Source organism: Salvia hispanica, chromosome 2 (genome assembly GCF_029641045.1).
Source record: "Salvia hispanica isolate PSC_SH4W2 chromosome 2, Shi_PSC_v1, whole genome shotgun sequence".
In the NCBI taxonomy this organism is placed as follows: Eukaryota; Viridiplantae; Streptophyta; class Magnoliopsida; order Lamiales; family Lamiaceae; genus Salvia; species Salvia hispanica.
The window spans coordinates 37,939,203-38,011,291 of NC_142693.1; the positions used below are offsets into that span (position 1 = coordinate 37,939,203).

Consider the following 72,089-nt stretch of genomic DNA (forward strand, 5'->3'; position numbering starts at 1 on the left):
AAAATGTTATTGTTGACATAATAGTTGACATAAATAAAGTTTGTTGTTGACATGAATTATATAGGTGGTTGGCATAAATTTTATGAAAAATGTTGTTGACATAAATTATATATAAAACATTGTTGTTGACATGAATTATATGTAAAACATTGTTGTTGACATAAATAATATAGGTCGTTGACATGAAAATATTTGTTATTGACATTAATTATTTGTAAAATGTTGTTGTTGACATAATATTTGACATAAATAACGTTTGTTGTTGACATCGTAGTTGACATGAATAATGTTTGCTGTTGACATCGTAGTTGACATGAATAATGTTTGTTGTTGACATCGTAGTTGATATGTGAATTATAAGTATTATTTGTTAGTTGTTGACATTTTAATACGAGTTGTTGACATTCGATATTCTCGGTATTAATATGTGAATAGTAAGTGTTATTTGTTAGTTGTTGACATTTTAATACGAGTTGTTGACATTCGATATTCTCGGTATTGATATGTGAATTGTACGTGTTATTTGTTAGTTGTTGACATTTTAATACGAGTTGTTGACATTCGATATTCTCGGTAATGATATGTGAATTATAAGTGTTATTTGTTAGTTGTTGACATTTTAATACGAGTTGTTGACATTCGATATTCTTGGTATTGATATGTGAATTATAAGTATTATTTGTTAGTTGTTGACATTTTAATACGAGTTGTTGACATTCGATATTCTCGGTATTGATATGTGAATTGTAATTGTTATTTGTTAGTTGTTGACATATTAATATGAGTCATTCGATATTCTCGGTATTGATATGTGAATTGTAAGTATTATTTGTTAGTTGTTGACATTTTAATATGAGTTGTTGACAATCGATATTCTCGGTATTGATATGTTAATTATAAGTGTTATTTGTTAGTTGACATTTTAATACGAGTTGTTGACATTTGATATTTATATTGAAGATTTGAATGTTGAAGATTTGAAGATTTGAAGATTTGAATGTTGAAGAATTGAACATTTAAAGATTTGAAGATTTGAAGATTTGAAGATATGAATGTTGAAGATTTGAATGTTGAAGATTTGAAGATTTGAATGTTGAAGAAGATTTGAAGATTTGAAGATTTGAATGTTGAAGAATTGAAGATTTGAAGATTTGAATGTTGAAAATTTGAAGATTTGAAGATTTGAAGGTTGAAGATTTGAAGATTTGAATGTTGAAGAAGATTTGAATGTTGAAGATTTGAAGATGTGAATGTTGAAGAAGATTTGAAGATTTGAATGTTGAAGAATTGAAGATTTGAATGTTGAAGATTTGAAGATTTGAATGTTGAAGATTTGAAGATTTGAAAATATGAATGTTGAAGATTTGAAGATTTGAATGTTGAAGAAGATTTGAAGATTTGAAGATTTGAATGTTGAAGAATTGAAGATTTGAAGATTTGAATGTTGAAGATTTGAAGACTTTAGAAAATGATTTCAAATGTATTTTATTTTTGTCCTCTACATTATTAATGAAAAGACAATTATACCCCCTTGTTGACATATTGTGATAGTTGTTGACATTAAATTAATCTTGTGAATTAGTGGCTGAGATTGCATCTCATTTCTCAATTATGCCCAAAAATCTCATCCTAACAAGACCCTATATATATATATATACATATATATATATGTATATATATATATATAGGTGCGTTAGGCTCCTTTGCACCCTAAGTGTCCTATTTCCTTCTTAATCTCAGCCCTTGGATCCTTGAATTGAATGGTTGTGATCAATGCATTATTAGTCTATAATGTTGCATTATTACCCGCTGTGCATTATTAGAATGAAAATGTTCTATAATGTTGCATTATTAGCCGCTGTGCATTATTAGAATGAAAATGTGCATTATTAAATGACACGTGGCATTAATCTAACCGTCAGATGACAAAATCGTGGGGCTAGGATTAAGAAGGAAAAAGGACAAAAGATATGAAAAGTATTTGGATACATCCCTATATATATATATATATATATAGGGGTGCGTTAGGCTCCTTTGCACCCTAAGTGTCCTATTTCCTTCTTAATCTCAGCCCTTGGATCCTTGAATTGGATGGTTGTGATTAATGCATTATTAGTCTATAATGTTGCATTATTAGCCGTTGTGCATTATTAGAATGAAAATGTGCATTATTAGTCTATAATTTACATTATTAGCCACTGTGCATTATTAGAATGAAAATGTGCATTATTAAATGGCACGTGGCATTAATCTAACCGTCAGATGACAAAATTGTGGGGCTAGGATTAAGAAGGAAAAAGGACAAAAGATATGAAAAGGATTTGAATACATCCCTATATATATATATATATATAGGGGTGCGTTAAAATGACAACACTCTTAAAATGACACTATGACACCACGCTAGACTGCAACATTATATATGCTAGACTGCAATAGTATAAACGCTAGACAACAATCTACAACAATCTATAGATTGCAGTCTAGCATATTGGATATTGCAGTCTAGAGTATTGAATGTTGCAGTCCGCGTAAATTTACCCTTGCAAATTTTTTATGATTGCCATATGTAGCTGATTATTCGTCCACGTATACAAATGATTGACTAGGAATGGTGGTATGGTGTTATTTTAAGAGGGATTGTCATTTTAACACATCCCTATATAGGGTCTTGTTAGGTTGAGATTATTTAGCTAAATTGAGAAATGAGATGCAATATAGGCCACTCATCCACAAGATTAACAAAATGTCAACAGATATCATATTATGTCAACAAGGGGGTATAATTGTAATTTCATTAATAAAAAAGCTTAAAACATAAAAACGTATTTCAATCCAATTTCTTTAAACCTCTCTAAAACTCTGCTGAAAAATCTTCAAATCTTCATACAATTCATACAATTCGAACCCCTTCAAAATCTGCAAAATCTCGCTGATCTTCAAAATTCAAACCGTAAACATTCAAACAGAGTTTTATACGATGACAATAGAAGAGCAAAATCGAAAAGAATCGGTTGAAACATCGATTGAAGCTGAATTGGCTGAAGCAGCGATCGAAGAGAATAGGCATTCCAAATCAGCGACGGTTGAACCGACTTCTTCAGGTTAAGAAATTGATTCAAATTTTAAGTATATTGCTTCGATTTTGGTGTATGAAAACACATTTGGATTTCGTTTTTATGAATTCGATTCCTGCTAAATTTTTTTGTTGATTAGCGATGGTAGAATCGGAAGAGATGGAAACGAACAATGCTGCTGGAAAAAATGGAAGAGAACAAGTATCACCTTCCAGTTAAGGATTTGTTAAAATTTTTAAGATTATTGACATTTTATATATTGCTATTGATATAGCTATAATAATATACTGTTGACAGTAGTGTATGCTTGTTTGAATAGGTGTTGACATAATTATATTGACATAGTGTATGCTTGTTTGAATGGCTGTTAGGAAGGCTGTAGAAAAACATACAAATGTATGGTTGTAGTAGTATGTTAACAACTATTGACATAGTGTATGCTTGTTTCAATGACTGTTAGGATGGTTGTAGAAAACATATGTATATTTGTAGTAGTATTTCAATTAGGGCTGGCAATTTTTGACACGACACGATAACACGACACGAACCGGCACGAAATTAATGGGTTTGGGTCAGAGTTTATCGTGTTCGTGTCCTTATCGGGTTGACCCATTAAGGACACGGAAATTTCGTGTCGTGTTCGTGTCGGGTTCGTGTTATCCGTTAACAATGCGTGTTCGTGTCGTGTTCGTGTCGTGTTCGTGTTATCCGTTAGCACATAATATTTTAATATTATTATTCTTATTAACACATAATATTTTAATATTATTATTCTTATTATTTTCATTTTTTAATACTTATTTTCGTGTCATTAATGGGTTCGTGTCGTGTTCGTGTCGTGTTGACCCGAAACGGTTCGTGTCGTTAATGGGTTCGTGTCGTGTTCGTGTCTGAGGGTAGCGGGTCGTGTTCGTGTTCGTGTTTGAGGTTTTCTTAACTGGTCGTGTTCGTGTTTGTTGTTATCGTGTTCGTGTCGTTATCGTGTCGACACGATAACGACCCGACACGCACGATTTGCCACCCCTAATTTCAATAGCTATTGACATATTGTAAGCTTGTTTAAATAGTTGTTGACATAGTCATATTTATGTAATCAGAGTATGCTTGCCATAAACTTTATAAGATAATCGACAGGGTATGTCAACATTATAAACTTTAACTATTGACATAACAATAATAAGATAATTGTAGTTGCTATATATGGGATATACGTGTTAATAGACAGAGTATACTTCATACTTGAACTTCTGTTAATTGTGCTTGCTATATCTATTGACATAGCTATAATAATATACTGTTGACAATAGTATATGCTTGTTTGAATAGGTGTTGAAATAATTATATTGACATTGTGTATGCTTGTTTGAATGGCTGTTAGGATGGCTATAGAAAACATACAAATGTATGGCTGTAGTAGTAAGTCAACAACTATTGACATAGTGTATGCTTGTTTCAATGGCTGTTAGGATGGTTATAGAAAACATATGTATGGTTGTAGTAGTATGTCAATAGCTATTGACATATTGTAAGCTTGTTTAAATAGTTGTTGACATAGTCTTATATTTATGTAAACAGAGTATGCTTGCCATAAACTTTATAAGATAATCGAGAGGGTTAGTCAACATTATAAACTTTAACTATTGACATAATAGTAATAAGATAATTGTTCTTACTATATATGGAAATACCAGTTAATGACACAGCATACTTAATGCCTGAAATTCTGTTAATTGTGCTTGGTATATCTACTGAAATAATTTTAGTAATATACATGCACTTGATGTCAACAGAGTACACTTGCTATTGTCATGATACGTTGTATAATTGATATAGATTTATTATGTTTGATTTTAAACCAGGAAAACATCCAAGCGAAAAAGGAGTACCTCAGTATCTCAGAAAGAGTTAATTATTATTAAGAAAAAGCAAAAGAAAAGTGTAGAGGATGGAAAAACAGATTGTTATTGCCGAAAATCTATCTCAAAGGCTTCTAGTGAAAAGGAAGCCGATGTATTTTGTTGATGCAATAAGCAGACTGAATGAGGAATAGATTAATTCTGTGAAGGAATTGGGTTTCGAGAGTGTCCTGCATTTCAAAATTGATTACATTCCTAGCAGATTAGCATTAGCATTATTAAAAAAATTTGAAAAAAATAAGTGCAAGATAAAGCTTAATAATGGGACAAAAATTCATATCACTGAAGAGGATGTGGAGCTTGTATATGGATTTCCAAGAGGTGACATTACTTACTCCAGAGATAAGTGTAAAAGTAATGCAGCTTTCATGAGGGAGATAACAAAAAATGTGGTATGAAACTAGGAAGTGTGAACCATAACGCTGTTGAAAATGTGATGTTAGAAGATCTTCAAGGAGGAAGACAGTTCAAGAGGATGTTCTTGGTCTTACTAGAATCAACATTGATTGAGCAATCAACATGTGGAATGGTAAAATTTAAGATTGGGGAGATAATTGATGATCTGGATAACGTGAGGAATGTCAATTGGTGTTCGTATATAATACCAGTGCTAAAATTTTCAAAAAAAAATTGGTCGATCACAGAGAAGAATGCCTTTGTTGGACCACTTCCCTTCCTTATGGTATGTTTTACATTTTGCATTACAGATTATTAACATGATCACATTAGGTTGTATGTGTAGTTGATATAGCTTGTACTATAGTTAACATAAGTTGTATTAGTTATTTAAGTGGCTTGTGTATAGAGTTGACACTACAAACTAGTCATTTACATGCATTTTTTAACTTATGCAGCTCTGCTACTTAGACAGAGTTACACAAGACAAGCGTCCTATTCCTCGGACATTTCCATTAATGAATGGATGGAAAAGTGAGCATCTTCAGGCTAGAGAAGATAGAGAGATCAGTGCAGAAGTTTTTGGTTTAGAACATATAAAGAAGAGATACGTTCGTAATGAGGAGCAGCAGCAAGGGAATGAAGAACAAAGTATTGATGTAGATGACAGTGGAGTTGGGTCTTCTTCTCAGAACCTACTCCCATAAGATATGGTGAAAAATGTAGTAAAATACATCAATCAGATAAATGATGGCATGACCAATCTTGTTAGAGTCCTCAAAGAAGCTTCTTCACAGATCAAGAATAATGATTTATTCGGATTTGTTTGTGATATTGCTAGAAGCGCAATTGGAAGCCAAAAATCTCCGATTGTATCTGTGAGTGACACTTTCCTGCAGACAACAATGTTGTTGTTGATAACTGGAAACCAGTGTTTGACTCTATACGGAATGCTGAAAAAGAAAACGAAACACTTGAAGATTTGAATAAATTTCCAACTTTCAGATTGAGAAATTTCTTCGATAAAGTAAGCACATAATCAACCTATATTGAGATTAATACATCATTTTGGTGATATATGTTTCTCTTAGTTGACACTGGATTACTCCTACAGTTTAGAAAGTAACATTGTTGAACTAATTTTTGAACAGGCTGTAGAAGAAAGAAATAGAGAAAATTTACCTACCTCGACAGTTGGTAATCCTGAAGAGGTCAGACAGACTGTTGAAGAAGATGAACAAAGTAAGGAGAACATGATGTGTGATGGAGATAACGAATCAAACTCTCCTATCTTGACTGTCGTACTAGGATCTCCACAGACAACATCCTCATCTCTCCAACAACAAGAAGTCAATGCTTCAGAGCATGTCAACACTCAAGCATCAGTTTTAGGTTCTGAGAACAGAGGAAGTGAGATGAAAATTCAAGTAGAAGTTGAAGCTGACAGGGCATCACCAACAATTGAATATCCTGGAAATGTCAATACTCAAGCATCAATTATAGGATCTGAGAACATGGGAAGTGAGTTGGAAATGCAAGCAGAAGTTGATAGGGCATTGATAAGGCTAATTTCATGCATCGGTTATGTGATAAAAAAATCACCATTTACTGGGTCTAACACATTGTTTAAGCCAGGTGTGTGAAGGAATTCGCCAGGTCCAGGAAGAACTGAAGGCAGTGGACCAGCGAAGGAAAAAAAGGCAAAAAGTGAGCAGGATCAAGGAAGAAAAAGTCTAGACGAAGGGGAATCCGAGGCTGAGGGAAAAAAAGACTATTCACACAAAAGAGCCCCAGCTGGACCCACTTCCACGCCTATATAAGGAGGAGCATGCAGCATACATAGGGAACGATTTTTTAGCTCTCACCTCACACACACACACACACTTGGGAAAAATGGGAATTCCGGGGTAGCGTAGTGGTTTCATCTTCTGAAAATTTGTGCAACACTGTCCTCAAGGAGGGTGAAGATACAATCGTTTACATTTTAGCACTTGTGTTTTGATTTCCGTCGAACTTCACCGTTTTCGAAGTCGATTGCTCGTTTGCTACTTACTGTTATCTATGAATTTTATTTTACGTCATGATGGTGTTGATTCTGTGTTGATTTATGTTGATTTTATGTTTTGAGGAGTTTTGTTTCGGAGGTTGATTGTTATTCTCTGTGTTGGATGTTTTATGTACTTGATCTGAGAAATATGAGTTGATCTGTGGTTGTTGTTGTTGATCTGTGGAGAATCGGGGAATCTGTAGTTATGGAGATGATTTTGATCGGAGTTTGTCTTAGATGCTTGGATCCGGAGTGGATTTAGCATCCGAAGTGTGGATATGAACAGGGGAACTGAATTGCGCATGGATTCTGAATTTCTGCTTTCGTTTTTACTTTACTTCATCTAGGAAATAGAGATCTGAGTTTTTGTTGGTTTTCTCGGCGTTTTTCTGATGTCCGATTTGTTGGTCGCTGTTGAGTTGCTAGCGTTGTTCTGTTTTCATGATGTTTCAGTTAAATTCCGATGATGCTTTGCGTTTTGTAGGTAGTTAGGCTTTGAGTTGGTTATTTTGCAGCTTTTTGGTCGTACGTTTCTATTTTTGGAAAAATGGTCCCCACTGCATGCATCAAGTCTGTCTAGCTAGATTAGGTAGCAATATTACTAGATCTTGGAAGTTTGTTGAGATAGTGATGATATGATGTCAATTTGTATTACGTGGTTGTTTTCCATTTCTTAGATCTAGGTAAAGTTAAATTTCTTTTCCTTTGTCTAGTATAAGTTCCTCAACCCCAAGTTGCGTGGCAGCAGCCATACCACCCAAAAGCCCTTTAAATGCATGATTTCGCATCTGTCCTCGTGGGATCGATCCTTACTTCTCTATACTAATTCTAGTATACGCGGGTTGAGGGTTTTGAAGTGATATTCTGTGTGTCCAACGACTGAGATCTTTCAGCGTTCCGTGAATTCCTAGACCTTGTGATCTAGTGGATTCTCTGGACCCAGGAAGCTTGATATTCCTTATTGTGCACGCAGTTTTAAAAATATCAGAGTACCAAATGGCGTCGTTGCTGGGGATGGATGGCGTTTGTTTCAATTGTGTTTAGATGGTTTTTGGTGTATACAGTTTAATTTCTTTTTGTTTCGTTGTTGTTGTTTCCAGTTTATGAACGCGGGCTCCCATTTCGGAAGTTGGCCTAGTTCATCTGGGTCAGGAAACGCCTGATACAAGTGGCAGGTCAAGGAGTCCACATCCACTGTCACCACCAGATCAGGGTAAAGGACAGTAGATCCATTCCCATTCGAATCAGAAAGTGAGAAAGAGTGGTACTCATCGGGAGGAGAGGACCCAAAGTCGTCTACAGAAACAGAGCATTCCGAGACCGAGGAAGAGGAAGAAGTAGAAATGGAACACTTGGAAGATCCCGATCCGGAGATAGGTTCACTCACCGCGCATCTGGACGGTGAGCCCGCCCATGCCATAGTCTCGAACCAGCGCCGGAGGTCTATTGATAGCTTTCTTGTTCCGCATGATTACTTACAATAGTTCCTTCTTCTGCTCATTGGTCAAGTTATTGTTGACTATCACTGGGAATGTCTCATTCTTTTCCAAGTAAGCATACTTGAGACCTGGTGGGAGTGTCTTTAGTTCTTTCTTGGTGTCATTCGTCTTGTGGGGCAAGGGATTTTTCTCTGCAACATCGGGTAATGTCTCCTTCCCAGATCCAGGAGAATTTTCCAAACAGGCCACATGGGCTGATCCCCTTGATTTAGCTGACTTGGGATTCTTGCAAAACTCCATGATGGCTTCTGCTAGCTCCTCATCTGTCAATTGCATTGTGCTCATTGCTGCACACCACCCTACAACTTCTCGGTCGATAAAATGGCTCAACTCCGAGTTGTCAATTTGTTCCTGCATCAATTCAGTCTCAAGATATTCTTGGACCAGGGGGTTAATAACATCTATAGCATACAAATTTTCAATACCTAATGGCATTTTCATTCCCTCATCTATGCTAAATGTATATTTTCCCCCATTATAGTCCAGGCAAATCGTTCCATCAAAGACGTCGATAATGGTCTTAGTTGTACGTAAGAACGGTCTCCCTAAGAGCACGCCACTAGACTCAGCAGACTCATTATCATTCATTTTGATAACATAGAAATCAGCAGGATATAGAAAATCATGCACCTTAACTATGACATTTTCTAACACACCTTCAGGACTGATGCAAGTTATATCCGCTAACTAGATTACCACCTTGGTATCAACCATCCTAACTCCTGTCAGTTTCTTGTAGATCGCACATGGCATGCTCGACTCTAATGTCCCCTAGAGAAATGGGTACTGTGAACATATCTGGGTCTGTGCACTTTGAAGGCATCCTTCTTTTCTGTATCACAGTGGATACATTTTCCCCGATCACAATCTTTCCGTTCGGCTTTGTCTTCCCAGCTATGAATTCCTTGATGAACTTGCTAAAGGCAGGCATCTTCAGAGCTTGCAAGAAAGGCAGGTTGATTTCCAGCTTGCTAAAAATTTCCATGAGATCCTCTGTATCATCCTTCTTTTTCTTGGCTTCCCCTCGGTATGGAAACGGCTTCGCTCGCTTCACCGCATTTATGGAACTCCCAGCTGGGGTTTCGCCAATTTCCCTACTCACTCCCTTACTTTCTAACTCAGGCTCTGGATCTAGGAAAAATGGATAAGCTGCTCGAGTTAAAGATCTCTCTAAATCTCCCTTCTGGATGTCATCCTGAATCTGAACTTCCCTGGGTCTAGAGCTGTCCTTGTGAAACACTTGGCTCTCCTTCCCCTTACTTGCCTGTGAGGGTGTGTCTTCATCGATCTCCATCGCCGGTCCTTCATAACCCCGCCCGGATCTCAAGGTGATCTGACTAATGTTTGCTCGGTCAGGTGGCTTGACTGTAGCAGGGAGTTTTCCTTCATTTCCCCGCATCTCATTCAAAGAAATCGCAATCTGGGACAGCTGCTTTGCCATCATGTCCATGGCTGCTTTGTGTTCCAACTGGGCGTCTTGCAGCTTGTGCACCACGTCATTGTTGGAATGCAGGTTATTCTGCATGAATTGTTGCGAATTCCCTAGGTCGTGGACCATGTCATCCAGACTCCTTTGTGGTTTGGAGTTGGATTGATTCGGATTCGACCCTTGACCCTGGTTCTACCCTTGGTTCTGCCGATAATTCCCTTGATTCCCTTGGTGGTTAGGTTGGGAATTCTGGTAATTTCCTAGGTTATTCCTCTGGTGTGGTGGCACATAGGAGCTCCCTGGATTGTTCTGATTTCTGCTTCCCCAATTAGTATGATCTTGAGTCATGTATCCCAATTGCTGCTGCCCCTTCTGATTCCTTCCTGACCAGTTGGACTGCCTCGCTGGAGGGTGTGAATAATTTGTGATCTGCAGTGGAGCCGGTTGACTTGGATCATTGTAAGTCCATCTAAAATTAGGGTGAGTTCTCCATGGGGTGTCCCTTTGCCTTCCCTGATTCCAACTTCCATCCGGATTCCAGCTCGCCATCGAATTCGCCTGGGCTTGGTACTCTCCTTCACAGGGTTGACCGTAATAAGGTTGAAGTTGCCTTTCCTCTGGACCCGGGAATTTCTCATTTTCTTGTGGGGCATGAGGGTTGCACTTCTCAATTGCAATTAAAAGTGCTTTCTCCAACTTATCTATCCTGGCCTCCACTTTCTTATCGTCTTGCTCTGTCAATGCATTGGCCGATCCCCTTCTCATAATGCACTGTGGGTTATCATAGGCCTTCTTCGCCTCGATCAATCTCCCCAAGGTTTCTCTGGCTTCACTTGCTTTATTCTTGGTAAAATTTCCCCCGCTCGAGGAATTCATCAAATCTTTTGATTCAGGGTTCGCTCCTTCGTAACACAGATAGTAAGTCTCTGCCTCGATCATCATGTGGTTGGACAAGCATCCAACAATCCCTTGAACCGGGACCAGTAAGAGCTCAGAGACTCATCATACTCTTGCTTGCACTCCTGGATTTCCTTCTTCATAGCGTTCGTCTTGTTCGAAGGGAAAAAATAATCCAGAAATTCCAACTTGAAATCCTTCCAGGTTCAGATCAAGTCCAGAGGTAACCTTAACAGGCATGCGTTGGCTTCCCCCTTCGAGGCGAACGGAATTGCTCTCAGGCGATAATCCTCCTCAGTCGTATCGTTGGGCCTTTTCTAAATGCCACACAGTTCTCCGAATTCGTTCAAGAACTCATACGGGCATTCGTTCCTTCGTCCAGAGAACGTTGGTAAGACCCCTAGCACGTTGGTCTTAATGTCGATGGACCTCTGCCTCTGGTTGGTAACAATGGCTTAGGCTGGCTCACCGTCTAGATGCGCAGTCAGTGAGCCAATCTCTGGATCTGGATCTGCCACGTTCGCCATATCACCAACTGTCTCCTCCTTTGTTTCCGAATACTCTGTTTCTGATGATGACTTTGGATCTTCTTCTCCTGACGAATTCCACTCCTCTTCACTTTCTGAATCAAACGGAAATGGATCGCCCGTTCTTAACCCTGATCTGGTGGTGACAGTGGATGTAGACTCCTTGACCAGCCACTTGTATCGGGCGTTTCCTGACCCAGATGACTTAACTCGACTTCCGAAACGGGGGCTCGCGTTCATAAACTGGAAACAACAACAAAGAAACGGAAAGAAATTAAACTATATACACCAAAAACCATCTAAACACATTCGAAACAAACGCCATCCATCCCCGGCAACGGCGCCATTTGAAACTCTCGATATTTTTAGCTGCGTGCACAATATGGAATATCAAGCTTCCTGGGTCCAAAGAATCCACTAGATCACAAGGTCTAGGAACTCGCGGAACGCTGAAAGATCTCGGTCATTGGACACACAGTATATCACTTCAAAACCCTCAACCCGCGTACACTTGAATTAGTATAGGAAAGTAGGGATCGATCCCACGAGCACAGATGCGAAATAATGCATTTAAAGGGCTTTTGGGTGGTTTGGCTGCTGCCACGCAAATTTGGGTCGAGGAACTTATACTAGACAGAGGAAAAGAAATTGAACTATCTCTAGATCTAGTAATACTACTACCTAATCTAGCTAGACAGACTCGATGCATGCAGTGGGGACCATTTTTCCAAAAATAGAAGTGTACGACCAAAAAGCTACAAAATAACCAATTCTAAGCCTAACTACCTACAAAACGCAAAGCATCATCGGAATTTAACTGAAACATGATGAAAACAGAACAATGCTAGCAACTCAACGGCGACCAACAGATCGGACGTCAGAAAACGCCGTGAAACCCAACAAAAACTTAGATCTCTATCTCCTAGATGAAGTAAAACAAAAACGAAAGCAGAAGTTCAAAATCCATGCACAATTCAATTCCCCTGTTCAGATCCACATTTCGGATGCTAAATCCACTCCGGATCCAAGCATCTGAGACAAACTCCGGTCGAAACTATCTCCATAACTACAGATTCACCAAATTCTCCACAGATCAACAACAAAACCACAGATCAACTCATATTCCCCAGATCAAGTACGCAAAACATCCAACAAAGAGAATAACAATCAACCTCCGGAACAAAACTCCTCAAAACATAGAATCAACATAAATCAACACAGAATCAACACCATCATAACATGAAATAAAATTCATAGATAAACAGCAAGTAGCAAAACGAACAAATCGACTTCGAAACGGCGAAGTTCGACAGAAATCAAAACGTAAATGCTGGAAAGTAAATGATTGTATCTTCGCCCTCCTTGAGGACGGTGTTGCACAAATTTCCCGAAGATTAGACCTCTATTCTACCCCAGAATTCTCATTTACCAAGTGTGTGTGTGTGTGTGTGAGCTGAGAGCTATCGTCTATATCATGTGTGTTGCATGCTCCTCCTTATATAGGCGTGAAAGTGGGTCCAGCAGAGGCTTTTTGTGTGAATTGTCTTCTTTGCCCTCAGCTTCGGACTCCCCTCGTCTAGCCATTTTCTTCCTCGATTCTGCTCATTTTTCGCCTTCTTCCTTCGCTAGTCCACTTCCTTCAATTCTTCTTGGACCTAGCAAATTTCCTTCACACACCTGGCTTAAACAATGTGTTAGATCCAGTAAATGGTGATTTTTCATCATATAACCGATGCATGAAATTAGCCTTATCAGTAGTCCTCCTCAGTGGCATTGTTGGGCCGCTTTTGGATGCTGCACAACTTACTAAACTCGTTCAGGAATTCGTAAGGACATTCATTCCTCCGTCCAGAGAATGTAGGTAAAACACCCAGCACACATTTGTCTTAATATCAATAGACCTCTAGCGCTGGTTCGAAACTATGGCATGGGCGGGTTGCGCGGTGAGTGAACTGATCTCCGGATCAAGGTCTACGTCTGTCTCCTCCTCTGTTTTGGAGTGTTCAGTTTCTGTAGACGACTTCAGGTCCTCTCCTCCCGACGAATTCCACTCCTTCTCACTTTCTGATTCGAACGGAAATGGATCTACTGTCGTAAACCCTAATCTGGTGGTGACTGTGGATGTTGATTCCTTGACCTGCCATCTGACTTGAGCGTCCCTCGACCCAGATGGGTTACTCCAGTTTCCAAATCGTGAGCCCTTGCTCATAAACTGTCAGGAAAAACAAATAACAAAAATTAAAAATTATATACTCCAAATCCTTAAACACGTAAACAAACTACGCCATCCATCCCCGGCAACGGCGCCATTTGAAGAGTGTCGAAAAGTCAGCGAGGTGTGTTTGAAATTAAATCTCCCGATCCAGAGAATCCACTAGACACCGGGTCTAGGAACTCAGAGAATCCTTGGGTAACCTGTCGTTGGGCACACAATCACTTCCTTCGCCCTTCAAAACCCTCAACCCGCTATAGCTAAAAAGATTAGTATAGAGAGGCAGGGATCGAATCCGCAGAGACAGATGTGTAAGTAAACATGCTCAAAGACCTAGAAGCTATTTTTGGCTGCTGCCACGCAATTTTCGGGGTTGAGCTTTAATTCCTAGACTGAGTAAATATAATATTCTATTCTAACAGCTAGATCTAGGCAGGGACATGCATGATGACTGAAAGTAATTGAAATGACTACTTGACTGGGTAAACGACTTCCTGAGCTAGCCTAGACAGATGAAAAGCGAAACGTGGGGACCATTTCCTAAATCGGTATAGTACGACGGAAAAAGCTGCGAATTAACTAACTAAAGGACTAACTAACAGCGACATCATCTTCTCTAACTTTTATCACGAAACAACCGATGAAAAAACAGAGCAAACAAGATCGAAACAGGGCAGACGAAATTAAACCGATGGACACAAAGAACGGCTAAAACTAACACAGATCCATGACTACTAGACGAGGCAAGCAAGTAAATAGAATTCAAAACATCATAACCATGCAAATGCGACAAATCTATACGTCGGATGCTTCATCCACTCCGGATCCAAGCCTTTCACAACAATCAAACACCATTTCCATCTCCGATCTTCACGGATTCAATTAGATTCAACCGATCAACTACAACCTCCAAGCAATTCAAACTCCAAACTCAAATCAACCAACAATACCCACCAAAGCAAACAAATAAAAGGACAATATCATAACTGAAACCAAAATAGAAATCTCCATAGCAAAATACGAAGTATCCAACAAGAGAATAACAAAACACAACCGAGCTTCGAACAGCGAAGACTCGAGGAAATGCGGAATGTAAACAGAAAAGCAGTAAAGGATTGTATCTTCACCTCCGTAGAGACGGTGTTACACCACAACTAGATCCGAAACGTGAACTCCCCAGAATGATTCCCCTCAAGTGTGTGTAGAGAAAAATGGAAAACTAAGCTAAGAGCCGGTGTGGAAAAAGAGATATCTTCATGTTGATCGCGTGCTCTTATTTATAGTAGGTAGAGCTTCTAGACTGTTCTTGTGATTCCCATTTTTCCCTCCAATTGGATGCTCCTTAGTCTAGTAACTCTTCCTTCTTCCGCTCACTTTTCCCGCCAGCTTCTTCTTCCAGGCAATCTTCGCCTTCTTCCTGAGGTTGGCGATTTCTCTACACACCTGGCTTATAAAACTTTGTTAGACTCAGAAAATCACAAAATTTATCCCTATAACCAATGCATTAAATTAGCCTTATCAAACAACTGGATGATACACCTCTTGAATGGAACATACAAAAACAAGAACATAAAGGGAAAGAGAATATGCATGAGGAAAAAGAAAAAACTCCTGAAAACACAGACAGAAGAATGACTGTTTACCAGGTAAAAAAAGTAAAATTAACCTTATTATTTTTAAAAAATGAATGAATTATTGTCGACATTACTTGTAATAGTTGTTAAAATGGCTTGTATGTGTAGCTGTCAAAGCATGTAGATTAGTTCACATAACTTGTATGTGCAGTTGACATGATATGTATCGTAGTTGACATAATCATATTAGTTATTGACATGGTTAGTGTAATAAAGTTGACATGATTTGTAATTGCAAGTAACATTAAATTCACTGACAACAGATTCCGGACCCTGTTCCGATCTCTGAGATTCCACTAGCTGAAGCTAGAGAGAGACGGACTCGTGCTTAAATGCGTCCTAGCCCGGTGCTACGCTCACCATTTGAAATACGAGCCGTGCATATGAAAACAACCCTGAACCCAGATGAAAGAGATATGTACTACTACATAGTAGAAACTGAAGGAACAAATGAGTATGCATAATTTAATTCTTTGAATAATCTATACAATACTTTTATATTTCCATGCAGTTGACATAATATATGAATGATATTTAAATGTTGTCAGCACGCTTTCATTTCAGTGATTCATGTGTCTACACTAATGGCTTTGTTTGGGCAAGCGAAAGAGTGTTTTCATCTCTGAAACCCCATTCAGAAATTAGTATAGGTGTAATTGATGTATGGGCAGCGCACCTGAACTACAAGGAAAGAGAAAGGGCAGAATTGTCACCTCAGCGCCTGTTTCTGACAACATCCCCATGCATGAGTAATCTAAATTTATGTGTCAACTATTTGGATGACAAATTTCACTAACAAAAAATGTTAAATGCAGTATTTGAATATAACAAATCGGCAGCCTCATTGGGATCCATTACAATCCAAGAACAACTTTGTATCGCGAATTGAACATGAGATTAGAACAATAGAAGATTTCGATTGGAGAAAGATTGATTTGGTAGCAAATTTATTTTTGTGCAAAGATCTCACAGTTCACCTACATAATTTTGGACAGGAGTTGTCAAATTCTTTTCTCTAATTTTATCTATCATACAATACAGGTTTCTTCCCTGTTTTTAAAAATGGCTATTACTATCTTGTGGTATTCTGGATGAAGATGAACAAAATTGAGATAATTGATAGTGCCAAACCACCTAGAGACAATAATCCCTTGGAAAAGTATAACTTTAATGTTGGAATACTGGTATGCTTTTTTAAATATAATTAACATTATGTTTAGATTTTTGCTGACATAATTTATGTATCTTTCTAAAATGCTTTGTATGCAAATTTTAATTTAGTTGTTTATATATTTGCAGAAAGATATGTTTGGGTCACAAGCACCAATAAAGAAGACAGCGGTGTTTATATGATGAGACATATGAAGACATACTTTGGCAGCAAGGGAAGGGATTGGAATGTCGGCTTTTCTCCACGTGGCATGAAGATTCTACAGGTACTCAGAGGAAGATATTGCGAAGCAATGCTTACATCAGAGAGCAACAAGAAGTGTATGGATATGATACGTGATGCTAACATCTGGATGAATGCAAACAAGCAAAGATTGTCTGCGTTATAGAACAAGTACAAGGAACGGTTCAGCCGTAGAAGCAATAAGTAAACAACTGTTTTATTCTAACTTGAACAAAGAGTGGTTTGAATATTTGATGTTATCATGTTTTTTAGATGGATGTGTAAAACAATTATCAAATGTGGTTTTTAAACTATGCAGTCTGTATTAATATTATCAACTATTAAATCAGTACAGCAACTTAAATAGAAATGTCAACAACTTGAATTGAATGTCAACAGCTCAAAAATAATTCTTGTAACTAAAAAAATATACAACTATTTTTCTTATTTTTTTAATTTGACACATGTACTAGCATCATTATCATAAAATACATGTTAATAGTTTCCAATATCAAAACTCAACATTTTGTCCATACCTTAATTATCAAATGTCAATAACTTATAGCAAAAATGTCAACAGCTCGTCAATAGGCATCATATAAATTTCAGACAACTCAAAAACAACTGTTATAATAAAAACAAACAATTTTTTTTTACTATATTTGGAACATGTTCATGAATTATGTCATACAATACATGTCAATATAAAGCAAATTAAATGTCAAAAACAAAAAAGAAAATATACATAAACTGTATGTAATGTCAACAACTAAATAATTGTCATGTCAATAGTCAGAATTTCAAATGTTAACAATGTCAACTGCTTGTTTCTCTAATAAAATGGTGGAAAAAAAATTTAATTCAAAACCCTCTACTCTCCAAACTATTCACTAACTCACAAAAAAGTGGAGCTATAAAGATTTCTCTACCAACTACTCTCTCACAAATAGATTTCCGCTCAAAAAATTTCGACTATTCTCTCATTTCCTAACCCTTCATCTAGAAATCAAAACTTGACTTCATCTCCTTTCTAGATTTCTAAATCGATTAAGAGTATTAGGCATGTCAACCGGACAAAAAAACACAAGTGATTCAATTGGATCGTCGACCGTTCCTAGAAAAACGCCGTCCGAATTGGAGGCCAACACCAAATCAACAAAAAGCACTGAAACGACTCATTCAGGTTAAAGATTTCATTCGTTTTTTAATTGTATGACTTCAACTTTAGTTTTTTAAAACATAGTTTGATTATTCAAAAGATTTTATTTTTAGGTTTCATTATTTAATTATCTGATGAGTTCGACTTATGCTTTTTTTTAAACAGCAGAAGAATATTCTTGCAGTTAAGTACTATAGATTTAAATTTTTATGATTATTGACATTAGAAGATGTTTGTTGACAGATTGGTATTGACATTTTATACAATAATTATTAACATAATGTATGCTTATTTGAATTGTTGTTGACATAGTCATATGGTTGCTATAAAATAGATATGTTCTGTATACACAAAGATGAATTCATATGTGAAGTGTGAGAGGATTACATAGTATTATATTATATATATCAACAGGGTATGACTGCACTTGTCATATGTATGCTTGTAGTTGCTATAAATTTTGACATGATATTACTGTATTGTTAACATTTTGTTGACATAGTGGTATTGACATTTTATACAATAATTATTGACATAATGTATGCTTGTTTGAATGGCTGTCAACATAGTCATATGGTTGCTATAAACTGGATATGTTCTGTTGACACAGGATTATTTATATTAAACAGCGTATGACTGCACTTGCCATATGTAGGGTTGTAGTTGCTATGAATTTTGACATGATATTACTATATTGTTGACATTTTTATTGTACTTGATTTTAAACCAGAAAAAAAGAACACATCAAAGCGAAAAAGAAGCACAACAATTGATGAGGACGAGTTAACTACATCCGAGATTAGAAGCAAAAGAAGAAATGACCGGAAACAGTTAATTGCTTCTGAGATTAGAAGCAAAAAACGGAATGACAAGCACACGGAGGTTAAGGAACAGAATAAGAAAAGTAATTACTTTTCTAAACGGCTTCTAGTCAAAAGGAAGACGTTGTTTTTTATTGAAACCATGAGCAAAATGAATGAGGCACAGGTTAATGTTGTGAAGGAGTTGGGTTTTGGGAATGCTTTGCATTTCAACATAGAGTACATTCCTAGCTTTTTGGCATTCGAATTGGTGAAGTGTTTTGATGAAAAACAGTGCAACATAAAGCTTAATAATGGGAGGAGTGTTAGTATCACAGAAGACGATGTGGAGCTGGTATACGGATTTCCGAGAGGTAGAATTAGTTACTCTAGATATAACTGTAAAAGTAATGCATCTTTCATGAGAGTTAGCCAAAGATTGTCAAACAAAAACAGGAGGAAACGTTAGCCATAATGTTGTTGAAGAGCTTATGTTAGCATATTAGAAGCAACATTGATTGAGCCATCAACATATGGAACAATCAAGTCTAAGATTGGGGAAATAGTTGATGATCTGGACAATATTCAAAATGTCAATTGTTGTTCGTACACATTGTCTGTTCTCAAGTTTGCAAATAAAAATTGGTCAAAGAAAAAAAAGAATGCTTTTGCAGGACCACTTCCTTTGCTCATGGTATGTTTTACATTTCACATTACAGATTATTAACAGTGAACAAAATTACATTAGGTTGTATGAGTAGTTGATATAGCTTGTAATTGTTATTGATATGGATATTATATGCAGCTCTGCTACATAGATAGAGTTTTACAAGCCAAACGTCCAGTTCCTCGCACATTCCCAATAATGAAAGGCTGGACAAGCATACATCTGCAGGCTAGGGAAAATCGAGAGATAGATGTGGGAATATTTGGTAATGGACTTATCTTCAAAAGATATGTCCGTAATTTGGAGCAGGAGCAAGAACAGGAGCCTCAATAACAGATTCCACACATAGTTGACAGTGGGGTTGGGTCTTCCCAAAGCTTTGTCCCAAAAGATCTCATGCAGAATGTAGTGAAATACATTCAGCACATAAATTATGGGAAGACCAATCTTGTAAAAACCCTTAAAGAAGCTCCTACACACGTCAAAACTAATCATCTATTTGGATTAGTGTGTGATATTGCTAGATCTGCACTTGGAAGCCAAACAACTTCTGTTCAATCTGTGGAAGACAAATGTGTACAATTGGCCGAGTCATTTCTTCAAGAAAAACATGAGGCATTTGATAACTAAAAACAATCTGTGAATCAATAGTTATTGTCGAAAAGGAAAAGGAAGTACTTGAAGATTTTATTGAATTTCCAACTTTCAAGGGGAGAGATTGCTATAACAAAGTAAGTACATTATTTTGTTTACATACGTTTCTCTAAGTTGAAATTAATTTAATATTAATTATAAATTACTATTTCAATAGACTGCTGAAAAAGAAGTACATGAAGAACAAGAAAATGAAGAACAAGAAAAGGAACAAGAAGAAGGACAAGGATCAAAAGAGGACACAACATGTGGCAACAATAATGAATCAGCGTCTCCTATATCACCACCTGTAATCACAAGGGGAGTGAGACAGAAAATCAGAAAGATCTTGAACAGGTACAATTTACAATGACTGCCTTAAACACTAAAGATATTCTGCATATTGTATGTAAAAATATAATTGACATAACGTAATGTGTTTCAGTTGAAACAACAGGAAGATAAGGAGAATCAAGATGACACACATGTTGAAACGAACAGAGAAAAGCCACAGGATAAAGAAGATAATATTGTTCAAGTAACTAAAACTAAGATTAAACAGTATATTATTTTTATAAAATGAGTGAAGTGTTGTTGACATGACTGGATAGTGTAGTTGATATGAATTATAATAGTTATTGACATGGCTTCTACGTGTAGTTGACATGACTTATAATTTTTGTTGACATGGCCTCTATGAGTAGTTCACATATTATGTACCGTAGTTGACATTACTTTTATGTGTATTTGACACGATATGAACCGTAGTTGACATGACTTATATGTGCAGTTGACACGATAAGTAGCATAGTTGACATAATTATATTAATTGTTGACATGGCTAGAATTTGAAGTTGACATGAATTTTATGTCCGCTGAAAACATAATATTGCTTCATTATCTGAGATTGCACTTCCAGAAGCTAGAAACAAAACAGATCTCTACACTGTAGAAGTAAGCGTTGTTGATACACTGTCATACCTGGAAGTTCATGAAAGAGATCTCTACTACTACATAGTAGAAACGGGAAGAACAGATGAGTATGTATAATTTAATTATATTCATGATCTAAAAAAAATTAGTTTTCTAAACAGTTGACAAGATTTGTGATTGTTGTTCATATGTCATTTTTATAACTTCATTTCAGGAATCCATGTGTGTATGATGATGATTTTACTTGGGCAACCAAGGAATTGTTCAACTCACAAATCAAATCTGGTGTTTTTTTTTTTTGTTGGGCTTCACATTTGAAAAACACTGAAAAAGAAAAGCCAACTGCATCACCTGCACGCTTTTTCATGACAACATCTCCATCCGTAAGTAATCTAAAAACTTATGTAAAATGTTTGCATCACACGTCTCCTTAACCAAACATGTTAAATGCATAATTTAAATGTTACAAATCGGCCAGAAAGTTGGAATGCTATGATGGCAACGAACAAATTCATTGATGAAATAGAGAATGAAATTCAAAAAAGACCAGAATTTGATTGGAGAAACATTGATTTGGTAATTAGATCTAACAATGAAATTTTTGAGAAAATATTAGGATGTGTTCTTTGAAGGTAATTTTATCTTCCATGTCATATAGGTCTTCTTTCCAATCTGTGAACACCGACATTACTACCTGGTAGTATTTTGGCTGAAACAAAGTAAGATTGAGATCATAGACAACAGGAAAATCAGTTAAGGGCTTGGATGCATTAGAGGAGTATGGACATGAAATTGGTTTGGTGGTATGCTTTTTTCTATGTTATTGAAACAGTCTCTACATTTTGTTGATATAATTTCTGCACCATGTTAAAATGTTTTTTATGTGTATTTATTTATTTATTAATATATTTGCAGAAAGATATGTTTGAGGCATACTATAAAAAGAACTTGTTAGAGATATCCAAAAATATTAACAAGTCTTCCATCAATGTTCTTTTCTTGAAGTGGGCCACAAGCTCCAACATAAAGGACTGTGGTGTCTATTTAATGAGACACATGAAAACTTATGTTGGTAAAAAAGATAGTGAATAAAATATTGGCTTATCAGCACGCAGCATAAAGAAACTTCAGATACTGATTATATATGAATATTAATATAGTTATTCTAACTGCCACTCGCTACCCAAATAATTTTTCTTGTACTACTAAATTTACATTGCCAATTACTTAGTTAAAAAGAGAAATAATATCATTTCACAAAAATAAAATTTAAAAAATAGTATATATATATTCCCTCCGTCCCAAGATAAGCGAGTCATATTCCTTTTTAAGACGTCCTACTATAGGTGAGTCATTTTCCTTTTTAGCAAAAAAATAGTATCTCTTACTCTCTTCCTACTTTTTTCTCTTTACTTCTCAATTTTCTCATCTCTCTTAAACTTTATTCTCTCTACTTTAACTTTTAAAATATCAATCTTTAAATCGCGTGTCCAAAAGAACTGTTTCATTTATCTTGGAACGAAGGGAGTAACAATCAAAACAAAAAATTTAAACCAATTCGAAATTAAAACAACACAGTCATATAGTTTGTCTTAAATGAATGTTATTTGAACCTCTTAATAACCATATAAGAATCGATGACTTTTTCTATTTGTAAATCTTAGCACAACATAATACATGCCTAAAGACTACGTACATATTTAATATTGAAGGGAGTAAAAATATTATTTTACTAATCAAAATAATGATAGGGATAAATTATAGTACTACTATGCAAACATAAATTTTACAATATCATTAAGGTTGTCAAGATTTGTTGACAAATAAATTACTATATAAAAGACCCAAATAACTTGTAGTATGTAAGTTCATAATAAAATGTATTCATTATTACTATTATTCAAATATCAAAGTAGATTTCAATGTTTTCATTTGCAATATTTTCTTAATATTCTCAATTCCAATAACGTCAAAAATTTAAAGGAACATGATGTAAATATTATTCAATGATTCTCCCATTCACAAAATAATACTAGTATTAATAATTTGCAAGTGTAAATTGTTGCTTTTTTTTATCCAGAAATAAAAATAGTGTGATCACATCTTCCAAGAATAAAACTTTATATTATAGTTTATGGGATGAAACATTTACATATTATTAGAAATTGTGAAAAGGAAATAATTTTATCATATTTTTTAAAAAAAAATATTAAAACTAGAAGAATATCAATACAGGAGAATATTCTTAAAACAAAATTATTAAGAAAACTCTAAACTATTATCTTGTACAGTAATATTTTTATGAAGAAAAAATTAATTAATTAATTAATTCATATCTAAAAATATCTTGAAAGATTCAAAATAAAGTAATATAACTCCATCTTTCCATTTTCCCTCCAAAAAGGCATCAAGGACTTTCACCCAACTTCCACTTTAGATTATGATTGATAGATGATAGATTTCTAAGTTCAGAGCCAAAAAAATAATAAAAAATATATTTTGCAAAGTACTACCAAATTTAAAGTTTTTAAAAATACACTAGTATTGGTTTATTATAATTTTTTAATTGTTCCACTATAACCGAGTTATTTCCTTTTTCGGCAAAAAATATTTTACTCTCTTACTTTATTCTCTATCTTTTTCCTTTCTATTTTATTTTTCTTTTATTTAACTTATTTAAAATAATTTTTCTTAAATTTCGTGCCAAAAAGAAATGTCTCTACTCTAAAGGGACGGAGGAAGTAAATTGAATAGTCAGGGGTTGAGGTGAATTCAAATTTTGTACATCAAATTACACCATAATCAAAATCAAACTTAAAAACTCACAAGAACAAACCAAAACTAAAATCACTTGAATTAAATTGAACCCAAAATTAGACAAAATATCAAACATACCTTTGTGCACGAAATAAATTGGCTCCAAAATCAAAACCATCTTGGAACTAAGAAATAAAAGCAAGAACAATCACCACATAATCGACCAAGAGTTCGACCAAGAGTACTCGAAACCACTAATATCATTATCTCAAATTGAAAAACCAATTGTAATTGTTAATTATGGACCAAAATATAAGTACTGAAACTAACACATTAATGATTTAATGTATAAGAACAACAATTACCGATTTGAGATTTTAGACTTGTTCAAGTTAATGCTTGCTTAGAATAAAATTTCGAGCATAAAAGAATATTTTTCAGGGAGGTTATGGCCTAAATATTAGTCAAAGTACGTATGCACATAATATATCTATGATATTATCATACTCTCGCAAGAGTAGCTCAAATTTTGGGAAACCCAGCATGTAACTGCAGTTGTATACTGCCAACCTTCACAGATAGAGACACAATATACAACTCTTAGAAAACAGCAAATTTTGATAGCACAATAGATCAGAAGTAATACATTCCTCTAAAATATTTTTTTTAGAAACAAGGTATGTGAGTGTTGGCCATGTCCAGTTTAATTTAATTGACTAGTGCCTAACAAAAATACCACCATCCCCATATGATCAAGACAGATGAGAGCATCATTTTGATTTTCCTTTACTTGAGGAAGAGTGGCCTTTATTTGACGTTTTCTTGAAAGATTTCTTGTTCGCCTTAAACTTGCCTGAGTTTGACGATTGACCACCTTGTCTCCTTTGGTGTTTCTCTTTTTTCACGTTGTACATGTTCACAGCCTATATTTCGATGAATTGGATGGTGAATGATTTTTGTACATTTATGGAAAATGAGACACGGAACTAAATGGAGACTCACCTTTTCTACATTGAGTATCTGGTGAGAGTGCTTGGACATCAACCTGTTCAAGACATTCTCAGTCTGCTGTTTTTCGATGGCTCCCATACCTGATCCTTCCACGGCAGGTAGGTACTGCATAACCGATTATAAATGGGAAAAGCAATGAGCCAGGTATCGTTGACCATCATAAGAAGTGAAGCTAGAGGAAAGGGTGATAAGACAGACCTTCCTATATTTCTTTTCATGCTTCAGAGGCTTTTCCCCTGGCAATTTCTTGTCAAATTTCCCACCGCTCGCTGTTGCAGTTGCTGCCATGCCAGCGACATTTTGTAACACATCTTTGCTAACTCTCTTAGGCTGTGATTGCGTTCCTGTTATAGGTAAGGCAGTCGCAGCAAGTTGAATATGACTGCAAATAATATAGCCATTCGGATTAAGCATTGCTATAAAACTGAACCAACTGGCAAAGCTGACAGGATTTTGGCATATAAAGAGCACGAGTACATTAATATCGAAGAGGACTAGACCAAACGAGAAGCACAACCAAAAGTCGAGATAAAAATATGAATGGTATCATCACTAAATGGGAAATGTTGAGCAATCAAGAAGCTGGTGAGAGAAGCAGCTATCCTAATTCTGTAGTGACTAGGCATTATTATAGAATAAAAGTAAAGGTAGGAAGGAGTGAGATCATGGTTTATTGTTAAGTCAGAAAAATAATAAAAGTCACTCAATTGTCATTCCTGTCCCCAGAAGCTCTCACGAGCTGAGACTTTGCCAAAACATTCCAGCATCTGATCCTTAAATACGGATGTATAAGAGACTAGTAATCTCAACTCAGTCAGTAAAATAAAGCGGTGTATATTTATGGCATTACCTTCTTCCATAAAAGCAGTGTTAGTCAACTTATCATGACAAGAACCACTGATATTTTCCGCTGCCAAAAAACCAACTAACACCCTTCCTCTTATTGGCAATATGAAAGTACCTATTTCCCATTTATATCAGTCATCATAGCAATAATGTGATTCTATATCCCAGTGTAGAACCCTCAACTGAGTGTTACGTAAGGAACTTTAGTTGTTTCTAAAGATAACTGAGAAATGTCAGTACTGCAAGTAAATTATAATATTCATTCATATATGATAATTATTTGCAATTGATGCGATTTCCGAATTCCAATCAGATCCATGCCAAATATTACTGCCCAATAGATAAGCAGAATGATACAATCCCTATATCTAAAGGAGGTCAAAAGATAACCTTGGCAAGGCACCTGCTTTCTGAGCATTTTTCAGGTTCTTCAATCTATTACCCTCCTGTTTGTCAACTCTGCTTTTCTTCTCTTTACGTCTCTCAGCAAAAGGATCGGTTCCAGGTTCTGGAAAAAGGAAAGACTGATTACTAAAGACTGAGGAGAAGATTTATATGCTAATATTATCATATTATCAGGATAGAAAATAAACATATTTACATACAAATCCGTAATTTTTCACTAAACAGGTTTAGTATCAATTGTGATGCCCTAGTTCAACCAAGCGAAAAAAGTTCTTGTGTAATGATTTTCAATCCCATTGACATAACATAAGTTTATTCATACATTGCTCCATAAAAATAGCAAAAAGAAAAAAAAAATGGGTTTCTTAGGCAATTCTTAAAGCATTTTAGCTTGAAAAAAAGAAGGGAATTGATATTATACCATCAGTAGCCTTGGCCTCAATGATTGGTATATCATTGTCATCATTAACACGATCATAACCATGGAGCCTCTTCCAGGTACCGGTTTGCTCATCATAGGCCATTTTCTCTTTCTTCCGCTTTTGAATACCTAAATAAGGACCCAATAGTTTCCAACTAGTCAAGGTCGGCAATTATCGAAAGTAAAGAAAATATTTCGTTCTTGTTATAAAAACCAAAGCATACCTTTCTGTTGGGCGAACACTTCCCACTGTGTAGGAGGTCTAGGCTTCGGAAGCTGAAAATATAATAAACAAGAATTTTATACATAATAAAAATCAAACCCAAAAAACAACTTATAGCATAAAGCAGATGACAATGAAGCGCGTTTCATTTCTTTTCCGAGTTATCACATTTTTCCGTTTAAAGGTCACAGGTACTTTGTAAATTTTCCATTATGATCTCCAAAGCTGACTATTGGTTGCCATTATCTGATGCAGCAGAAATATTCTTGTCCTCAATATCCAGGAGGTCCAAAATTTTCATGTTAGTTCACTAGTCACTACCACATCGAGCAGTGGCCATTATGAGCCATAGAATCCATATCCATATATTTTATAAACAAGAGTAAGATGATGCCCTAAGCAAGATTGTCATAGTTTCATCCAAATATATAAGTCTAGTTATCGTGGTTCCATACGACAACATCACGTCCTAAAGCAAAATCACCAATTGAGAAACCCTCTAGTGTCCTAATCTATGCTGATCATTCCCCTATAACACAAAACTGGAATAGAACCCAATACCTAGCAATCGGAGCATACAAAAGATTATGTATAAGAGGGTAGCTTTAAAGCACTTAATTAATTACTTCAATCGCCAACATGTTCACCTAGCATATGGCAACTGGTTCATGCCTCTAGGCTATATCATTTCCCGCATTCAAATACATGGAAAAATAGACAGCTTACCGGTTTTTCTCTGGGCAATTTGGCAGTAGGTGGTGGCAATTTGACCAGGGGGCCGTCAGGATCCTCCGTCGAAGGCAAATTGAAAAGAGCATCAGCAACTGCTTGAACCAATTTGGTAGCCTGTTCAATTGTTTCCTTTACAATGTCCTCCCTATAACAAAATTAAACATAAAATCCACTGCTAATGCTTGGAGAGAAAATTCCAACTTGTCACCCAACATACACAACGAAAAACAAAATTATAGTAGCAATAAACAAAAGTAGGAGAAGAAAAAACAAACCTGGAAGTTGGGGGAGACGCGAATTGATGGTGCTGGTCAAAGGCCGTAAGGTTGCCCAAATCGATTTCATACTGTGCTTCCTCCATTTCAGTCACTAAGAGAGAGAGAGAGAGAGAGAGGTAGGAGGTGGTTAAACGGGAAAACCACCAAAACCCAGTAGGAATGAGCTCTTTGGGCTTGGGCCTTTGCAGATTTAAAATTCGGGCTAGAAACCTGATTCAAATCTGGCTATATGTGTGTCAATGTCTGACAAGCGCAAAAACCGTCGGCCCAACTAACGGGTCAGATTAAGTGGGCTCAGTTATCATGGATTCTTAAGAGCATCTCCAATGGGCGGACTTCCCCCACGCCTTTCCCGTCGCCCTTCCCAAACACACCTCCTGCTACGTCATAAGGACTTCCCACTGCACAATCCGCCCTTCCCATTGCCCTTCCCGCGCGGACTTCCCGCAATTAAAAAAATTCACAAATTCACAAATACCGACAGGGATGCAACAACTTCATAACTTCATTAATAAAAAAAAATTACATAATCATTAAAAAAAATTACAATTCAAACAAAAGAAAATTAAAATATCAACGTCCACCCCTCCGCGTCCAAAGCTCTTCTATGATATCGTTCTGAAGTTGTATATGGGCTTGTGTTTGCCGCATGTCGCAAATGCGTGCATCCGATCGGCCTCGTCATGAGGTACCCCCATACGTACATTCGCGGTGGCCACACCGTGGCTTGGACCGGCCGCGTAGCATCTTCATTGGTCCACTGAGTCAGTTCACGACCTTCACTTTCACAATCATGTTGTGCATAATAATACATGCATACATGACATTACTGATGCTGTCCATATACCACATCCGTGAAGGACCCTTCACTACCGCCCATCGACTCTGGAGCACACCAAATGCCCGCTCCACGTTCTAGCCGCTGCCTCCTGACGAGCCGCAAAGTAGATCTTCCTATCTTCTAATGGGCATCTGATCGTCTTCACAAAGACGGGTCAGTTTGGGTATATCCCATCCGCCAAATAGTATCCCATATTGTGCTGGTTGTCATTGGCGATGAAACTGATGGCGGGACCAACGTCATTGCACTGATCATTGAACAGAGGCGATGACTGGAGGATGTTGATGTCGTTGTTCGACCCAGCTACTCCAAAATAAGCATGTCATATCCACAGCCGGTAGTCAGCTACAGCTTCAAGGACCATCGTGGGATGCTTACCTTTGAAGCCGCTAGTGTATATCCCTTTCCAAGCGGCGGGGCAGTTCTTCCACTCCCAATGCATACAATCTATGTTGTCCAACATCCTGAGGAACCCGTGCACCGACCCGTGCATACCTATCAGATGTTGGTAGTCTGCGGCTGGGCTTCCGAAGATACCAATCCCTGAATATCTCTCTAACGCCCTGGCAAAAAAACTCCAGGCACTCGATGGCTGTCGACTCGCCAATATGGAGGTACTCGTCGAACATGCCGGCCGCGCCTCCGTACGCTAGCTGCCTGATTGCGGCAGTGCACTTCTGTTTTGGCGTGTGACCGGGTTTGCCAACCGCATCCTCCTTGAACCTGAAATACTCGTATCAATGCTCTAAAGCACTTACGATACGCATAAAAAGTGGATGATGCATCCTAAAACGTCGTCGGAATATGGCATCATTAAATCGCGGCTGCGGAGCGAAGTAGTCTTGAAATAACCGATGATGTGCAGCGATGTAGTCCCGAGGTACTATAGTTCGACGACTGATCGGTCGAGGTGCCGCCGCCTGCTGCTGCCGCTGGATCGCCTGCCCTAGCAGGTGATCTATCGCCCCTGTCATAGCGACCTGCAACTCGTCATTATCACTATCACTATCACTATCGCTCCAGCCCCTGCCACTCGCACCTCTACTAGCCATTCTAGATATACTTGAGAACCGAAATTTAGATCTAGAGAGAGAAACTTGTTAACACAAGACAAGTGGTGCGAATGAAATGAAATTCAACGAGCCATATATATAGAGTTTTTTTTTAAAAAATAAATAAAATAAAATAAAATACCGGACGTCCGCGGCGGACGTCTGCCCGCCCTTCCCGCGAAAGCCGTGGCCTTCCCGTGTCCTCTCGGGACGTCCGCGTCCTCCTCTCCGAGCCACAATGGCGCCCTTCCCCGACGGACTTCCCGAAACCCTATCCGAAGGGCAACGGGAAGTCCGCCATTGGAGATGCTCTAAGTGTTAATACTACAGTCTACTGATTCCATTCTGTTCTATATCTATCTTTCTCATAATCAAAACTATTTATTGAATGAAGATAATTATTTTATTTTAGAATATCTAATTTAAATTGATATATATCTAAAAATTGAAATTCTATTATAATTATTTTTTCTTTCCTCGTTTAAAATATTAGAGCATCCAAAAAAAAGTAAATAGAAAGTTACCATGTTTATCTTTTCTTTATATAAAATCATTCTCCAATGTGGGAGTATTTGGAAGGATATACATTCTTCAAAATTAAAGCTATATTTATCTTTTGTTTTAAAAAATAAATAAATATGGTAGTTACCAAATTAACATATTTATAACAATAAAATATTATTATTATTATTATTATTATTATTATTATTATTATTATTTTATTATTTACTCCTTAACATATTTGGATACGAATTGAAATATCAAATATAAATACAAGTGAGGATTACCCAATACTAGAAAAAGAGTTGCACATAAAAATCAACCTTTTCTTTTGTAACACGAAACGAACAAAATTTCACTATATATCTGCAATTCATCAACCAACTCCCAACTCTTACCCAAATTTTCGTCTTTTCAGTATTCCACGCAGTTCGACAACCATGAGCAACAAACCAGAGTCCTCCGATCCGTAAGTATTTCCTTGCATTATTGAATTTCGCTGGTGTTCATTCATTGATGGAGAAATTCATCTGGGTTTTAGTTGATTTTGGACTACTCTTTTCTTATTTTTGTTAATTGGTTCATGATGTGTAGCAACGCGAAGAAGGATTTTAGCACTGCGATTTTAGAGAGGAAAAAGGCGGCGAATCGGTTGGTGGTGGATGAGGCCATCAACGATGATAATTCCGTAGTTTCTCTTCACCCTGATACTATGGAGAAGCTCCAGATTTTCCGCGGCGACACAATTTTGATCAAGGTTTTTTTTCGTCTCGCATACTACTAGTATATATGGGTGTATTAAATTCGGATGTTCGAGCTTTGCGTATTTGATTTGGGAGGGGGTGCTTCATGTTTGCCGATGCAATAGTTGAGATCTAAATTTGGTTATTACTGTCACTCTCTAATTAACAGTTTTCAGCTAAATTTGGGTTTTGAAGCTTGAGTTTCTTATGTTTCTGTTCGTATTTTTTGAATAACTTGTTGAGCTTTGTTTTGTTGAATGGTTGAATTCTGCATCAGTTTTTATTTAGGTGTTGATTTTTTTTTTAAAAAAGAATTTGCAGATGTAGGTAACCCTAATTTAATCTGATATGTTGTACAATATGATGGTTGCATTGGTACTGTGTTAAGTTGAGCGATTACTAGTCCTGGTGTTACTTGTTAGGGGAGATGAGTAATGCCATTATTCTCTGTTCATTTATCAGGGTTTTCTGTCTTGATTCTTGTGGAATTAATTAGACTTATCATTGATGCTGTTATGCCATATATAGCAATGATGTTTTTACCATTAATCCCTGCATTACTTATTTGTTGTCATGATATCAATTAAAGGGTAAGAAACGAAAAGATACTGTCTGCATTGCCCTTGCTGAGGATACCTGCGAGCAACCAAAGATTCGGATGAATAAGGTTGTCCGGAACAATCTCAGAGTTAGACTTGGAGATGTCGTTTCCGTGCACTTATGTCCTGATGTGAAGTATGGGAAGCGAGTCCACATTCTCCCTGTGGATGACACCATTGAAGGGGTTACTGGCAACCTTTTTGATGCTTACCTAAAACGTGAGTTTGATTATGATTTCAACTTTCTGGCGTTGTGTTGTTTTATTTCAGAAGGGTTTGTGGCTGGGATTATATTGATTTAATTGAATTGGGTAGCCTGTCCAGTCGAACAGTTAATTAAACAATATGATTTATGATAGTTATTTTATCTGCCGTGCCTCAGGGATGTTGGTCTGTGTTTCAGTTGATATATTCCCTTAAAATGTTAACATACTTAATTGTTGTATAGAGTTAGAAAAACTGAACAACATAATCAAGATAGCTATTCATTCTTGTTAATTTTCATGGATACCCTATTCTTTAGAATATAGTAGTATTGGTTAGTTGAAGTGTGCTGATTTTGTTTACATTCGTGGAACTAACTTCTTTTTAATCTCTGCAGCATATTTCCTAGAGGCATATCGGCCTGTGAGGAAAGGTGATTTGTTTCTTGTGAGGGGAGGAATGAGAAGCGTAGAGTTCAAGGTTGTTGAAACTGATCCTTCGGAATACTGTGTTGTTGCCCCTGATACGGAAATCTTTTGTGAGGGAGAGCCTGTAAAAAGGGAGGATGAGGATAGGTTGGATGAAGTTGGTTACGATGATGTTGGCGGTGTTCGTAAACAGATGGCTCAGATTCGTGAATTGGTAGAACTGCCGCTAAGGCACCCACAGCTTTTCAAGTCAATTGGAGTGAAGCCTCCGAAAGGAATTCTGCTTTATGGTCCTCCTGGATCCGGGAAAACCTTGATTGCCCGAGCTGTGGCCAATGAGACTGGTGCTTTCTTCTTCTGTATTAATGGACCAGAAATAATGTCAAAAATGGCAGGAGAAAGTGAAAGCAATCTCAGGAAGGCCTTTGAGGAAGCTGAGAAGAATGCGCCTTCCATTATATTTATTGATGAAATTGACTCCATTGCGCCCAAGAGAGAGAAAACCCATGGAGAAGTAGAAAGGAGGATTGTGTCCCAACTCCTGACATTAATGGATGGACTCAAGGCTCGCGCTCATGTTATTGTGATGGGTGCTACGAACCGTCCCAACAGCATAGACCCTGCTCTGAGAAGGTTTGGGAGGTTTGATAGGGAAATAGACATAGGCGTTCCTGATGAAGTAGGGCGCCTTGAGGTTCTTCGTATCCACACAAAGAACATGAAACTTGCTGAAGATGTAAGCTCAGACAACTTTAGTTTTAATAGGAGTTCATACAGCCTCCTAATTTAATAGACTATGAATCTGTTTAATATTGCAGGTTGATTTGGAAAGAATTTCCAAGAATACACATGGCTATGTTGGTGCTGATTTAGCTGCTTTGTGCACTGAGGCTGCCCTTCAATGCATTAGGGAGAAGATGGATGTGATCGACTTGGAAGATGACTCCATTGATGCCGAGATACTGAACTCCATGGCTGTCAGCAATGAGCACTTCCAGACTGCTCTTGGAACGAGCAACCCCTCTGCTCTGCGTGAAACGGTAGGGGTTTTATTTTGGTTCTTCCCATTTGCATTTTCAAAATATTGATTCAAATGGTCGTGTGATTCTTCTTCTACTAATTTGTCAAATTGAATGTTATAGGTTGTTGAAGTGCCCAATGTTAGCTGGGAAGACATTGGAGGGCTTGAGAATGTCAAGCGGGAGCTACAAGAGGTATGTCTTCTTCATCAATTGATAATTCTGATCGTGCAAAACCTATATTCCAATTTGACTATTTTCTTCCATACTGATCTTGCGAATTTAGACCGTTCAATATCCAGTTGAGCATCCCGAGAAGTTTGAGAAATTTGGAATGTCACCCTCGAAAGGAGTTCTTTTCTATGGTCCTCCTGGATGTGGAAAAACTTTGCTAGCCAAGGCTATCGCGAACGAATGCCAGGCAAACTTCATCAGTGTCAAGGGGCCTGAACTGCTCACTATGTGGTTTGGAGAGAGTGAGGCCAATGTAAGAGAGATTTTCGACAAGGCTCGCCAGTCTGCTCCTTGCGTCTTATTTTTTGATGAATTGGACTCCATTGCTACTCAGGTGTGTTTTACGCAGTTCTTTGTATTCATACTTTGAATAATGATGCTTTTCAGTGGCTCACACGGCTCCCTTTTGTAGAGAGGAAGCAGTGTAGGAGATGCTGGTGGCGCTGCGGATCGTGTGTTAAATCAACTCCTAACAGAAATGGACGGAATGAATGCTAAGAAGACTGTCTTCATCATTGGTGCCACCAACAGGCCCGACATCATCGATCCTGCCCTCCTCCGCCCTGGCCGTCTTGATCAGCTCATCTACATCCCTCTTCCTGATGAGGAATCGCGCTACCAAATCTTCAAGTCGTGTTTGAGAAAGTCACCTATCTCCAAAGACATCGACCTAAGAGCCCTTGCTAAGTACACTCAAGGATTCAGCGGCGCTGATATCACCGAGATATGTCAGCGTGCAGTCAAGTATGCCATCAGAGAAAACATCGAAAAGGTATAGGCTCGAGATGCTTAGATTATGATAAATAGGAGTATACAAATTTGTCATATCTTATTTATCACTCAAGTAAGTTTTTATGAATGCGACTATTTATTTCTCTCAGGATATCGAGAGGGAGAAACGGAGAGGCGAGAACCCCGAGGCTATGGAGGAAGATGTCGAGGACGAGGTGGCAGAGATCAAACCTGCACATTTCGAGGAATCGATGAAGTTTGCTCGGAGGAGTGTGAGCGACGCTGACATACGCAAGTACCAGGCGTTTGCTCAGACCCTCCAGCAGTCGAGGGGATTCGGAGCAGAATTCCGATTTGAGGAGCAGAGCAGGGGCGTCTCTGCGGGAGCTGCCGACCCTTTTGCAGCAGGCTCTGTTGCAGCTGATGACGATGATCTCTACAGTTAAAGCAATATTGTGTTGGAAGTTTTTATTTATTGCTGCTTTGTTATTTATTTTCATTGTTAAACTGTGATACTAATTACACCATTTCATATCATGGGATATTCTGGTATGCAAATTTAGGTGCTAATATTTACTTTCTGTAAATAATGAATACTAGTACTACTTATTTAATCTTGGTCCTTTTTACATGCAGGTTTCTCTTTTATCGCTTTGACATGATGTGTTTGATGATTGATATTCCAACATTTAATCTTAGCCCTTTATACATATGTTGTAAAATGAGATAATGTTGGGAAAACGAAGGTTGTTCCTCAACTGAAGACAGCAATCAATGTCAAGTCATGCCATTTGATTATTATATAACTATCTCTATTCGCCAAAAATGCCTTACAAACTTTCTTTGCCATCATTCACTGAAAATGTGTCACTATATTTTAGGTCTATATAGTAATCATGTGGCTAACATATGAATAATTTCAGTTCCTGTTTGTATATGCTTAATCCAACCCCATCAATTGATTCTAGTTTAGGTTTGATTAAGATCGATAGTTAAAGGGCTTTGGCGAGCTGGCAACCACAATATTGTGTGGTATATATATACATCAATTCAAACTTCAAATTCAAATCAGACATTAAACAATTTTCAGTACAATAACATGAAATACCACCAACTTGTCAACTTTGGTCATTTCATATGTTCATTTTGTGTGTATTCTTTTGTTCTTTTTTTTTTGCTTCTATTCTATTGGAAAGTGACATATACACAATCAAGAAAAAAACAATAAATAACATAAGAGAATTGATACCTCACTACGTGTATACGAGACTATATGTATTGAGGTGTTGACAAGTCAGAAATATTTCACTAGAGAATTTCCTATAAAAAATATAGTGCACTCTACAATTACAATGATGGAGTGATGCATTCTTAATAACTACATTTAAATCTCAAGTGAACAATGTTGTTAATTATACAATTAGGCAAGTAAAAGTATTATATCCACGTGGGCTAAATAACTAATTCTAATTATTATGAATTAACCAACTAATGCTACTTAGACTAATCAACTAAAATATTGTGGTTTAATAAATTAAGAAGATTTTGGGCAGACGTACCCAACCCTAATTTAGGTGGGGCCAAATACTATCAAAATTTAGAGTGTACATGTGAATTTGTTTTGTTGGAGACTATATTTTAAATTTGAGACATTATTTCCCATTTTTTTCATTGTGATGATCATAGGGACTTGTGAACAACGATTTACACAAAATATCAAGAAATTGACAATGCTACATGGATAAAAAATCGAAATCTTTTTGTTTGGAAGAGACTTAAGCACCCCCTTTCTACTATGTGTGTCCGTGTCAATGTCGATCAAATGATAGTTAAAGCAGACGACGTGGCATGGTGGCAACTACAATATTGTGTGGTGTGAGTGTCCATCAATCGAAACTACAACATTTCAAATCAAATCACGATGCATTAGACAAATTATGGTACAATAGCAAGATATAAGGCCACCAGCTTTGTGAAATTTGGTTATTGTATCCTTTCAATTTCAATTTTGCACTATTTTGCTCGCTTGATAAGATTTTTGTAAGGCTTATATACATACACATAGTTATGTCGAGTTAACCACTATCATGAGATTCATGCTTGTCTTTTCTGCGTTTAATGTGTCCCAATCATGAACTTTACGAAAAAAGATAAGGCAGGTTCCAATATGTTAAGAGCATCTTCAACGGCGGACGTCGCGGAAGTCCGACCGGACGTCTGCCGTAGTGAAGGAAAAACTCGGACAAGCCCGTCCCGCGAGGACGTCGGATGGGTTCGGATATCCGGATGTCCGCCATTGTGGCGTGGGTCGGACGTCCGAGTTAAAATTGATTTTTTTTTAAACTCTATAAATACGGCTCGTTGAACTTCATTTCATTCACACCACTTGTGTTGACAAGTTTCTCTCTCTAAACTCTATTTTCAAGTATATCTAGAATGGTTAGTAGTCGTGCGGGTGGTAGTGGCAGGGGCGCTAGTGATAGTAATAGTGAGAATGAATTGGATGCCGCTGTGGAAGGGGCGATTGATCGATTGCTACAGCAGAGGCAGCAGGCGGCGGTACCTCGGCCGATCCATCGGCGACATCATGTACCCCGGGACCACATTGCTGCACATATTCGGTTGTATCAGGACTACTTCGCTCCGCAGCCGCGTTTTGGGATGCCTTATTCCGGCGACGTTTTAGGATGCATCGTCCGCTGTTTATGCATATCGTGGGTGCTTTAGAGCGAAGATACGAGTATTTCAGGATCAGGGAGGATGCGGCTGGCAAACCCGGGCACACGCCCTTACAGAAGTGCACTGCCGCAATTAGGCAACTGGCGTACGGAGGCCCGACCGACATGTTCGACGAGTACCTCCACATTGGCGAGTCGTCAGCCATCGAGTGTCTGCAGAATGTTTGCGCGGGCGTTAGAGCGATATTCGGGGATCGCTATCTTCGGAGTCCGAGCCCCGAAGACTGCCAGCAGCTGATAAATATGCACGGGTCGGTGCACGGGTTTCCTGGAATGTTGGGCAGCATAGATTGTATGCATTGGGAGTGGAAGAACTGCCCCGCCGCCTGGAAGGGGATGCACACTTCCGGCTTCAAAGCCAAGCATCCCACGATGATCCTTGAAGCTGTAGCTGACTACCGGCTGTGGATATGGCATGCTTATTTTGGAGTCGCCGGGTCGAACAACGACCTCAACGTCCTCCAGTCGTCGCCCATGTTCAACGATCAATGCAATGGTGTTGGTCCCGCCATCAGTTTCGTCGCCAACGGCAACCAACACAATATGGGATACTATTTGGCGGATGGGATATACCCGAACTGGCCCGTCTTTGTGAAGACGGTCAAGCATGCGATCGGACAAAAGAAGTCCTACTTGGCGAGCCGTCAGGAGGCAGCGCGCAAGGATGTTCAGCGGGCATTTGGTGTGCTCCAGAGTCGATGGGCAATGGTGAAGGGTCGTTCACGGATGTGGTATATTCCCAACATTGGCGACATCATGTACGCATGTATCATTTTGCACAACATGATTGTCGAAAGTGAAGGTGACGAACTGACTCAGTGGACCAACGAAGATGATACGGGTGTCGGTCCAAGCCACGGTGTGGCCAACGCAAATGTGAACATGGGGGTACCTCATAAAGAGGTTGAGCGGTTGCGCGCATTTGCCGACATGCGGCAAAGAGATGCCCATATTCGACTTCAGGAGGATATCATCGAAGAGGTTTGGACGCGGAGGGGTGGACATTGATGTGGTTAATTTTTTTTATTGACTATGTAATTTTTTTTCCGAATAATGTATGGTTTTTTTAATGAAATATTCGCATTTCCCCGTTCGTATTCGTGTCGAAATTTTAATTCCGTAAATTTTAGTTCCGTAAATTGAATAATTGTGAATTTAATTGCGGGAAGTCCTAGTGGAAGTCCTAGTGGGAAGTTTTAGTGCAGGGGAAGTCCTAGTATGTGGCAGTGGAATGGGAAGTCCTAGTGATGACGTGGCAGGAAGTTTTTGTGGGAAGTCCTAGTGGGAAGGGCGCCAACAGAGATGCTCTAAATTTTAGACTCATATCATTGATTTGCAAAATGTCATATCAAATTTATTAAATTTCTATGCATGCGAGAAAATTATATCATCATAATATGTACAAATGTTGGGTGCATACATAAATACTACTGTTTTTCAGTCCTAACTAGTTTGAAGTTTTCTGAAATGGCTCAAAATCAAATTTGTGTAGATTTAGTTCAAATCGAAAAATATCAAACTAATGTGCAGTCGATGATCCTAATAAATGGTATCAGAACCCATAATAACTCTGATTAGGATCGGGTCCGGATTACCCGAAGTGTCGGCCTTTTCCAATTCGTCAGACATCGTTCTATCAGCAGTGTTATGACATACGAGACATAATCATTTTTTCTTTGGAGACGATTTGCCTGAACCACGACTTGACTTGTTTATCACTGTATATTAATTTTTTATTTGATAGTCTAATGTCAGTGTAGGTTTATTAAATATATAAATGTAATGTGGTGATGTCAAATAATTGAGGAAACCACTTAAAATATAAAAGTTACGGGTACAATATAACTTTTCAAACGTAATACAATTAAGTTCAAAATATAAGAGATTAACACGAAAAATGCTACAAAAAGAAATACACGGAAATATAAAACAAAGCCACGTAGTCAAGAAAACCATGTAGTCAGGTTGCTAGTCAAGTTGTGGAAGACCTCTTTCCGTACGTAGGATATGATGACCTAGGTCTGAATCAAGTTCAAAATTGTCCAGGCTACAATCGAGTCCGGAATGAGCCGAAGTGTCAACTGCACTCTATGAGAAGTCTCCAATGTAGTCTCGATTTAAAAGGTGTTTTTTTTATGCAAATCCATTGTTAACTCAGCAAGTCTAACTCTCTTTGATTATCTCACACAATCACAGCATGAACAATCGCACACACACACACACACACACACACACAGAGAGAATACACACACTAGTTTCTTGATGAAAAGTAGAGAGGATTTCTTGGAGAAAAAGTTATTATCTTTATTGATTAATTTCTGACTCTACAAGATACAAAGACCCAGCTATTTATAGCTGACACTAAAGTGGTAACTGCCACTAACAAACAGAATCAAGAAACAAGAATCTTGAGCCTCCAACGGCTATATTCTAACTAAGTAACCAATTCTAACGGCTAGTTTCTGGATGCTTCTTTCTCTTCTCTTCTGTCTTTCTTCTTCTAAATCTAAGACTGAAATGTGGACTCTATACTAACAATGTCTCCACCTGAGTACACACTTCATCCTTTGCAGCAAACCTTGATCAATGCCTTGCAATGATCAAACTTGTCTCTCCCTAGAGACTTTGTAAGCATATCAGCTAGATTGTGTAAAGTGTCAATCTTGACCACCTTCACTCTTCCCTTTTCTGTTTCGTCCCTGATAAAATGCAGTGTGACATCTATGTGTTTACTTCTCTCATGAAAATATTGATGTTTAGCCAAACACATAGCTGAGCTACTGTCACAATGTACCACCATTGTTCTCTGATCAAAACCAAAGTCTGAAATCACACCTTGAATCCAGAAACTCTCTTGCACAACTGTTGTGAGAGCCATGTATTCAGCTTCTGTTGTTGACAAGGCAACAACACTTTGCAGTCCTGACTTTCAGCTGATCACAGTTCCAAACATGGTAAAGAGATAACCAGTTTGGGACTTTCTATTGTCTAGATTAGTAGCATAGTCTGCATCATAGTAGCCCACCACTACCTCTTCACTCACCTTATCACAGCCATTGAAAACAATTCCCCAGTCTCTGGTGTACTTCATATATCTTAGAATCCACTTAAGATCATTCCAATGCTCCTTTCCAGGATCAGCCATGTACCTGCTAGTAACTGATATAACATGAGCCAAGTCTGGCCTAGTGCAGATCATAGTGTACATTATGCTTCCAACCACACTAGCATAAGGAATAGACTCCATCTCCTGTGCTTCTTGTTTAGATTTAGGAGCCTCCTCCTTTAATAGCTTGAAACTTTGTGAAAGAGGAGTTGAACCTCTTCAGAACCTTCTCAATGTAATCTTTCTGAAGTAGCCACAGTTTCTTAGAGCCTCTGTCTCTCTGGATGTTAATCCCCATAATCTTTCTTGCTTCACCCAGATCCTTCATTTCAAAACTAGACATCAGATCTGCCTTTACTTTCTTTATCTCAGCCATAGATGGTCCAGTAAGGAGCATATCATCTACATAAAGCAACAAATAGGCTACTGGAGTGTTGCCTTTCTTCTTTATGTAGATGCAATCATCAAACTTAGACCTTAGAAAACCAATCTTTACCATCTGCTCATCAAATTTTCTGTTCCACTACCTAGGACTTTGCTTTAGTCCATACAGGCTTCTTTTAAGCAAGCAGACCTTGTTTTCATCTCCAACCTTAACATATCCCTCAGGTTGATTCATGAAAATAGTTTCCTCAAGATCACCATTGAGAAAAGCAGTCTTAACATCAAGCTGTTGCAATTCCCAATCTAATTGATTTACCACAGCCAGCAAAATTCTGATAGAAGTGTGTTTCACAACAGGAGCAAACACCTCATTGAAGTCCACAACTTCTTACTGTGTAAACCCCCTAGCCACCAAACGAGCTTTGAACTTAATTCGATCTTTTTCAGTAGTTTCAATCTTTTTCTTGAACACCCATTTGCAGCTTACTAATCTCCTTTCCTTCCCATCAGATTTCAGCTGAGATTTATCCACCAAAATCCAGGTTTTATTCTTGAGTAAAGACTCAATTTCTTCATTCATAGCTTCTATCCATTTTTCTTTGTTTTTGCTTCTCATAGCGCTTCCTCATAAGTAAGAGGATTTAGTGAGCTCTATGCTCTCAGCAGCACAAAGAGCATAGTAGACTTCATCAGAGAATTTCTAGGGAGGTCTCATATTCCTTTTCCCTTTGTCTTTAGCAATCTGGTATTCTCTGACACTAGTAGCTGGAGGCTTAGTATTGCCTCCACCTTCATTTGAATCACCATCATTTTCTGGCTCAGACTCACTTTCTGAACCACTAACTCCACCTTCATCTTGGCTTAGCCTCACTGACTCCACCTTGAAGAAATCACTATCAGCTTCATCAGTTTTCTTACCCTCTATTAAGTAAGGCATTTGGTTCTCAAGAAAAACCACATCTCTACAGATGATAATCTTTTGTTTCCCAGACGCAATGCACCAGAGCCTGTACCCCTTAACACCCCTTTGATAACCTACCATGATGCACTTCAAAGCTCTAGCCTCAAGCTTGCTCTATCTAGCATAAGCATATGTTGTAAACCCAAACACTTTATATTTAGAGTAATCACTGTGAGCCCCACACCACATATAATCTGGGGTCTCAGACTTAAGGGCTGTTGTAGGACACTTATGATGAGATAGGCAGCAGTATACACTGGCTCACCCTAGAATCTGTTGCTCAAACTAGAACCAAGAAGTAGACACCTAACTCTCTCAAGAATAGTTCTATTCATCCTCTCTGCAACCCCATTTTGTTGGGGGTTGCAAGGGACTGTCCTGTGCCTCTTCATACCTTTCTCCTTGCAAAACAGATCAAACTCAGAGGATAGATACTCTAAGCCATTGTCAACCCCAAGACATTTCACACTACTTCCATTCTCTAACTCCACCTCCTTACACCACATTTTGAACTTAGTAAAGGTCTCTGACTTCTCCTTAAGAATGTAGACCCAAAGCTTTCTAGTATAGTCATCAATAATAGAAAGATAATATCTCCCTCCACCAACTGAACTAACTGGTGAGGGGCCCCAAAGATCACTATGTATGTAGTCAAGAGGTGCCTCAGATTAGTGGATACCTATAGGATAGGGAGCCTTCTTTGCCTTTCCAAGAATACACTGCTTACAGGGATCCATCTTGTTGTTGCTATCTCCAGGGATCAGACCTTTCTTTACTAGCTCTTTCATGCTCCCTTCTGCTGGATGGCCTAATCTCATGTGCCACAGCCTCAAGCTTTCATCAGACACTGCATTACTCTTACCATCAACAACCCTAGCAGTGAGATAATAAAGAATATGATCTCTGTCAGCCTCCATTATAACTTGATCCACAGACCTCACAAACATCTTTCCCTGATTAAGCAATATATTGAAGCCTTTCTGCTCCAGCATTCCCAGAGATATTAAATTTCTTTTTACCACTAGAATAAACCTTACACTAATAAGAATCTGGATAGAACCATCTTGTAGGCACAATTTCACTTTCCCTATCCCCCTTATCTGGCAGAAATTGTTGTTGCCAAGAAACACAGTCCCTTCATGGAACCAACTCTTGTTGGGGCACATATGGAAATTGCACCCAGAGTCCATAATCCACCTCTGATTGACCCCCTTATCTACTACATTCAGAAGTTGGGCAGGAAGATCTACACTCTCCACACAAGCAGAAGTATTATGGCCCTTTCCTTCAGAGGCTTGCTTCCTCTTCCATGCAAAACAGTCCTTCTTGAGATACCTAGGCTTCTTGCACCAGTGGCAAGATCTGGTTTCCTTTTGAGTATCAGAGCCGGAGGCTTTAGGATCATCATATTTCTTTTTGAACTTCTGCTTTTTGAACTTCTTAACATTCAGTGCCTCTGCTGCTTGCACATCAGTGCCCTTGCTGGTACTTTTCTGGAGCTCTTTGGCCATGAGGGCTGAATACACCTCTGTATAGGTGATTGACTTATCTCTGCCATAAATGATGGCATCACTGAGTTGATCATATGAGCTAGGCAGAGCATTGAGTGTCAAGATAGCCTTATCTTCATCTGAAATCTTGACATCCACAGAACCAAGATCATCCATAATCTTGTTGAACTCGCTCTGTGATGGATCTATTTGCAGCAAAAGTGTAGGAGTAGAGCCTCTTTTTTAAGCAAAGTCTATTTGTTAGGGACTTAGTCAAATAGACTTCATCCAATTTCTCCAAAATATCCATAGCTGTCTTGGATTCTTGAACACCTCTCAAGACTTTGTCACCCAAGCACATAATAACTGAACTATGGGCCTTGAGTTGCATCTCATCCATCTTGGCCTGAGATTTCTCATCAAGAGCTGGAGCCTTCCCCTTATCTGCAGGAGTCAGAACTGCAGCCAACCCTGGTTGGATAAGAACAACCTTCATTTTCATCTTCCACAGGCCATAATCATTTTTACCTGTAAACTTCTCTGCATCTAGCCTTGCTGCCATCTTGAAAATTGTCTGAAACTCAGCTTCAAGATTTCCCACCGGACGGTGCCACTTGTTAACTCAGCAAGTCTAACTCTCTTTGATTATCTCACACACTCACAGCATGAACAATCGCACACACACAGAGAGAGAATACACACACTAGTTTCTTGATGAAAAGTAGAGAGGATTTCTTGGAGAAAAAGGTATTCTCTTTATTGATTAATTTCTGACTCTACAAGATACAAAGACCCAGCTATTTATAGCTGACACTAAAGTGGTAACTGCCACTAACAAACAGAATCAAGAAACAAGAATCTTGAGCCTCCAATGGCTATATTCTAACTAAGTAACCAATTCTAACGGCTAGTTTCTGGATGCTTCTTTCTCTTCTCTTCTGTCTTTCTTCTTCTAAATCTGAGACTGAAATGTGGACTCTATACTAACATCCATTTTACATCGGATAACATGAGAATTCGGATACAATATACTCCTCTCACAAGAGTATGCACTTTTAGTTAGACACGAGTTTTAATGCACAATTGATAAAGTAAGAGAGAAATAGAAAGAAAAAGTAATTAAAGTATTATTAGTGGAGAATGAGTCCTATCTCATTAGAGAGAAAATAGTGTCCAAAATTAGAAAGTGCATACTCTAGTGGGATGGACCAAAAAGAAAAGAGTGCATACTCTTGTGGGATGGAGGGAATATAAGAATTTCTCAACTCTAATTAGTTTAACTTATTTTGGAAATGACCCAAAAGACAAAATGTGTGTGCATACTTGACCTAAAGCGGACAATATCAAACTAATGTAGTAATGTGCAGTCGACAATCATAACAATTGGTATAGCAACCAAGTTTAGATCAACCATAATGACTTTAAATTGACTGCACTACATGAAGTTTCCAATGTGATCTCGGTTTGAGAGGATGTTTGTTGGGTGCAAACTCGTACCAAATCAGACAACAAGAAAAGTTGAAAATACTTCATCTATCACAAAAGATGTCACACGTGTTCAGTTTAAGAGGATGTTTGTTGGGTGCAAACTCATACCAAATTAGACGACAAGAGGGGTGGGGATCCTCTGCTGTGCACAAATGCACAGCAGCCCCCTATTGTTTCTCACAATTCAATAAAATAATATATATATATATATATATATATAGGGATGTATTCAAATCCTTTTCATATCTTTTGTCCTTTTTCCTTCTTAATCTTAGCCCCACGATTTTGTCATCTGACGGTTAGATTAATGTCACGTGTCATTTAATAATGCACATTTTCATTCTAATAATGCACAGGCTAATAATGCAACATTATAGACTAATAATGCATTGATCACAACCATCCAATTCAAGGATCCAAGAGCTGAGATTAAAAAGGAAATAGGACACTTAGGGTGCAAATGAGCCTAACGCACCTATATATATATATATATATATTTAATTTAATTTAATTTAATTTCTTTAATTTGATTATTTTAATCACTTATATGGAACAACAAGGGCTGTTGTGCATTTGTGCCCAACAGAGGATCCCCATCCCAACAAGAGAAGTTGAAAATACTTCATCAATCACAAAAGATGTCACACTTGTGGGATGACACATGATGTTAGGAGATTTTGGTTAGCATGTTAAGTGTGGAGATAAGATATAATTTAATATATCAATATGAGAAAGAACTTTTTTCGAAAATAAAAATGTGACGTTTTTAGTGAGACAAGCTAAAAAAGAAAATGAGACATATTTTGTGGAACTGATGGAGTAATATATAAGTGTTTCTCAAAATCCTAATTAGTTTAAGCTTTTAAAGAGTAAGTAAAAAACAAATTTGTGTGGATTTAACCCTAATGAGACAATATCAAACTATACAGCTGATGATCCTAACAAAATCTACATTGCACGCATGCATGATTAAACTCAAGACCTCTTGTTGGAGAGAGTTTTGCGGTACCTCGGCTTTGTCATTTAAACAAAATTTTATTAACAAAATTTTATTATAATTAATAGAACATTTTTTATGTAATGCTGAGGATAATTATTTTTCGCTTGATATTTATTGAAAAAAAAAGCTTAAACCCAAAATTATTCTAGAAATGAATACGTTCGCACATGCAGGATGATATAGTTCAACAAACAAACATATCTTATCGACAGCAAATTTCACATTTCTCGTGATGTTAAAATATAAAATACCAATGAACAAGCAGGGTCCAGGGCCCATGTCCATGGTCGTGGAAATCTTGATCAATGAACATTTAATATCATTTTAAATATTTATCATAACTTAGGAGTAGTCTATATATGTGTTTGTTTTGAGGCCCTCCATTTTTATAAGCAAGCAACATGAATTGTGACAGAAATTAGGATCAAAATAATTTATTTATAGGACTCATAAATAGTTGGGCAAGCTTTGAACATTGAACACATGCTTGTCTAGGTGGAGAACTGGAGTTTGTCACCACTTACATGAAATGAGAAAATATGGACTATTAAATATAACGAACATTACCCTAAGTTGTTGCCCCATCTTATTTTCATTATTCTTTTTTCTTAGGTAAACGAATATAAATTTAAAGATTACCTTATGAAGGATTCAAACCTGAAATCTTTGGCATTAAGTATGTTCTCCCTTTTGCTTGACCAACTCACACACACGACTTTCAACATATCTTTTGTTACATTACAAATAACATATACAAGCTGTGAAAACTAGATCCGAATTAACTAAATACGGGGTATATGTTAGGGGTACATCAAACTTTTACCGCATACTTAATTAATAATAATAAATATTGTACTAGCCTACTAGGTGCTACCAACCAACTAGACATATAGTTCAAATCAAAGGCCATATAATATCTAGTCTCGGGTCAAGTCTGTTATGACAAATAGGGTAATAGTGTAATCGACAAACAAAGAACGTAAAGAGACACAGATTTACGTGGTTCACCAACGTTGTTGGTTACCTCCACGGGATTCAGATTGTTTTCAGATTATGGCTACAGATTGGATCTGTCAGATCACAGAATTATGTGCCCTACTCACATATAAATAGGCATACATAAAATCCTATCCTAATTCGGAAACATAATCCTATTCCAATTAGGAAACACAATCCTATACAGATTCAAGGCATACTAACAAATCTCCACCTTGACTTGAATTCTCCCTTGCAGACGCATCATTACAATACCAGATGAACATAATTTCCTTCCTTGCCTCAGATTTGCCATAAACCAAATTCACCTTGCAAACGCATCATTACAATGCCAGATGAAGAAACTTCTCCCAAATTTGTCGACCTTCACGTTCAGAGCAGGCATCTTCGATTTACCAGAAAACCCTAGCAGTGGAATTCAAACCCTAGTCCGAAAATCAGCCTCTGATAATTTTTTAGGAACGTCGACTGCAACAAACGTTTGATATTGTCCGCTTTGGGTCAAGCCCGCACGGATTTGTTTTTGGGTCACTCCCAAAAGGCATCAAACTAATTGGGGTTGGACAGGAATTATATACACCTCCCAACTTCCCTCAGACTCCCGATGTGGGATAGAGTTTGTACATAACGAACCTCCCCTCAAACCAGGTCACATCGGGACAGACACAGTCGACACAAACATGGGTCGCGGCCCGACCCATAGCCACCTAACCTGGCTCTGATACCAGTTTGTTATGACAAATAGGGCAATTGTGAATCGAGAAACAAAAGAACGTAAACAGACAAAGAACTTAACCAACGTTGTGTTGGCTACGTCCACAGGTAAGAACGGAGAACAAATTGTATTATGACTGCGGTTTTCAGATTATGGCTACAGATTGGATGTCAGATCACAGAATTATGTGCCCTACTCCCATATAAATAGGCACACATAAAATCATATCCTAATTCGGAAACATAATCCTATTCCAATTAGGAAACACAATCCTATACATATTCAATGCATACTAACAAAGTCCATACTGACGCGGTCTTTAAAAATCTATTCGATTGGCCTATTGAAAAATATATAAAACCCTAACTTAATAATGGGAGTTTAAAAAATGGAGTACCATACTACCATATAATACTCAATTAGAACAAAATGTTGAAAAATGAGATTGTTGGAAAATCGTATCACTAAATATGACATCCTCATCAAAAGATTAACATATACAGATCGTATATGAAGACGATTGCGAAAACAATGAGAGGTGTGAAATTAAAGGTGCTAAATTTGCATTCAATAAATTACAAAAAAAAGAAAAGAAGTTATAATGATACAATTTAATCATAACAGTGTTATAGCATTCACATCATATTTTAACACGATTATCACTAGTTTGCTAAAAACAATACATCGATTTTTAAATTTGGTTACCATTAGTTTGTTATAAGTAACTCATTTAAGTTTACGCAGACAAATATTATAGTAGTACTATTTTAAGTTTATCATTACACTTCAACCGATTACTCATTATACTGCTTTCTTTTTGTTGTGACAGAAGCAATATGCCAATAGAATTATGATCAATGTCGAACTAATTTTAAAGACCAAACTAGAGATCAAATTAGGACCATTAGATCTATTTTTGTTATGAGATTTGCTAATGTGTAAATTAGTTTGGTCTTCTTACGAGCCCATTTTACTTCATTCTAACAGGTTTATTACTTCATTCTGGTACGTAATACCTTGAAACTACAGTATGTTTTTACTTACTTTCAGTAGATTTTGAAAGGATTCAACACATGCTTCATTCGAATTCATTGAACTGAGTTTTTAATTTATTCACTTTAAAAAAGATAATGTATTCCAGTAGGTTTATTACTTCATTCAAAAATATTATTATTTCATTGGACACGGTTTTTACTTCATTTCAGCAGGACTTCAAATGCTTCTACACATACTCCATTCAAATAGTTTATTACATCATTCCATGTGCTTATTACACCACATAATTAGGCTATCATTCCATTTTGTTGTCAGCCGGGTGGCGGCGGTGATACACATTGCAGAGAGAAAGAACGGTACACGACGACGAAATTGTCTGTCCGTACTGGAATGAAGTAATATATTTGAAAATGAAGTTAAATCCTCCTAATATGTTACGACTTATTTGTCCTATGCTGAAGTAAAATAAGCTCGTGATGAAGGCGAAAATAATTTATACACTTGAACAACTCATCTATGAAAAACTAGATCTAAAAACGCTAATTTAATCTAGTTTTGTGGTTCTACGATCGAGGAGTGAATTTGCATATAATAGGACTCCTTCTGCCTAAATATAACATTCAATATTAATCGTGTCAACTTGTTTTCTACCCAACATAAATCATGAAATAGTTGAATAAATCAACAAGTCCCACGGCCATCATAGTGTGCAAGCTAGCGAAGGAACTTTTTGACAATTATGGCCGTATGAATAAATAATGAATTGAGATACATTTTGTGATTTTTGTATAATTTCGAAGCTTACTTCCATTTTTTCTTATAAAAAATGATTAATGGCATTGATAGAGCTGGGAAAAAGAATGGGTGTACATGTAGCACCCCCACACACGTGTGTGGAAAGCTTCAATTTTCAAAGGGTAAGACATCGCTTACATGAATCCATGACTACCAAATCAATTGTTTCGAGGGGTTGTCAGAGTTGCACGTGTCACCATTATCACTTTTGTTTCTCACCTTTTTACCTTATTGTCATTCATTTTACATGTTGTCTCATAATCTATTTGCAATTTTTTATTCCATGTGATCTCATAATCTATTTGATAGCTTGGATATAGAATAATCTTTAAAAAGATGTACGGAATCGAACTAAGAAACTGAAAAGAGATTCATTCTTTGGAGGTTAGGAGCATGGACTAAAGAATAATGTCCGAAATTTCCTTTTTTACTAGGCCAAATGTGTAAAGACATATTTAAAGCAAGAAAATGAGTGAGGCGTAATCGCAGAAGCAACTCTGGTGAATATAAAGGTGCAATGTAGCTCGCCTTACTTTCTGATCAGTTTTTGCTTGGTGGTTTCAGTTGATGAATGTTTTGTTTTTGGTTTTCTTGCTTTGCTTGGAGGATGCCCTTTTTAGTCTTCTTTCGGTTAATTTTTGTTTGGCTTGCTTGTTTTGGTTTTGAGGTGTTTTATTTTCTTATCTTTGTTGGACTAGTTTTTTTGTTCTAAATTTTGTTTTCTTTGCTCTAACAATCTTAAAATGATTTGAGCCATTTCTCTCTTGTCAAAAAAATTATTCCCGTCAACTTAGTCAACTTAATCTTGGATACGCTTTTGTTACAAAATGCACAACAAGGAATGCGTGCTTGTTACCACCCCCTAATTGTGAATAAAACAATAAGTAGTATGATCTAAGATAATAAGAATAAAGTCAAAATTTGGTTCCTTACACTATTCTAAAATATTTTTGGTCATATACATTAATTAAGTTTGTTATCTTTTGGTCCCAACAATATGTTTTAATAAAAAATTAATCTTTTTTGTTAAATTTAACGGTCAAATATGATTTGACCAAATTAGTAACTTAATTATAAATCTAATTAGTTAGATTAATAGGAGACGAAGGAAATATTTAACTACATAACTTTAAAAGTTGTCCGGTAAAAGCGAACAACTTTGATGTGAGCAAAAATCTTCCTCAGAGTCTAGTCGTGTTCATGGTTATGAAATTGCTAGTTTCGGATTGGTGGATTTGTGAACCGTAACCGTTCTATAAGAGAATACTTAGATTACCAATTTTTTACCCGTTTAAAAAGTTCTTGGCTAGTGTAGTATTTTATTTTATATATAAATATAGTAAAGAGTTTTGATCTATGCAAAACTGGATCTTAGTACAAAAACGCAGAATATAATCATATGAATGACATTTTTAGGTCATTGTAAATTTATTTTTTAGTCATTTTAATAAAATATGAATTAATAATGATTTTTTGTGTTTTTAGTAAATTATTGACCATTAGCATCATCTAATCTTAGGGCCAAGATTTGAGCTGTATTTATAGATTTAGATGCATTCTTATTTGGACTATCTCCCTTCAAATAGAAATTAATTTCACAATAGCTGAAACTTAGAGTTTGGACTATGAAATGTAGCAAAATATGTTTTGATAGTTTTTTTTATGGCTCTATCCTTTTCTATTCTCTTTTCGATTGGTATGACTATGAAAATCATTCTATTACATTGCTTTCACCTTTTCAAAGTAGAATGCGGGTATATGATATAAAGACATTGATATTGAATTTCTTTCATTGCTACATTCATTCAAAATTAATTCTCCAACTCTCTCATGCAGAAATTGTATGATGATCTTATTCCTCCAATTGTGTGGGTTCAATACAAAGTAATACTCCCTTCATCCGTTATTAGGAGTCTCATTTCTTAGTGGCATGGATTTTAAGAAATATTAAGAAAACTGGATGGAAAAAGTTAGTGGAATGTGAGTCTCACTTGTATACATTAGTTTTAAATTAAATGTGAGTGGAATGAGCTAGTGGAATGTGAAACCCTATTACCATTTATGGTAAAAGTGAACCATGACTCCTATTTGTGGACGAAGGGAGTAATTGTTAGAAGGTAGTGACATAAGTCATAATCGTACCATGGATTCTCAATGTCAATACCTCATATTGGCGATATGTCTCATATTTCTATTTCGACGCAAGTGAACAAAGAATTCATGTATAAATTTCAATTGTATATGAATCAAATAATCGTTCGATTGGATAATTAATCAGACTATATATGTTTATCTCTCATACTAATAAACGGATATATAGCTAAAAAGTGTGGTGTATTCATTTATGATTGTAAGTATGTGGAGTATGTAGAAACTAAAAATGATAATGTACAAGGCCATTTCCATTGATGCACGTGCCTATCAAATAAAATGTGTATGAGAAAGGAAATGAAATGTGAAGATATGCAAAGCGTAGAAAGGTTGTTGATCCAAAAATTGCAAAGGCTAGAAATGTGTAGTGTTTGACATATGATAACAAACCTTTGACAAAAGCACAATTGCTGATTTAGACATTGTTTCGTCATCTATTGCAGTAGTATTATATATGCAGTATATAAGTACTGTATATGATAAAATTCAGTAAAGAATTGAACAGACATTTCTCTCTTGAACTGTGAAAGCTAAAAGTTAGAAAACAGTTGCCCTATTGATAAAAGCATCACATGAAATTAGTCAGTATTCCATTATTATGACATCTAATTTACATTTTCAACAATGAATAATGAATTGAAATTGTCCATTATACGTCTCGTCTTAACCAGAATGTAGGGCCTACGTGGCTGGGTGCATTTTTGGGCCTTTTATTGCCCCACTTTTAAAATAAGAATCTAGCTTGATTAATGCTAATAATTTTTGAAAAAATGTGCTCCTTCCATTTCAACTTAATTGCATCAGATTTTTAAGCACGAAAATTAAAAAATTGTGTTAACAGATGAAAGATAAAATAAGGGAGAAAATAAAATATGAGAGATAAAATATAGAAGTAAAGTATGAGAGAGAATAAAGTAGGAATATTACATGTTCTATTTTATTGCCATAAAAAGAGAAATGAGTTAACTAAGTTGGACATCCAAAAAATGAATACGACTCAACTAAATTGGGACGAGTGGACTATAAGTTTCTTCCGTTGAGAATATTTTACTCGATGAACATGAAGCAATGCATATTCAGTTGAGCTAGATAGCCATCGATCACTCCTTAAAAAATTTTAAGTGAAGTGCAAAAATGGTCTCTCGATAATGTAGAATGCATATTGGCACTTTCTTATAAATAAATTGCACCTGAAGTATTTGGACACACTCTTAATCCATTTGTAGTTACATTTTTTTCTATTTTTCTTTTCCATTTTGTCCTTTTTCAGTTTCAAGGGACTATTGATCTTTTCTTTTTTTCACCACTAGCTAATCTAATGCAGTTGGACGTCTAATTAATGATTTGAAGAAATAATAGTGTTATTTGATGATTGTGTGTTTTAACTTTTCAATTTCTATTCTCTCTGTTCTCTCATTCTTTATTGGTGGTCATTTTTTATCTTCTTCTCTTATTTCATTTTACAATTTTGATCCCATGAAATATTCATAAATTTTTACCTTCATTTTACTCGGGTTGCTTCATTTTTGTGTGGATTGGAGACAAAGGCGATAAATTCAAAATGAACAAATCAATCAACAATGCCCTTGAGGCTGAAAGGACAAAAATGGGTAGGAAAGTTGAAAAGGTGACTAATTGAATTACAATTTTGTCTAAATACTTCGAGTGCAATTTATTTTTTCACAAAGTACTGCATATATACTTCCTATATTATCTAGAGATTGGTTTTTACAATTCACTCTTAATTTTAAGGTTTAAACAAAATAATGTAGCTTGATAAATTAAAATCTAGTTCCTCCACACACATTACTACTTGCTGTCTTTTGTATGTTTATAGATTTATATGTGTTATGTGTACAAGAATGGCTTCCATCCAAATCATACTCACACATGATTGAGGAAAACAGTATTTTGTTCCCAAATATTTGGTCACTTTAACAATTGTGCCCGGTGCCCCCAATATGTAGCTATTTATTTTGCCAACAATTATAGGAATGTAATTCTAACTAATTATCAATCCCAAATTGAGATCAATTTTCAACCATTAGATTAGAAGATCTTGTAGTTAATATAATGTCAAGTGTAATATATTTTAAATTTAAATAATTATTAATTAAATTAAAAGAGTATTAATGTGAAATCCTATATTTAGTAATTATACTAATTACTTTCTCTCTCCTCAAAATCATCTCAAATCTTTAAATTTACGTAACTCTCTCAATTTAAATTATTTTTTCGCAAAAAATATATCAAATTAAAGATAATTTAATAAGGATTCCAACGATATATCAATTGCATATGTTCTGACGACGTTCGGATGATGAAATTTGATATTTTTTATTTTAGTTTTCGTAAATGTTGACACTCAGATTTTTATCAACAAATACATCAAAAAATCTCAATAAAACCATGTAAAAATCTCAATAAATATGTGTTGATATTTTCTTGTACTAATGTTGATATTCTTATATCATATTGTTGATATTTGTAATACACAATGTTGATATAAAAAAAACACCCACGAAAATTATCATATGATAACATAATGACGATATTACCCTTTTGTTGATATTTTGTCTACTATTTATTGAGATTTGTTAGCTTTAATCTCATCCACTCATTTTAAAATCCAAGAATGGAGATTTAGTCTTAATTTTGGATTAAGGTGCTATAATCGTTAGAATAAGACCCAACAATTATATTCGATATTTAATTTTCTGTAGCTAACATTCCCAATATCACGATACATTTCAAGTGTTCTTTTAATTTGTCACGTTATGCACATGTAATTTGAGCAATGTTAAGTCTACACCCAACCACCATAAATTCAATTATATAGAGATATGATTCACACTGATATTTATTAAGAAGAGGTTTTTTGCCTTTACCCATATTGTCTGATACTACTAAATTTATCCAACATTAATATTTGCCTTTTTTTTTTATTCTATTATTTTTCACGCTTTTCTCAATTTTGTTTTTGTTTTTTTTTTCAAATTCCTCATTTTAATGAACATATAAATTTAATTACGATGAAAAAAATTTAATGAGGTTTGTTGAATTTTATTCAATTAAAAAATGTAATGAAGTTTATTGAATGTATAATAATAATAATAATAAAGTTTATTTGATTAGAAAATAAGATATGAGACTTATAAATAGTAATAATGGAAATTTAAGAGTATATCTTCTATTGTGGATGATGAAAATTTAAGGGAAAATTATTGTGAGAATCATGGAGAGGCTTTGTGTGTGTCATTATCTTTTGTCTCCAGTTTTCTTACTCAAAGCAATATTTTCGTTATTGATCAAATGGTAACATGTTTTGAGTTAAAGGTAACTTTAATTCATATCAAAATTAAAAATTGTCCAAATAAAACTTATGGAGTATATATTATGAAAATAAAATCTATTTGATATAAATAGTAAAATTGGTTATAAACCGAAGCACCAAGACCGGGCCATGGGCCAGACGTGACCAAAGCTAAGAGTTTTTTTTGTTCTTCTTTTTTTCCGTACCACTATTTTTGTACTCCATATTATATCACTTATATAATATCTTTAATAAAAAATATACATAATTAAAATTCTACAATATAATTGTAAAATCGTAATAATGACACCTTCAATGCTAATAAATTTGAAGGACTCGAGATCATCTAGTAAATTTGTTTGTAAATTAAACGTTATGGTGTAACAATAGATAAATACAAATTTAATAGTAGAAAGCATAAAATCATTTGCTCCCACAATCCAACATCAAAACAGTACTTATATAAGTATCACAATTCAAATGTACGAAAAAGGTGCGTATATATGAGTACGATGAGTAAGATTCCACGGTAATACTAATATATGGACGATTATATTATTCAGTAATATTTGTGGACAATATGTCGCATAGTCCATTAATCATTCCGTCCCATAATAAAAATCACATTTTGCTATTTTGGTCCATCTCATAATAAGTCAAAGTCTCATGCTTATTAGGATATACATTCCACTAACTCACTCCACTCACATTTTATTATAAAAATCTTTTTTAGACTCTATTTTCCACTAACTATTATTTATATTTCTTAAAATTCATGCGGACAAATCACGTGTTACTTCTATTGTCCGAAGAAGGGAGTATTATTTATTAATGGTGGTTAGATTGCTGCGTATATATATCTTTAACCTCTGGTCCTATTCACATCTTGTTGCCCTCAATGAAACATCACCAATTATGGAGACATGATTTGCGAAAAAAATGGTTTTACTCTTTTACTAAAGTCTTAATATTGTCACATCGATCGAACAAATTTCCACCATACAAACTCGACTTCGGAATACCATAAATTTAATCTAGTACTCCTAATTCATTTGCTTAGTTTAGTACTCTAATTAAAATACAATTGATTTATTTGCTTTTGTTAAATCTACAATTATGGCACTAGAGAGACATGCTCAAATCAAAATAATTGATCCCATGAGTCAAAGCCTCATGCTTATCAGCATCCACATAGAAAAATAATTTTAATTAAACGAAATATATTCCTTTGGCATCAAAGTTACACCAAGATAAAAAAATTGTACGAATGAATTATTGAATTGTTGCAGTCGTATGAAACCTTCATCCCAATATTTCAATAATTACTACTCTCTTACAGTATTTGATTAATTTTACATTAAAATTTGTAATTTTTTATTAATGGATGAATGGAGTGTCATTTATTATATTCTATATATTTCAATAAAAATGGCCCATTTATTCTTTTGGTTTATTCTAATTTAGGGTCATATTCTAATGCTTATAGCACCCTAATCCAAAATCAAGACTAAAGCTTCACTCTTAGATTTTAAAATGAGTGGATGAGATTAAATCTTACGAATCTCAATAAATAGTAGACAAAATATTAACAAAAGGGTAATATCGTCATTATGTTATCATATGATAATTTTCGTGAATGTTTTTTTATATCAACATAGTGTATTACAAATATCAATAATATGACATAAGAATATCAACACTAATACAAGAAAATACCAACACATATTTATTGAGATTTTTACATGATTTTATTGAGATTTTTTGATGTATTTGTTGATAAAAATCTGGTTATCAACATTTACGAAAACTAAAATAAAAAATATCAAATGTCATCATCCGAACGTCGTCGGAACATATGCAATTGAGATCTCGTTGAAATCCTTATAAAATTATCTTTAATTTGATATGTTTTTTGCGAAAAAACAATTTAAATCGTGAGAGTTACGTAAATTTAAAGTTTTGAGATGATTTTAATGAGAGAGAATTGACATTAATATCCTCTAATTTTATTTATTAATTTTCTTAATTAAAATTATAATTCACATGACATTATTTCAACCACTAGATCTTCTAATCTAATGGCTAAGATTTAGTCTTAGTTTGAGATTGCTAATTAGTTAGCAATTGATCACTCCCCTTCCAATCTAAAAATAAAAACACTACTATCTATATAGTATTCTCTTTATATTTTATTTTTCCTATCTAAAAATGAAAACACTACTATCTATATCATATTCTCTTTATATTTTATTTTTTCTCTATTTAATATATAAAACAACAATAGAGTAGTATCCAATATTCTGTCCTAATCAAAATTTAGAAAAAATACATTTTTGGTTACTATATAAAGAAAAAAAAAAGTATGGCATCTTAAATAGGACAATAGAGTAATTGTTTGATATATTCATTCTCATCCCAACCCAACTGTCTCCTTCGATTTCACCAGGGCCAGAGTGGACCGAAGAAGCCTACTCAAAATCTGGAACAATTTTCTTCTCTTTCCTCAACGAAATAAAAAAAAATGGGGGAACCAATGAAATAATACAAAAATATACACAATAAACAAATAATACCTTAAACAGAAAGAAACATTGTATTAGTAGTCCTGAGAGAACCAATGAAACAATACAAGGATCATCTTCACTAATAACCTTATTACAACAAAAATATTCCAAAATAATAATAATAATAATAATAATAATAATAATAATAATAATAATAATGTTTCACTGACCCGTTTGTGATGTTTCTTCAGAAACCACCGGTGTCACGATTATTTGAAGGAAAACATGAAATGTAGTCATGTCCTAAATTTGAATATATATTGGTGCAAAATATAGTTGAAGTGCTAGTCGGCGTCTTTGGCGTCGTTCCTCTCGTGCCAGCAGACAAGCATGGCGATGCAGCGGCGCAGGATGTAGAACTTCGCGCGCTGCTTCTTCGCCAAATGCCTGCATTTCTCTCTCAGCGACGTCCGCCTCTCCTTCTCCTCGCTCTCCACCATCGATATCAATATATATTGAAACTACTCTTATTAGACTATGCCTTTCAACTTGAAATGAGAGAGTGAAGAGATGAATAATTGAGAGTGGAGAGGGGAAAGTGGTTGCTTTTATTTTTTTTGGTTGCCCTCGCACTGTGTGTATGTGTGTGTGTGGTAAAAATGAAGTGTTTAATTACTGGCAGTTGCCAAGAAAGACAAAAATCTTCACCACCTGATTTGGGGTCTGCCCAATTTAGATGCTTATATATGGACATTATCAGCTCTTGGATCTACCGTATATGTTTAATTCTACCGTGTATGTTTAATTCTAGAGACTCATACGGCCTTTCATGTAAACAAACTTGCTCCACATTGGTTGTGGTTAAAAAGATTATGGATGTGAAATTAATTTATAGACCAATTCACCTTTCTATCTTTGATAAATTATTATTTTTGGATGAATTCTCATGTTTAGTTCTATCATCCTCTTTAAGTGGAATATTTCATATTCGATACGAGGTTTTATTCAGTATTGTTTTGTGAGTTAAATGAAGAGAGAATATAAAGTACGAGGGAGAATACTAGTCTTATGTTAAAAAAATGTCGTATAAAGTGGAACATCTCGGAAAGGAAAATGAGTCACTTAGAGTGACGGAAAGAGAATATAATATTGTTATGTTTATTGAGAAATCCAACGACTTAAAATGCCTGTCTAGGGAATAAGCCAGTTGTGACCAACGAGGACAACGAAGAATGACTGTTACATACTTTAATAGACCAAATGGATTTTCTTTCCTATCTAGTGCATATTAATAAAAATCTATTGGTATGTTTAGGGTGTCAATAATAAGTGGAATTTTTTTATTAGTAAATCGAGAATTAAAATGCCAATTTCATTTTTAAAAGCAAAAAAAAAAAAAGGAAAGAAAAATATAAAATGCAATTCACTAAACCAATAAGATACTGAACGATTGGTGCAGCAAGCGACTTAGAGCATCTGCAGCACACAGGTTCCTTCTCGTCCTAGCGGGGGGATGCGTAGCAAGTAGGGGTGGTGGGTAAACGGTTTTTGGTTATTCGGTTAACCGAGAACCAAATCAGAACCGGTCGATTATCGATTAACCGATAATCGAAAATTACGGTATTCGGGTCAGTACCGGTTTTACGTTTTGCTCCAAGTCGGTTATCAGTTATAACCGATAACCGAAATTAAATTAATTTTAATTTCAGTTATATATTTATTTAATACTAGAAGAAATTGTAATTTACATTCAAACTTTGTCACAATGGAAGAAATTGTAATTTATATCTACATTTTGTCAAAGTCTCGTATTGCAATGTCAAAAAGTCCATTTTAATTTGTGTCACTATCAATTATAGTATTATACTTATAAATTTATATCTCAAAGTCAATAAAGCTCTTAAGCATTACTATTTTAAAAATAGAATATCCCATAACTTATTATTGGAGAAATTTTTTTAAATTATAGATCATGTAAAGTTTAAGTGTTTTAAAGTGCCTAAACAATTTATGTATTACTTGTAAATAGGAGTATAATAATAATAATAATAATAATAATAATAATAATAATAATAATAATAATAATAATAATAATAATAATAATAATTAAAAAAAAGTAGATGAAAAGTTAAAAGTTAAAATCATAAACAATTTTAATTTCAATTATATTTTTAGTTAATAATAGAAGAAATTGTAATTTACTTTTAAACTTCGTCACAATAGAAAAATTTGTAATTTACTTCCAAATATTGTCAAAGTCTCATATTGCAATATCAAAAAAGTCTATTTTAATTTGTATCACTATTAGTTATACTTATACTGTCTTAAAGTTTATAAAGTTTATAAATATTATTTTTAAAATAAGATCTCTTAAAGTCAATAAAGTTCTTAAGCATTACTACTATTTTAAAAATAGGATAATCCTTTACTTATTATTGGAGAAAAGATTTTAAATTTTAGATCATTTAAAGTTTAATTCTTTTAAAGTGCATAAACAATTTATGTATTATTTGTAAATAGAAATAATAATAATAATAATAATAATAGTAATAATAATAATAGTAATAAAGTAGATAAAATTTAAAACCATAAATAATTTTAATTTTAATTCAGTTAGTTCGGTTATAACCGATAACCGACTGGTTCTAACCGAGTCGGTTAATTAAGTAACCGAACTAGAGATCGGGTCAGTTCCGGATAGTTTTTTGATGAAATTTTGGGGTCGGTTAACTGACCGAATAACCACCCCTAGTAGCAAGCATGCCCTCTCGACTAGCGTCACACAAAGGAACGAGGGGCCAAAGATTGTCCCTTCACCCTTACGTGGCTCTTCGTGGTTTGTCCGTGAAGCCCACTCGCCCACTTATTGGATTATTTTTTTCACTTTTCTTTTTCTAATAGCATTTTTATACTTTTGTTGTCATATGAATTTGATTTGAATAATGTTTATATAAAGTATAACTTTACTATGAATTTTATTTGAATATTACTTGAAAATTTTAATTAAAAATGATTTGTATTTGAATATTTTATTTTTAGTGAATCTTGTTTATCAGTTAAATTGAAAAAAGCAATGTAATTTATAAAAGAAATCTTTTCATTTTCAGTTAAAGAACTTGAATATGCACTGAACTAATTAACCTATATGCACAGTTAATAAGGACTAAATAAGTGGCCTGCGTTTCTCGTCAAAAATTTTGTACGATCACAAATCAAGAAATAGAATAATTAATAATATTAAATAATGGAATTAAGTTGAATTGGTGGGTAAAGGCAAGAATTTAGATGACCGAAACCTTCACCAAATCGTGGGAAAAAATGTTAAGGGCATGGGCAACGCGTCTCACCCATGGCTTGGTCTCGTTTCGATAAGAGTCATGAGACGAGCTATGAGCACGCGTTGCAGATCAGCTCGTCTCGTGGAGGGAGAGGGAGAGAGGGAGCATTTGGCAAGCCATTAATTAAGCTTACGCCCCTCATGTAGGAAATGTGGGAATGATTTAGTGGGGGCATTTTGCCTTTTATCTCGAATAAACTCTAAATACTTTATGAGGTGTGTTAGTAAGACTTTTCATTTGGTTATTTCTTAGAGCATCTCTAATGGTCGGCTAGCGACCGGCTAGCCGATTCGCGTCGCTGGCTGATCGGCTAGCCGAACCATTGAAGGCGGCTAGCCGGAAATCGGCGAGCCGATCGGCGTGGGCTGGCCGATCCTTCGGCGCTGGCCGATGCGCTGCCGCCATTGTGGCGGCCCGATCGGCTAGCGACCGGCCAGCGCCCGAATTTATTTATTTTTTATTTTAAAAAACCTATATAAACGCGATTTTCGTTTCATTTTCATTTGCACCACTTGTTTTAACGAGTTTTCTCTCTCTCTAACTTTCTGTACAAGAGCATCATCGAGCGATGGATCACAACAACGAGTCCAGTCCAGTGACGAGTGGATCTCAGACTCCCACGGTACCTGTGGGATCTGGATGGGGCGGGCAGATGGGCGGGCAGCTGGGCCCAGGGTTTAACGTCCCTTGGGGGCAGTTGATGGGGATGACGGCCGGTGCGCCGGGGGGATTGCAGGGGGGGAACCAGGGGGGTATGCCGTGGGGGATGCCGGGCGGGGGGTAGGGGAGCGGCGGGTGGGGAGGTATGCCCCAGATGCAGCTCCAGATGCTGCAGCAGATGATGGGGATGATGTGGCAGGGAGGGATGCAGGGGGGATGCAGCACGGCGGGATGCAGGGGTCACCCGGGGGGGGGGGGGCACGGTCTATCGTCCCTTTATGGATTTTTTGACGGCTTCGTCCCACACGTCGACCCCAGTGGAGACGCAGTTCACTGGCGATGACCTTTTGTCATTGCATGACATGGGGATCGATCTCGGCGATCCGGACACTCCCGTTCCAGCGGGGCGGGCCGCGGCGAAGAAGAAGAAGACGAGGGGGAAGGCCAAGGCGGCCGGCGAGTCGTCGCAGCCCGTTGTTGACGACACCCCCGGCGGGAGGGAGTGGACGGAGGATGAGTACGCTGGGGTGGCCAGGGGGTGGTTGGAGGTGTGCGACGATCCGCTGGTTGCGAACAACCAGCGGGTCGTGAACATGTGGGCGAAGATTAGAGCTGCCTACAGGAGGCATTGCCCGCACGGGAAGGACTTCAGCGGGGAGGAGGTCCGGAAGGGGTGGGAGCGCATCAGGGCCGCGGTCGGCCGATTTTCGGGGTTGTACGCCAACGCCCTCCGAGAGCTCACTAGTGGGAAGAATGAGGAGGACGCCCAGAGGATAGCCGAGAGTCGCTTCCCCTTGCCGGGGAAGTATAAGGAGTTCCTCTTCTGGGAATGCTTTTTGTTGCTGAAGGACTTCGAGAAGTTCCGCGCGGGGTGCGACGCTGGGTGGCCGAAGAAGCAGAGACTGAACTATACCGGCGACTACAGCAGCGGATCCCACGACCTCCCCCCGGATGCTGAGGAGTTTCCATCCCCTCCTTCATTTTTTGGTCGCCCCCGCCCGGTTGGACAGAAGCGGGCGCAACGGGCTGCGAGGGGCGGATCCCCCCTATCGCCCCGCGAGGTCCAGTCCTCCGCCCTCCCACCCGCCCCACTCGAGTACACTCTCCATTCGCGTAACCAAACGCGGGCTCAGATGTACAAGGTCTTCCAAGATTGGAGGGCCGCCACTGACCCCATGGAGAAGATGTTTCTTCACTCGATGCTCGAGAGAATGCGGGTTGATTTGGATGTCGCGAGGGCACGGCTAGGGGGTTCCGACGTGGGCTCAGATACCACGGGTGGCGGCAGCGGCAGCGGCAGCGGCAGCGGCGGTGGCGACGGCGATGAGGAGTAGAGAGTGGCGGGACTCGTGTGTGGAAGCCCTTTTTTAAAAAAAAAAATCATGTACTTTTTTTTTTAAATCTTTGTACTTTTTTTGAATGGAATGGATTAATTTTCTCGTATATGTGTCGTAAATTTAATTCCGTAATTTAATCGTAATTTTAATTCCGTAAATGTAGTATATTTTGAATTATTTTTATTGTGGCTGGCCTATGGCTGGCCTAAATCTGATGTGGCAGGTAGATTTTTAAGTGCTGCTGACGTGGCAGGGGAGAGAATGGCTAGCCTATTGCTGGCCTATGTAGCATTGGAGATGCTCTTAGCCTATAATAGGCCTGCAGATTGGAGTAGAAGTACAGTACAAGAAACATTCTCTATTCTCTCTAGCTCTCTGCATCATAGTGTGCATTTTAGAAATATTGTCTAGTTCGATTCTCAGAATTCTATCAAGTTTGCATGAGTTGCTTCCCACATGCTAGGAGGATTCATTTTATCTTTGGGGCGTAATTCGCCAATCCGTGAGCACTAGCTTGGCTTGACCCTCTCCTGCCTCTACCCTTCACGAATGATGTCGCGAACTGGCTTCGGATCCACCTGCACCGGCTCCAGCGAGCTGGCTTGTGACTTCCTTGCCAGACTTGAGTTGGCTAGAAACAGATTGACCCGTTGTTGTGTAAAAAAATTATATGATAAATGAAAGTATTTATAGATGATTTTGAAATGAATTATAGTATAATAAAAAAAATTCAAAAAACAGTACTAATAATTAGTAATATTTGGAGAAATGGAATATTTTTTAAATTTTTTCCAAATACAAAAAAATCAAATTTCCAACCGCTAGTACTACGCCCAACCACAGTGTGCCACGGGGGAGGGGAGTGGCACGTTGTCTCGGTCTTGACCTCACCACTCTACGAGCACGACGAGACACCCACAACAAGGTCTAACTCCCAATACACCTCGGTGAAACGAGACCCGAGCCAAATGGTTCACCTGTTGCGGGTGCTCTAAAACTCAACCAAGATTAATTTTGCTAAAACTCGATGACCAAGATTAAATACTAGTAGTATTTTTTTTTAATGTACGGTAATTAAATGATGGAAAGAAAACCCCACAGCCGTAACTCCAGTCCTCTCTACAGTCTCTCTCCCGGGAGTAGAAAGAGGAGCCAGGAAGTGAACGGTAATTCCCTTTTTAAAACCCTAATTCGCGCGCTCACATCTTCCTACCATCGAAATCGAACCGCCACTGTCCAAATCCTCGTCTTATCATCATGTATGGAGGAGGTGCGTGTACCATGCTCGACTCTTCTCTCAATTTAGTTTACAATATTGAATTATTTTCCGGTTTACTGGGTAATTTACTTCTTTTGGTATTTAATTCAGATGAAGTATCGGCAATAGTCGTAGACTTGGGTTCCCATACCTGCAAAGCTGGTTATGCTGGCGAAGATGCGCCGAAAGCTGTCTTCCCATCTGTGAGAGCCAACTCAACCCTTTCTCTTGCTGTCTCGTTATGATTCATCTTCTGATTTGTTCTCTTTTGGATTTTTATTTTTGTTTCTAGTACAATGTGACTGTAGTTAGTTGCCAGAGAGTGAGTGTTGCTATTTCGGGTTCCAAATTTAGAGCTTATCATGCATTTGCAGGAGCAGCAGCAGCTTAAAGTTTAATAAGTTAAATTATCGGTCGAAGATATGATGGGTTTTGTGTAAATCAGGCGTAATGCTAATAGTTTAATCAGTTAATTTTTTCAAGGTTGTAACAATATGAGATATTTGGAGGGATCACATGAGAGTAATCACACACATGATGAGGAGTAACTTGATACCCCTAATTCAGAGTAGGGCTGTTCATCTTTACCTTGACAATCGGTTAATCATGGATTACCGCAAATTATGTGTCTAATCAGGTTGTCGGGTCAATTGATGAAATGGAAACTGATGATGCTGATAATGCAAACAAGAACTCAGGATCTGCTCAAGAGTCTAAATTGAAGAGCAAGAGCAAATATTTTGTAGGATCACAAGACTTGGGGTTTCGCAGGGATCACATGGAGGTTCGAAATTTCCATACATTGTTCTAAGCTATAGCTGCCCAATAGTCTTGTTGACCATAATGGAAAGTTAATTTCAGGTATTATCACCTATGAAGGATGGAGTAGTCGTTGACTGGGATATGGTTGAAGGCATATGGGACCATGCTTTGAGGTAGCTGAACTGTTAACTTTAAACTTCCCACCTCAATGTCGTTTTTGGCCTTCTTGTAAACAAGTGGAGGATTGTTTACTTTCTCAAGCAAACATTTCATCCCTATTTCATGATATTTTTGGGTTTGTACATGTCTTCTTGCACATTAATTTATCGCAATTTATGTGATGTTTGTCACAGGAAATGCCTGTTGATTGATCCAAAGGAACATCCAATGCTCTTTGCCGAGTCATGTTCTAATTCTCAACAGCAGAGGGAAAAGTGAGTTGAATGTCTGGTTATGTAGCTGATGGTATATATGCACATTTTTGGCGGCAACCATGCAGGAAATTTATATCTAAATTTCACCAAATGAGGAGAAGTTAATTACTACTACTATAAATTATTTAGAGTATAACAGGGAAGATTGTCTTTTTAAGTAGGTCCTTATAAAATTACAACTTTTAACATTTCTTGAATTAATTCATGTCAGTCTATTGCATAGTATGCAGATTGCTGCAATTTACATCCAATTGTAGTTCCATTAATGAGAATTGAGAAATGAGAACCATGTTGTTAACTTATAGATTGTGATGTACTATATCCTTTATACTCTAAGGTTACATAAAGATTGTGATTGGTGTATCACAGCTTGTACCTTGTAGAGATTTTTGGTTGTTTTTAAGCTGATCAAGTTTACTCGTCTAACAGGACTGCTGAGATTATGTTTGAAAAATATCAAGTTCCTGCACTATTTTTGGCCAAAAATGCTGTGAGCCCCTATTTCTGATCTCATTAATAATTGGAAGCACTGCCCTGTTTGTTTTATTTCGGGGCCTTTTATTTTGTCATTAACTAATTGTAGGTTGTTTATTTCTTCCAGGTTCTTACTTCTTTTGCATCAGGACGTGCCACCTCTTTAGTTGTTGACTGGTAGGGGCCCTAGGGGCTTATATACTGTGCCATCACAATACTTCTTCTGCTTTAAACTTAAGTTTTACATGAATTTCAACTCTCCATTTATGACACTCACCATTTTCTTTTCTGAAACTCTTTCACTTGCTTGCACATGTATTGGGATTTGAGAATGAAAAAGTTTCCCTTGTTATGAGAGTGTAAGACAATTGCTCTTCTTACTCATACAGACATGTGATATCTTTTCATCCAACAAACAGCAACTTTTTTTAGTTTTTGTGCATTATGAGGTTAAAAGTTACTGAAAATGTGATATCATCTTACTGTACATCCCAATTATCCAAATCGTATAATGATCCTAAGTCAGTTTACATTCTTTTCGTTTTATATTTTTGTGAATTGGGGCCTTAAGTAGACTGTAGTGTTCCTTTTCTTCCCCCAGCAATCTCTGATGAAGTTTGTGAAATGTGATATCTTTTCATCCAACAAACAGCAACTTTTTTTAGTTTTTGTGAAATGTAAAAATGTGATATCATCTTACTGTACATTTCAATTATCCAAATCGTATAATGACCCTAAGTCAGTTTACATTCTTTTCGTTTTATATTTTGTGAATTGGGGCCTTAAGTAGACTGTAATGTTCCTTTTCTTCCCCCAGCAATCTCTGATGAAGTTTGTGAAATGTGTTTCTCTATTCCCGTCATCACATGTTTTGCTAGTCACTGTTATCACTGTTATTTAATTTGTGAATTGGTCAACCTAACTGACCTGACCAAGTCTTGTTGCTATGAGTATGTGATATACTTTAGGTTACTGGTTTTGAAATTCTGCATTTATCTTGCAAAAACATCTTCTTTACATTGCTGCACAACCCCTCAAAATGACAGATTGGCCAAAACAGCAATTCATTGCCAAATATGTGGCAAATTGACAGTTACTAAAGAATTTCCTGAAACATAAATTTTTGCAAAGGTTGAAGTTGTTTTGCCATTAAACCTTTCTCTTATGATATTTGATAACTCTGTAAGCTATAAAACACAATCAAGAACAGGAAGTCTAGTACTCCCTTATAATACTTTTCCTTTTGCACTTGTTTTTTGTTTATCTGACTGTTGAAATGAATACTTATAAGCTAAATTAGTTCATTGGCTCCTTGATTCAGTGGTGGAGGATCAACTACTGTGGCTCCAGTACATGATGGTTATGTTCTTCAGAAGGTACTCATGGTTTAATGTGAAAATTTTGTTTTGAGATGTTTTCAGTCCATCAACACATAGATGTATTGTTAGTAGTAGTAGTATTTAATTCTACTGTTCCACATAAGTGCATGCACTTCTTTCTCTTTGCAAGATATCCTATCATCTTTTTACAGTACTTTGTATATTTTGTACTATATGAGTATATGGTTGGTTACTTCTCTTCACATGCTAGATACTCTAGTTCATGTTGGTGTTTTTAGTTCAGCCTGTTTTCTGGTGTCTTTCTTTCTTTCCCTATTCCCCGTTCTGCTTCTTCTAAAATTTAGTCTCGTGGAAAAAAACAAAAAGAAAGTATATGTGTAACACTGTTATCCTTGATTTTTACCTGTTTAAATAATGTTTGGAAACATCGTTCTTCGTTCCTGCCGTCTAGGATGACACTTTATACAGTAAGGCATATAAAGTGCAAGACACTTTATACTAAGCCTGATTTTCAGGTATAGGATCTTAGATATAATTTGATGTCTTTTTAAAAAATCAAATAACATAGACGCTGCCAAAATCTATCAATGATTAATTGCCCAAGTATTATATTTAAATTTAAAGGAGGTCTGCATTAATCTATTCAGCACGCCATGGCTTGATATGGATTATGATTTTGCTCTCTTCCAGAATAATAGTACTCCCTCCGTCCCAAGGTATTAGACCAACTTTCTTTTTTGGGATGTCCCAACATATTAGACTCATTTCCTTTTTTAGCAAAAAGCATCTATCTTATTTTATTCTCCACCCACTTTTTTCTCTCTTCTCTCTCCTACTTTTTCCCTCTCTCATACTTTACTCTCTCCACTTTAACTATTTAAATATCAATTCCTTAAATCATGTGCCCAAAAGAAGTGAGTCTAATACTCCGGGACGGAGGGAGTAGCTTTTTTCTGGAAAGCCATCATACATCTATTTTTTGTGATGCAAATATTGAAGGTAGAGATTCTCTGATTGGCTAATGTCATGCCCTGTTCCATTCATGCCATTGTCAAAATCATGATTTCAATAATAAAAGATACCTATTCTTTCAATTTCCCATCTTAATTACTGTTTAAATTTTTCTGTTAATGTAGGCCGTATCAACATCTCCTATTGGAGGCGATTTCCTTAGCGATTGCTTGCTAAAAAGCCTGGAAAGCAAAGGACTTTCTGTGAGTTCATAATTTTCTCTAGAATTTGTTTTCAGCAAAGTTGAACTTGTATTCTGCTTAAGTTTTAATCTGGTTTCTCTCATTTCCCCTTGTTTATATCCAAAATTGCAGATAAAGCCTCGTTATGCATTCAAAAGAAAGGAAGTTCGTCCTGGAGAGTTTCAGGTCGTTGATCCTTCATATAATGTTTACGAACCAAGTATTTCATTTATTATGTAGAAAATGTGGCATGCCATTTGATCTTAGTGCATGCTTGATTAGCCAGCCTACTTTCTTATGAGTTATAGGAGAATCTATGGTAATCAGTAAAATGTATAGTCTGCACTATCATTGTTTTGCAAATATACTCCTATTTCCATCGGTGAGATCAAAATTTTGTTATGCGGCTGAAAGCGTCGCATCTCCTTCTTCTCATGATGGTGTATATGAGATCATTTTTTCACTTAATGTTACATATGTAAATACAATATTGACCTCTTCAGGCTGCTGATTCCTGATTTATTTCTCAGGAAATCTAAGGTCTACAGCTTGATTGAAATTTGTGTTTTTTTTCCTGATAACATCATAACCTTTGTTCTTGGTTACAACAGATTGTGGACCTTGACCTCCCCAATACTACAGAAAGTTACAAACTTTATTCTCAGGTAATTTCATTTGTCAGAATTCATTAGTTGTTGGCTCCTATTCTGTTACTTAGACTTCATTCTTTGTTGCAGCGGGTGATTGTTAGTGATATTAAAGAATGCATTTGTCGAGCACCAGACACTCCATATGATGGTTTGTACACTGTATAGACAACTTAATGTCATCAATTAATTCCACTGGCAGTGTTTTGATTTAAAATTCTCTCTTTCATCATTTGTTTTATTCTCGGGCTAATGCTATTGACCCATATATGCTAACATTGTTTCCTCTGGTTAGATACATCTTACTCCAATATTCCAATGACACCTTATGAGCTTCCTGATGGACAGTAAGTTTATTGTCAAGTGTTCCTTTTCTTTATCAATATTTCTAAAACTATCTTTGATACATCCAAAGTTTGTTCAACTTTTTTGACTGATATCTGTTTGCCCCAGTAGTTACCCTTTTCGAAGGTGTACCCAGTTGAACCCAAGTTAACTTTAATATAACTGTGTATATATATCTGCTGGGCCAGCTAGACATTACTTGTCATTGACCATCATTAGAATTTATCCAAGTACGATCTTTCTAATTTGATCTCTTTTTTTATTGTAATGGTGTAGAACAATTGAGATCGGTGCTGACAGATTCAAGATTCCTGATATATTGTTTAATCCATCTTTAGCTCTGGTGCGAGTCATTCTGATCAATTTCAGTACTATTTTTCTTTGATTCATTATGTGCTATTATCATAATGCTATGAATCTGTATGTATATGACTTCCAATATCAATAATGAAATGAAATTGTGCACAATTTCATTCCTTTATTGATGTTGGAAGTCACTAGAGACTCTATGGTTAGTGCCTAGTTTTATTTGGAATTTTTCTCTGAACTTTGTCCCTGACTGATTTAAACCACTTCTTTTATGAGTATATATTCTTAATTTGCATCTCAAAGTGCAGAAGAACCTATTGTTTGTTGTGTTCTGCGACCTTTTTTTTATCCAGATACTTTTGATGGATTTATGTCTGTGAAGATTATTTTTGGTGTCCTGCCCTTGCTCAACATTATATAGGTTTAAATTGATATGGTAAGCTAATTTATCCACATTTTGATCTCCATCACAGACTATACCTGGTATGGAAAATTCTATAGAGACAACTTCATCTGCCCATGGCCTGCCGCAAATGGTGAGTAGATTACATTCAAGTAGGCTCTGTTCTTAGCTGATTTTATGGTTACACTTTTGTTCAATCTCTCCAGGTTATTGAGAGCATAAGCAAGTGTGATGTTGACATCCGAAGAGAACTTTATAGCAGCATATTGGTAAGATGACTACTACATTATAACTTCACTTAACAAACATTCCTTCTCCCATTAGCATATTCTGTCACATGTCTTATTCACCCCAGCCAAGGGATTCGTGGGGATGATATCCTGTCTATATGTTGTAAACTACATGATTGTTCCAGGAGGTTATGCAGTCAGTATGTGAACTAATCAACTTAGTTATTAGGTTACATCAGTCATTTCAATGATCTGATAAGGAATTGTATTTGAAATCTCTTTTGCTTGTATGTAGGTTTGTACTTTGTACCTCCCTTTTTAGCAATTTTTTCAAATTAAGTCACCATAGTTCTTTAAAGTTGAATAAGTTTGTGGATAATTACCTAGATCATCCATTTGATAACTTTAACACAAATTTGTTTGTTCAAGAAATATAATGTGTGGTGTTGTCAACCATGTCACCATATTTCTAAAACTTCACATCTTTCTACTTTATAGCGGTTGTCCTCTGAAATGTCTTGTATAAATTGAATAACATGCTGAAAATATTTTGTAACAATCATTACTAATTAACATGTATCAACAAATACCATTCTTCCGTGTTTGAATTATTAGATCGCATGGTACTCAACGTTTTAGAGTTCTTATACCATGTTTCTTGTCTGTTTTTCAGCTTTCTGGTGGAACGGCATCAATGCAACAGCTGAAAGAACGTCTTGAGAAAGATCTACTGGAGGTTGTCCATTATGTTACATTCTTATTGAGATGAAAATATCAATTTTCATGTAATTTTGTCTTGTTCTAGCAGAATAGATTTTGAACTCCCTGTCTTGTCAAAAAGAGAAATAGGTAAGGGAGTGGGAAATATAGAAAAATAAGATTTGGGGAGATATCCATTCCATCGTGGCTGAGATTACAATTTTTTGCTAAGCCATTTCTACATTTCAGATTGATATTTGGTGAAATTGCCAGATTAGAGATGTTTGAATAGTCCTTGCATGTTTATTAATTATGTGATCATATAAGTGCATTAGCTTTTTTGTTATTGATTATCCACATCCTGACAATAACTGATATTGTTCCTAGGAATCTCCTCAAGCAGCTAGGGTGAAAGTTCTAGCAAGTGGAAATGCAACTGAAAGGAGATTCAGGTTGGATTTATTTGCTTATTTAATTTCTAATTGGTTTTGAATGTATCCCATACTTATGGATTTATGCATGATCCAGGAGTTAGCGATCTTTGTTGGAAATAAGAAACAAATATTTTGCGTTATATTATCAATTTAAAAATTTTATTGGGTTTTTGGTGAGTAGGATAAACCTCAAGGGTAGCTATTATAATTTATAGTTTCACAGGAAATTGAGAGTAGTTTAAGCTTTGCTGATTGCTCACCTCATCTCGGACGCATTTGAGCTCAAAGTTAAAGCAAAAATAATCTGAATAGAATAACTCATTGAAAGTGAGAACAGCATTTCTGAATAGTGAACAATTATCTGAAATTTGGAACAAACAAATCAGAAATGAATTCATGGTTAGCTTCAAAAACAGATTATCATACACAAGTACCAACAGTGAACCAAATATCTGAATTTATAAAATTGACAAGTATGTTATCTTTATAGTGCTATCTATTTGAGGTATATGTCAGAGTCAAATGAATAAGAAGCACAATTATGTTCTTTAACTTGGTAATGCCAAGGACACAAACCAATATTCATGCACAAATGAAGTACCATGGTCTCTAATGTTTCATCCGATAGATATACTTCTCCATTCATACACCTATAAACGATAATTCTGTTATTTGTTCAACTGTATTGAAGTAGGAAGGCTAGATGATACCTTTACTAGTGATGAATTATTGGCCTGCCATTTAACTTAAGACACGATTTCTAGGCAGTAGACAGTTTAGTTGAATGATTACGTATAGAAACAAGCCGACACCATTTACTGACCAGAGTGTTACAGTGTTTGGATAGGAGGCAGTATATTGGCATCACTTGGATCCTTTCAGCAGATGTGGTTTTCCAAATCTGAGTAAGCTCTCATTCTTCACTAACACCACAAACTTCATGCTTCATAATATTTCTATTATTGCTCTCATGTCAACTACACTGCCTCCTCTCCAATGACAGGTTTGAAGAGCACGGAGCTTCATATATTCAACGGAAATGCCCTTGAATATACAATGGTTTTGGCACATTCAGTCATTGTTTCTTAATTAATTAGCACTTGACTGGATCCAAGTTCTGCATTATTTGCTAGTACTTTGTGCTACAGGAATAGTACCCTATGTAACACCGATATATTTGTATGTATGTATCCGAGCTTCTGCATCAATTGTCTTTCGCAACTCACGGTTAGTGGTAGAGATGTGTATGACCTTGCAATTCATGTTTATTTGAAGTTTATGTTTGAGTAGCGTTTGAATTCTGCCCTTTATTTTTTTTATTAGGTGTATTTATTATTTAAACTA

At 36.4% G+C, this 72,089-nt stretch overlaps 4 protein-coding genes across 4 annotated transcripts; 2 read left to right on the forward strand and 2 right to left on the reverse strand.

The window, feature by feature from the left end:
- Positions 1-24,576: 24,576 nt before the first annotated feature.
- Positions 24,577-28,040, reverse strand: LOC125205076 (ribosome biogenesis regulatory protein homolog). The gene is made up of 8 exons (XM_048103894.2): positions 27,890-28,040; positions 27,609-27,759; positions 26,884-26,935; positions 26,660-26,788; positions 26,224-26,341; positions 25,186-25,369; positions 24,979-25,092; positions 24,577-24,899 (listed from the first exon to the last, which is right to left on the reverse strand). Exons 1-8 carry the CDS (start codon positions 27,973-27,975, stop codon positions 24,747-24,749), a joined length of 987 nt encoding a protein of 328 aa, XP_047959851.2. The 5' UTR covers positions 27,976-28,040; the 3' UTR covers positions 24,577-24,746.
- Positions 28,041-30,595: 2,555 nt separating this feature from the next.
- On the forward strand, positions 30,596-34,876 carry LOC125223892 (cell division control protein 48 homolog E-like). The gene is made up of 9 exons (XM_048127205.2): positions 30,596-30,755; positions 30,881-31,043; positions 31,619-31,847; positions 32,230-32,996; positions 33,079-33,300; positions 33,403-33,474; positions 33,566-33,847; positions 33,926-34,285; positions 34,395-34,876. Exons 1-9 carry the CDS (start codon positions 30,727-30,729, stop codon positions 34,689-34,691), a joined length of 2,421 nt encoding a protein of 806 aa, XP_047983162.2. The 5' UTR covers positions 30,596-30,726; the 3' UTR covers positions 34,692-34,876.
- A 22,201-nt stretch (positions 34,877-57,077) lies between these two features.
- On the reverse strand, positions 57,078-57,521 carry ROT4 (DVL family protein). The gene has a single exon (XM_089063706.1). It carries the CDS (start codon positions 57,380-57,382, stop codon positions 57,227-57,229), a length of 156 nt encoding a protein of 51 aa, XP_088919832.1. The 5' UTR covers positions 57,383-57,521; the 3' UTR covers positions 57,078-57,226.
- A 5,801-nt stretch (positions 57,522-63,322) lies between these two features.
- LOC125194510 (actin-related protein 4-like) lies at positions 63,323-72,034 on the forward strand. Its single transcript, XM_089066084.1, has 20 exons — positions 63,323-63,487; positions 63,587-63,678; positions 64,113-64,259; positions 64,337-64,410; positions 64,591-64,671; positions 65,101-65,161; positions 65,273-65,322; positions 66,467-66,521; positions 67,622-67,699; positions 67,811-67,864; positions 68,290-68,343; positions 68,416-68,476; positions 68,621-68,672; positions 68,947-69,013; positions 69,453-69,515; positions 69,589-69,651; positions 70,286-70,348; positions 70,699-70,763; positions 71,582-71,650; positions 71,749-72,034. The coding sequence occupies exons 1-20, from the start codon at positions 63,475-63,477 to the stop codon at positions 71,792-71,794; spliced, it is 1,308 nt and encodes a 435-aa protein (XP_088922210.1). The 5' UTR covers positions 63,323-63,474; the 3' UTR covers positions 71,795-72,034.
- Positions 72,035-72,089: the final 55 nt, after the last annotated feature.

Excerpts from the sequence above, each read along its gene's own strand:
- LOC125205076 (XM_048103894.2), bottom strand. The coding sequence starts at position 27,975 with ATGGAGGAAGCACAGTATGAAATCGATTTGGGCAACCTTACGGCCTTT. Across the intron at positions 26,789-26,883 it reads AGTGTTCGCCCAACAGAAAG|GTATTCAAAAGCGGAAGAAA; the intron begins GTATGCTTTGGT and ends GTCCTTATTTAG. Across the intron at positions 26,342-26,659 it reads TGAGGCCAAGGCTACTGATG|AACCTGGAACCGATCCTTTT; the intron begins GTATAATATCAA and ends TCCTTTTTCCAG.
- LOC125223892 (XM_048127205.2), top strand. The coding sequence starts at position 30,727 with ATGAGCAACAAACCAGAGTCCTCCGATCC. Across the intron at positions 31,848-32,229 it reads TTTTGATGCTTACCTAAAAC|CATATTTCCTAGAGGCATAT; the intron begins GTGAGTTTGATT and ends TAATCTCTGCAG. Across the intron at positions 34,286-34,394 it reads TCAGAGAAAACATCGAAAAG|GATATCGAGAGGGAGAAACG; the intron begins GTATAGGCTCGA and ends TATTTCTCTCAG.
- ROT4 (XM_089063706.1), bottom strand. The coding sequence starts at position 57,382 with ATGGTGGAGAGCGAGGAGAAGGAGAGGCGGACGTCGCTGAGAGAGAAA.
- LOC125194510 (XM_089066084.1), top strand. Across the intron at positions 65,162-65,272 it reads TATTTTTGGCCAAAAATGCT|GTTCTTACTTCTTTTGCATC; the intron begins GTGAGCCCCTAT and ends TATTTCTTCCAG. Across the intron at positions 69,014-69,452 it reads TTAATCCATCTTTAGCTCTG|ACTATACCTGGTATGGAAAA; the intron begins GTGCGAGTCATT and ends TCTCCATCACAG.